At 43.0% G+C, this 57,045-nt stretch overlaps 2 protein-coding genes across 2 annotated transcripts; both read left to right on the forward strand.

Moving 5' to 3' along the window:
- Nucleotides 1-113: 113 nt before the first annotated feature.
- LOC139398363 (uncharacterized) lies at nucleotides 114-20,435 on the forward strand (the record flags this gene model as incomplete). The annotated part of the gene is made up of 2 exons (XM_071144410.1): nucleotides 114-1,748; nucleotides 20,350-20,435. Coding segments are annotated over 2 exons (1,721 nt in total), but the record flags the coding sequence as incomplete, so codon positions are not given.
- On the forward strand, nucleotides 16,179-21,894 carry LOC139398364 (voltage-dependent L-type calcium channel subunit alpha-1D-like; the record flags this gene model as incomplete). Its single annotated transcript, XM_071144411.1, has 3 exons — nucleotides 16,179-16,318; nucleotides 20,350-20,773; nucleotides 21,789-21,894. Coding segments are annotated over exons 2-3 (381 nt in total), but the record flags the coding sequence as incomplete, so codon positions are not given.
- Nucleotides 21,895-57,045: the final 35,151 nt, after the last annotated feature.

Consider the following 57,045-nt stretch of genomic DNA (forward strand, 5'->3'; position numbering starts at 1 on the left):
CACCACCCTCACTGCTGCAGCCCCCACCACTCACCACCCTCACTGCTGCAGCCTCCACCAATCACCACCATCACTGCTGCAGCCCTCACCACTCTCCCCCCTCACTGCTGCAGCCCCCACCACTCTCTCCCCTCACTGCTTCAGCCCCCACCACTCACCACCCTCACTGCTGCAGCCCCCACCACTCACCACCCTCACTGCCTCAGCCCCCACCACTCACCACCCTCACTGCCTCAGCCCCCACCACTCTCCCCCCTCACTGCTTCAGCCCCCACCACTCTCCCCCCTCACTGCTTCAGCCCCCACCACTCTCCCCCCTCACTGCTTCAGCCCCCACCACTCTCCCCCCTCACTGCTTCAGCCCCCACCACTCTCCCCCCTCACTGCTTCAGCCCCCACCACTCTCCCCCATCACTGCTGCAGCCCTCACCACTCTCCCCCCTCACTGCTTCAGCCTCCACCAATCACCATCATCACTGCTGCAGCCCTCACCACTCACCACCATCACTGCTGCAGCCCTCACCACTCACCACCCTCACTGCTGCAGCCCCCACCAATCACCACCATCACTGCTGCAGCCCCCACCAATCACCACCATCACTGCTGCAGCCCTCACCACTCTTCCCCCTCACTGCTGCAGCCCCCACCAATCACCACCATCACTGCTGCAGCCCCCACCAATCACCACTCTCACTGCTGCAACCCCCACCACCCTCACTGCTGCAGCCCCCACCACTCACTACCCTCACTGCTGCAGCCCCCACCACTCACCACCCTCACTGCTGCAGCCCCCACTACCCTCACTGCTGCAGCCCCCACCACTCACTGCTGCAGCCCCCACCACTCACTGCTGCAGCCCCCACCACTCACCACCCTCACTGCTGCAGCCCCCACCACTCACCACCCTCACTGCTGCAGCCCCCACTCACCACCCTCACTGTGGCAGCCCCCACAAATCACCACCCTCACTGCTGCAGCCCCCACCACCCTCACTGCTGTAGGCCCCACCACTCACCACCCTCACTGCTGCAGCCCCCACCACCCTCACTGCTGCAGTCCCCACCACTCACCCCCCTCACTGCTGCAGCACCCACCACTCACCCCCCTCACTGCTGCAGCACCCACCACTCACCCCCCTCACTGCTGCAGCACCCACCACTCTCCCCCCTCACTGCTTCAGCCCCCACCACTCACCACCCTCACTGCTTCAGCCCACACCACTCTCCCCCCTCACTGCTTCAGCCCTCACCACTCTCCCCCTCACTGTTTCAGCCCTCACCACCCTCACTGCTTCAGCCCTCACCACCCTCCACCCTCACTGCTTCAACCCCCACCACTCACCACCCTCACTGCTTCAGCCCTCACCACTCTCCCCCCTCACTGCTTCAGCCCTCACCACTCTCCCCCCTCACTGCTTCAGCCCTCACCACCCTCCACCCTCACTGCTTCAGCCCTCACCATCCTCACTGCTTTAGCCCCCACCACTCTCCACCCTCACAGCTTCAGCCCGCCAATCTCCAACCCCCCACCAACACCACCCCCACCGTGCTCCAGCCTCCCACCCACCAACACTGTCCTTCTTTCCCACTTCCACAACAACTCCTCTGGGCTCCTGAGTCCCGTCAGAAAGGCTTTCCTTCAAAGAGACCCACAGGTGCCAACCAATGGGAGCCTGAGAACGGGGGCGCCACATGACAAAAGGGCAGCCAATCCAATAACCCCACAGATGTGCACTTCCTGGAGGGAAAGTACATTGAGAGAGCATGAAAGTTTCTATTTTTACTCACTCTGGCAGAAAAAGAGAAGCTGGAGAACCACTTTTAAAACAATGCCTTAATATAACACAGAGAAAAACAACTAGGCCCTGGAATAGCACCTAACAAGTGTACTGCTGGGCTCTTCTGATTAATGGGTTCTGGATCAGAACAAAAGAAGTAAGAATACACACACACACACACACACATACATACATACATACATTAATGAACCTATGAATATTATTTTATTCATGCAGTGTCTTCAGAAAGTATTCATACTCCTTGACTTATTCCACATTTTGTTGTGTTACAGTCTGAACTCAAAATTGATTTTTTATAATAATCTCACCCATCTACACACAATACCTCATAATGACAAAGTGAAAATATGTTTTTAGACGTGTTTCAGAAATATCTAATTTACAGCAAGTACCAGTTAAAAGTTTGGGCACACCTACTTATTCAAGAGTTTTTCTTTATTCTTACTATTTTCTACATTGTAGAATAATAGTGAAGACATCAAAACTATGAAATAACACATATGGAATCATGGAGCAACCAAACAAGATTCCTCAAAGTAGCCACCCTTTGCCTTGATGACAGCTTTGAACACTCTTGGCATTCTCTCAACCAGCTTCACCTGGAATGCTTTTCCAACAGTCTTGAATGAGTTCCCACATATGCTGAGCACTTGTTGACTGCTTTTCCTTCACTCTGCGGTCCAACTCATCCCAAATAATCTCAATTGGGTTGAGGTTGAGTGATTGTGGAGGCCAGGTCATCTAATGCAGAACTCCTTCACTCTCCTTCTTGGTCAAATAGCCCTTACACAGCCTGGTGTGCTGGGTCATTGTCCTGTTGAAAAATAAATGATAGTCCCACTAAGCCCAAACCAGATGGGATGGAATATCACTGCAGAATGCTGTGATAGCAATGCTGGTTCAGTCTGCCTTGTATTCTAAATAAATCACAGACAGTGTCACCAGCAAAACACCCCTACACCATCACACCTCTTTCTCCATGCTTCACAGTGGGAACCGCACCTGCGGAGATCATCCAAGATCACTGATTCTGCGTCTCACAAAGACACGGCGGTTGGAACCAAAAATCTCATCAGACCAAAGGACAAATTCTCACTGGTCTAATATCCATTGCTCGTGGTTCTTGGCCCAAGCAAGTCTCTTCTTATTATTGGTGTCCTTTGCAGCAATTCGACCATGATTCCTGATTCACCCAGTCTCATCTGAAAAGTTGATGTTGAGATGTGTCTGTTACTTAAACTCTGTGAAGCATTTATTTGGGCTGCAATTTCTGAGGCTGGTAACTCTAATGAATTATCCTCTGCAGCAGAGGTATCTCCAGGTCTTCCTTTCCTGTGGCGGTCCTCATGAGAGCCAGTTTCATCATAGAGCTTGATGGTTTTTGCGACAGCACTTGAAGAAACTATCAAAGTTCTTGAAATTGTTCTGTTCTTGCCATAATATGGACTTGGTATTTTACCAAATAGGGCTATCTTCTGTATACCACTCCTACATTGTCACAACACAACTGATTGGCTCAAATGCATTAAGAAGTAAGAAATTCCACAAATTAACTTTTAACAAGGCACATGTGTTAATTGAAATTCATTCCATGTGACTACCTCATGAAGCTGGTTGAGAGAATGCCAAGAGTGTGCAAAGCTGTCATCAAGGCAAAGGGTGGCTACTTTGAAGAATCTCAAATATAAAATATATTTGGATTTGTTTAACACTTTTTAGGTTACTATATGATCCCATATGTGTTATTTCATAGTTTTGATATCTTCCCTATTATTCTACAATGTAGAAAATAGTAAAAACAAAGAAAAAACCCTGGAATGAGTAGGTGTGTCCAAACGTTTGACTGGTACTGTAAATATTCACAGCCCTTTGCTATGGCACTTTATATTGAGCTCAGGTGCATCCAACGTCCTTTTGTTATCCTTGAGATGTTACTACAACCTGATTGGAGTCCACCTGTGCCAAATGAAATTGTTTACACATGGTTTAAGGTCCCACTGTTGGCAGTGCATGGCAGAGCAGAAACCATATCATGAAGTCCACAGATCTGTCCGTAGATCTCTGAGATAAAATTGTGATGAGGCATATTTCTGGATAAGGGTATGAAACAATTTCTAGAGTGTTGAAAGTTTCCAAGAGCACAGTGGTCTCCATCATTGGGAAATGGAAGAAATATAGAACTACCCAGACTCTGCCTAGAGCTGGCCATCTGACTAAACTGAACAACCAGGGCGAGAAGGACCTTGGTCAGGGAGGTGACCAAGAACCCAATGACCACTCTGACAGAATTACAAAGTTCCTTGGCTGAGATGGGAGAACCTGCCAGAAGGACAAAGGTCTCTACATCACTTCACTAATCAGGGCTTTATGGGAGAGTGGCCATACAGAGGCCACTCCTAAGAAAAAAGCACATGATAGCATGCCTGGAGTTTGCAAAAAGGCATGCAAATGACTCTGAGAGCATAAAGCAATATATTATGTGGTCTGATGAGACAAAAATGTAACTATTTTGCCTGAATGCATGCACTACTGTATGTATGGCGAAAACCAGGCACAGCTCATCAACTGTCTGGTCCCATCCCTACTGCGAAGCATAGTGGTGGCAGCATCATGCTATGGGGATGCTTTTCAGCGGCATGGACTGGAGACTGGTATGGATAGAGGGAACAATGAATGGAGCCAAATACAGGCAAATCCTTGATGAAAACCTGCTTAAGAGAGCAAACGACCTTAGGCTGGGGCAAAGATTTACATTCCAACAGGACAATGACCCAAAGCATACAGCCAAAGCAACGCAGTGGTTTAATGCCAGCTCCTCCTCCAGGCCTAAGCCTCTTCCACTCTGCTCTTATCACTCCATTTCCCTAAATCGTTGGGCAGTCACCACAGCGACACATTGCTTACACTCCTCTCTGACGGCTGTCCGTCACTCATTGGCCCCGCCCCCTAACATGACAAGAGCAGAGGACTTGATTGAGTAATCAACAGAGCAGTCACTCAGTCAGGCCGACAGGCAGTCACTCACTCGTTCACTCACAGGGCTCACAACTCTATTAACTAGTCATCACTAAGGGGGTGGTGGATGGAGAGAGAATGGGGGGGTAGTTAATTGGCGAGAAGGAAAAAGACAGGACTGGAGAGTCAGAGAAAAGAGGAGAAAATAGCTAATATAAAGATTAAGAAAGAAAATAAAGAAAATGAAATTCAACAAGAAAGAGGCATGTGAAGGGAAGGATTAATTATACCGGAGAAGAGAAACAGGGGGACTATTCCAAAACGACTTTGTAGATGGAGGAAAAGATAGACCCGTATAAATCTGGATTTAGCTAAATAAGGTGATATATTCATTGGAGGAGAGGCAGAGCAAAGAGGAGCACAAGTGAGATAACAATGAAGAGAGCGAGAGAGAGAGAGAGAGAGAGAGAGAGAGAGAGAGAGAGAGAGAGAGAGAGAGAGAGAGAGAGAGAGAGAGATGCATGGCGAGCGTGAGATAAGAGGAGAGTGGGGGTTAGGGCTGGCAGAGCAGAGTGTTGTAGGCTCAGTGGTGAAGTTGACGATGCATTGGGAGAACAGCTGCGCTGCAGGGCTTTCAGGCTCCATCACTACTGCTCTCCTTCAAGCAGCTCCCTTCCTCTGCTTACACAAACACGCACACACAAACACACATAAAACGTAGACGCACACCCACACACGTGCACATAAATACACACACACGCATGGACTAACAAACTGATTATTACATCAGTGCACATAGATATAATAACAAGTAGTAGAGAAACTGGGCTGTAGTATTAATGTACCAGACTGTGAAACAAACACCTCATATATGAATACATCAAATCACTCTATACTAATTGCATTCACACAGTCTATTACCATGGTGTAATACACACACAAACAAGCATAGGAAGGTATACAGTGTAATCTACAGTATAAACTATAGCTGTATGTTCACACATGAACCAGTGTACAGTACAATTAGACATGCACAAGAGCACAAGCAACATATACACACCCACGGAGGCTACTAAGTGGAGGACGACTCATAATATTGTCTGGAACGGAGTAAATGGAATGGCATCAAACACATTGAAACCATGTGTTTGATGTATTTAATACCATTCCACTAATTCCGCTTTAGTCATTACCATGAGCCCGTCCTCTCCAATTAAGGTGCCACCAGCCTCCTGTGATACACACACACACACATACATATACATACATATATATATATATATATATATATATATATATATATATATTAAACACAGACACTGCACACTTCCAGCTGCACAAACACACACTTCTGAATGGGATTAAATGAAAACACGATACCAAAGAAAGAGTAGTTTAGTGAGCGCTGCTTTAATACGTTAGCAAGAGATTACTGCAGTTAGATGAACAAAAAAGATTTAATGCAAGAAAGAAGGAGAGAGAGAGCGATAGAGAAAGAGAGAGGGAGAGAGATAGAGGGAGGGAGACAGAGTGTTTGGCGAGAGAGAGGTTATCACAGAAGAGCAAAGTGCACTGGCAGAGAGCCAGCAAAAATTAACAGCTGTTTACTGTGGATCACTTATGTAAATAAAATAAACACAGATTCTTTGTGCTGTTTTTGCTGCTACAGTAATACAACCGCCACAGGCTCAGTATGATCCCATTAGAGGTTGGCCAAACGTAACCTTGTCATGGGATCTATGGGAGCTGAAGACCTAAATTAGAACCATAGAAATATAATACATTGGCCTGAATGGGGAGGCTATTCTATGGATTCTATTTCTATGGTGAGGAGGACTCTCCTCCTGTCTGTCCGGCTGTCTGGTGCCGAGTTGCCTTCTTTCAGTCTTTCTGCATGTCCTTGTGACTGGGTTATATATTTTATATAATTGTCCAGTTCTTCTTTAGTTCACTTGTCCTGGTACACACCTAGGGCCTGTGAAGAGTCTCGCTGAACCAATCCTAAAGTGTGTAAAATTGATTGTGTAGCTGATTGAAGTTACTTTAAGATGATATGGACAGAAAATGCAAAAAAATGCTAATATAGGGGATATTGACTTGCATTGGATTTGTTCCATAAATGCTAAAAAGTTAGCATTTAGAGACAAGGACATGGTAAACAAAACCAAAGCATTGATTGATGTCTTACCTTGTCCATAGAATGCTTACAGGGAAGTAAACCAATATGTCAGTTTGTAATTTGGTTGAACTATCCCTTTAAGTCTAAATCAAAACTTAAACCCTGGGGTGTATTAACTAGGAACCAAGCAGAACCAAATGGAAGCAAACGGAAGCAAACGAAATGAAACGGGCAGGGACCTACCTGAATTTGTCCAATAGAAACTCTCGCAACTGTTTAGACTACTGTTTAGACTGTTTAGACAACCTTTATGGCCACAACAGGAATGACAGAGATTACACAAGGCCTCTACTTTGCACTTATCAAATATCAATGGCTGAAAATAAATGAATGTACTCAGACAGGCCATCTGTGATACAAGTCAGTATTCGATGTTTGAGGACGTCAGGAGATGATGTGGAAACCGGACACTAGGGACAGCAGTGAGTGCTGTTACCTTCAAGTAGGCTTTGGCTTTGCTAGGACATTGTGGATGGGGATGGCAGATGAGTTTAAGCGTCTGGCTCAGAAGGTTGCATGTTTGAATCCAGCAATAGTTGTTATAGATATTTTTGTTTTATCCCAAACCTTAACCCTTACCTTAACCAGTTGGAGTTAATGCCTAAACTTAACCTGAAACGCCATAAAATTTGAAGTTTGGAACAACTTCGAAATTTGAAGTTTGAAAAACATGGCTGAACCTCTAATTCTGACTTGAGACTGTGAGAGCTTGTTGCAGTACTAGCCTACACATAAACACATTAAGGTAACACAGCCAATTACCATAAAAACGCACTCCAATAATAGTTTTAAGTACTACTTAAGTCATTTTTTGGGGTATCTGTACTTTACTTAACTATTTATCATTTTGACTTTGACTTTTACTTCACTACATTCCTAAATAATATAATGTACTTTCTACTCCATACACTTTCCCTGACACCCAAATGTACTCTTTACATTTTGAATTATCCAATTCACACACTAATCAAGAGAACGTCGCTGGTCAACCCTATTCTCTCTGATCTGGCAGACTCATAGCACACATGCTTTGTTTGTTAATTATGTCTGAGTGTTGGAGTGTGCCCCTGGCTATCCATAAATTTAAAAAACAAGAAAATGGTGCTGTCTGGTTTGCTTAATATAAGGAATTTTAAATTATGTATACTTTTACTTTTGATATTTAAGTATATTTAAAATCAAATACTTTTAGACTTTTACTCAAGTAGAATTTTACTGGGTGACTTTAAACTTTTACTGGAGTCATTTTCTGTTATGGTATCTTTACTTTTACTCAAGTATGACGATTTGGTACTTTTTCCACCGCTGTAAACAGGGGTACACATCAGGCCTACTCACCCGCTTGCGATTTAGCAGCATTGTGTTGAGTCTGTTCCTCTGCTCAGAGGTCATAGCTAGAAGGCATCCAGCTTTTGTCAAATTAACATCAAAAGTTAAATTTGTTTAGCATTTTAGCTAACCCTAACCCTTTTCCTAACCTTAACCTAATTCCCTTAACCTGCTACGTTAATTCTCATCACCTGCTGCGTAAATTCTCCTAAGCTGCTAAGAAAAGTCAAATCTGACCTTAATTTCACAAAAGCTAGATCCCTTCTAGCCATGGCCCTGTTCAACGCCTGGATAGGTATTTCACATATCAGCTAACCACATAATATGGTATAGCAATCTGGTGTCCGACTGCACAGTCGATGATGCAGTACGCCACCATTGGTTGATGCATGCAACGTCTGAGCACCGGTAGAAGTAGCAATCATTTCACCTTTTCAATTAGCCTACGAGGAATGAATGCCAAGAGTAAGTTCTAACCATTACTTAAAATAGAAAGAGTGATTTGACTATCAACACGTGTACTTTGTAGCAGAAGTTGGAACCAAAATGATTTTCCAGAACCATTATTCTTTTCATTCAGTTCCACTGTTCAGACCAGCAAAATAAAGTTCTGAACTGGTTCGAACCCGAAAGAAAATGTAAATATAGCTTGACATTAAACTACTTCACCAATAAGGGCAGATAGAGCAGCTTGCTATGGAGTGGGCAAGCTATCTTTGTTTACATGCATTGGACAGACGAGTGTAGGGCATGTGATGCGAGTGAAGTTTTGGGGTAGGGAGAGAGCCAGAGAGGGTGGAGGAGGAGGTTTGGCTTGAAATGCTGGGTATCTCATTATGACATGCATTATCTGAACTAGGCCCATAGAATTATACCTACGGAGGAGCGGCTTCTATGAAGGAACTTTGAATGTCTTTGAACTTCTGCGAGTTGGCTTAACGTTGGACAAGAGCTAGCTAACTAGCTAACAAGCTTGTGTGTAATGAGCAGCACCAGAATTAAAATAAAACACTTCTTGCCTTTTTGTAGTTGATAGATTCAAAGTAAAACGTGATAACTATAGTATCCTTAACTAGCATGGAAAAAGTGAATCCATTCTTCTGTAATTAAAAATCTCTCTCCCTAATTTCTGAATCACGCTTGTAACGTCCATAGGCTACAGTAACCTATGCTTAGGAGGGGCAGGTGCAGGTAGCCTACACATGCATACACACCGGCAAAGATTTTCAGCTTGCAGGCAGACACTGGAATATGTTTCTGAGTGACAGAGTGAGGGCTTTGTTGATTTTTTTGTGAGATTGGAAAAAAATTCCCGGAACGTAAAAGAACGTTATTAACCTGTTCCCATGCTTTTAAAATAACGGTTATGTTCTGGAAAACAATATAGATCACTTTCGTTCCCGGTTCTGATTCTGTTCCTATTTTCCTGTTTTCGGTTCTGTTCCTTGAACCAGTTCCAAGCCCTGCTTTGTAGTGGTAACATTAATATATGAAACACATGATTAATAGAGTGAAACTAGCGAAGCAACAAACAGATGTTTGGTGTCAAAACCAACTGAGCTACATTTTAGTAATTCAATGACTGCATCCGACTGCAAACATGTACTAATCAAAGCAATGTTTTGGGTGTGGATCAAAACTAAACTTAATTTGAATTAGAATTAGCTAATTCTCTTTGGGAATTTGATTTCAATCTATCCCAGAGGCCCAGTTGCAGTACTTGTGATTGAATAGTGAGGTATCCATCAGTTTGAAGAGAGGAGAGTGGGCATTTGAGGAGGTAGAGGAGGGGAGGGAGCGAGGGTGATGGTCGAGATGCACCCAGCCCCAGCCAAACGGCAGCCCTAACCCCTGGGGCTCAGCTGCACCCTCTGTCTGTGTGTTTACTTCAATTCCTGGAGTAAACAAACTGCACCCATCTCATGGGGATTGGAGGAGAGAGTTTGGGTGTTGGGAGCAGGGCATTGTAGATAGTGTCTAGGTATTTCGCACACGCACATGCATACACACACAATCACACACACCAGGGAGTTCTAGTCATTTCAGGTTGAGGAACAAACTAAAGTACAACTGCCATTTCCACGATCCACTCTTCCTTAGAGTGATCTCTCCAGGAAACATCATGTTGGCAGGTAAAGAGAGAAAGCAGGTCACCAACTAGAGGAGGTGAGGGGAGAGAAGAAAAAATAGAGAGAGGGAGCGGTGGAAAGTAAAGAGAGGGAGCGTGGAAAGATTTCAGGGGCTTACAGATGGCCCAATGCTCCTGTGTATCAAATCATTGCTGTGTGTATCGTATATTTGTGGTGTAGCATTGAGAACCCAGGATTCACTCATGCTCCTACCAGCACTCTGCAATCTAAAGCCAGCCAAACATATTACTAGACCACAACGATAACTTATTTCCAGAGCATCAGTCCCAGTTAAGCTTCAGGTCTCAGGATTGGTGATGTTACCAGATATGCTAGTATTTTTCAACTAAAATATCTGTATCACATAAGATCATATTGCATATGTAGGCCTACACCATATCAGATAATACAAGACCTGAGCAGGACAAATTCAAGGCTTCAACTTGGACCCACAGATTTTCTTGGTTAGGTCACATGGTCAGGAACAACTCTCTGCCATGATGTTTTCTTTCTTGCTCTCTCTCACTGCTTGTGGTTTTGGGGTTAATCCAGTGTTTCCCAAACTCATTCCTTGGGACTCCAGTGGGGTGCACGTTTTAGTTTTTGCCCTACCACTACACAGCCAAATCAAATAATCAACGGATCATCAAGCTTTATTATTTTAATGAGCTGTGTAGTGCTAGGGTGTAACGGTTCTCTTGTGGTGAAGGAGAGTCGGACCAAAATGCAGCGTGTAGATTGCGATCCATGTTTGATGAACGAACGTAAAACCACGAATCAATAACAAACACTACAAAACAAAGAACTTAACGAAAACCGAAACAGCCTATACTTGTGTAAACTAACACAGAGACAGGAACAACGACACATAGGACAATCACCCACAAAACACCCAAAGAATATGGCTGCCTAAATATGGTTCCCAATCAGAGACAACGATAAACACCTGCCTCTGATTGAGAACCACTTCAGACAGCCATAGACTTCACTAGAACACCCCACTAAGCTACAATCCCAACACACCACATACAAAAACCCATGCCACACCCTGGCCTGACCAAATAAATGAAAATAAACACAAAATACTTCGACCAGGGCGTGACATAGGGCAAAAAAACAAAACGTGCACCTCATTGGGGTCCCGAGGAATGAGTTTGGGAAACACTAGCCTTTCCTTTCTCTTTCCATAGTCACATCAACCTCTGTCATCAAGGAACACTTACTCAGCTAAGAGGTAATGATTGACTGACACAATTGCTTGATGGACAGGCAGTGTACCCCTCCCTCCCTCTCCCCAGATGAATAATTCAGGTCCATTCTGGGAGAAACCATTATCCTGAACTGAAAAGGGTAAGGTGATAGGGGTAGTAAACCTATTCCCTTCCCCTGTGGCCTGTCATTCTCCCTCTGCCATTACTACCAGGAACCTTACCGGGAGCCTGGATAGTACCTCTCATCTCGGTGCACTCACCCACCCCTACCACTCGCCGCCAGGAGGAAGAGTAAGAGGAGAGGCTCCATTGTCTTCCTCACTCCCCTCTAACCTACAGGTAAAGCTGAAGCTTTTCTTCTGTATTGAATTGTTAACAGTTAGACAAGGTTTCTAATAGCTATCTAGCTCCAATAGACTGTTATATGTTGATAGTGTATGGACCTGACTGACCACAGTTCTAGTAAGGACAAATTAATTGGTTACATCTGTTTAGATTATAGATTAAACCAAAGAGGTCATTGGATTCTACTTTAATATATTGTGTTAATATACACTGTATTGTGTACAACTGTTGTTAAAAGACACATTGTGGTATTTCTTTTGTTTTGGTGTTTTGTTTCCAGGAAAATTGGTGCTTGTTGAGTGTCTTTTTCATTGTAATATAATTACAGATGTTAAAGGGGTCAATAGAGCAACATTATTCCCTCAGATTTCCATAACATGCGTAATGCTACTCTCTGTTTATTATCCAAGTATAGTCACTTTACCTGTATATATTACCTCTACCTACATGTACATATTACTTCAACTAACCGGTGCCCTCGCACATTGACTCTGTACCGGTACCCCCCTGTATATAGCTTCGCTATTGTTATTTTATTGTTGCTCCTTAATTATTAGTTATTTTTCTTATTTTTTAAAAACTTTCTAAAAAATGTATTATTTTTTTACTTCAGTTTATTTGAGTAAATACTTTCTTAACACTTTTATTCTTAAAAGTGCATTGTTGAACCTGTTGTGTTTGGCGCATGTGAAAAATACAATTTGATTTGATTTGAACTTACAGCTTTCTTACATTTGGTTCCTAGTGAATACGTCTCTGATGTCAGAAAGGCTCAAACCGTTTTGGACCATATCCTTCCCAACACATATTAGAGCGCTTGAGTCTTTGTCAGACGAGTCTGTCTCGTCTGACAAAGAGAGAACATAATTTTTATATAAATTCCAGAACAGGGTGGTGTAGGGGTCTCTTATGGGTCACCTGTATCATGTCCTCATTACTATTTCATAAAAGTGGGCTTTGTGTGTTTGTGACAGGCAGGTGCACTGGAGTTTTGAGGCTTGACATAAATAGGTCTAAATGACAACCTGCTGTTTGGAGAAACTCCTGGGCCCGTTCAGGTGGATATTACAGATTGTTCCGATAGAAATGTATTGTGTAGAACAGATATGATGGTTTTCCAGATAGAATAGGGAATTGTGTCAGCCTTATTCATTATATTTCTATCTGCAATGCTCAGAACGTTTCACATCACTGAATACACCACCTGTGTAACGGGCATGGAGTGGTTTGGTCCTGCCTGAGGTGTATGTGCATCACTCAGCAAGTGTTTAACCCAAGTGAAAGATCTGCTGACATCTACACAGATGATGTGTTAGTTTACACAGTGGAATTGTTACACTGAATTACAGTACTGTTCAAATCCATCAAGACATAGACTTATTTCTGCATCCTGGTGTGTGTGTGTGTGTGTTTGTGTGTGTGTTTGTGTGTGTGTGTGTGTGTGTGTGTGTGTGTGTGTGTGTGTGTGTGTGTGTGTGTGTGTGTGTGTGTGTGTGTGTGTGTGTGTGTGTGCATGTATGTGTGCCTGTTCTTCTTAGTTAGACTCATTAGCATGTTCACAATTAGAATTATACTGCCTGAGAGTAAGACACTCCCCTTTTTAAGCATGTCACCTGCTCATTGGGCTTAAGCAGATGGCACAGCTGGCAATTCTGCCTCTTATTGGAATACCACTGTATGGGGAAATGTGTGAAATTGTGAACATCACTGGTAATTATGGGGGTGTTTCAAGAATTCCCTAATCAATAGTGTGGTGCATAGATTAGGGTAGAGTATATTGTTTATTATTGTGTATTATGAAGGAATACTCTGCACTTCAGAGAAATGTTACAGCTATACTGCCCTACACTATACTGTCCTACACTGTTTCAGAATATTCCAGAAACAGTTCAATAGTTGGAACATCCTACAGTAGCATTGGCAGTATAGCTGTATTCTATAGCCAATGTCAATTCTGACCAACAAGGGCATATTCTAGAAACTGCATTAAGTGGAAAGAGGCCAGTGCTACAGAGGAATATTCCAGAACTGAAGGTGGCTGATCCTGATAGGACTAGAACAGAACAGCTGTAATGGGAGAGAAGCCATGAGTGTGAAAGCAGATCAAGCAGGACGGTATTGCCTTACTGCCTCGTCACGATATTATACACAAGCTGTGGGAGTAGGAATATGTTCATGTAGGCTACAGTGCAACGCTATGCAATTAACCATAGAGGGGATTTGGACCATGGCCTAATTTGGAAGGGGATGTGAAAACGATGGTTGGAGAGAGTTGTTACAGTGTGTAAATCATGATTATTTAGTAAATAAATAGAGCTGAGTTTTACCTGACCACGTGACTAGGGAACACTCCTGACCCTACTAGCTAGGGAAATGATAAATAACATGCTCCTCCATAAACTTAGATTGGGTGCTGTATCCTTGTATATAATGCAAAGAACAGAAATAGGACAGGACTCCTGTGAATAAACTTAAATTAGGATATTTTATTGCTGCACAAACTTTTCGGGTGTGAGCCCTTCTTCAGGGGGCATAGGAGGCAATGGCAATCAATGTTAAGATAACACCTTGCTAGTTAGGGACCATTTGTCATAGTCATTACAGCATGATTATCTGATTTGCTTGTAATCAGCTATTGAATTTGATGCTTGTGTAACACTGTAACACTTATAGTATTCATAAAGGTGTTATAAGCCTTATACTGTAAAGGCGTGAAACAACACTGATATCATGTAGGCAGCAGGCTATGCTATAGGCATAGCACTAAAGTAAACTCTTACAGTAATGCCTTACAAGCTACCAATAAACTCCATTTAGTGTGTATGGAAAGATAAACTACTTTATCACCTCAACAGTCATGCTGATGTAGGGCAGGCATAGAGATAGCTGGCCAATTAGTCCTTTTTATATGCATGGAGAGAAAGCAGGTCTGTTTCCTTGATGTTTACATGTACAATGTGGCATAATAGATTTATATCTGAATACAGGCTAGGCTACTGCTGCTTGACCCTGTGTTACAAGATAAGGGCGGCAGGGTAGCCTAGTGGTTAGAGCGTTGGACTAGTATCCCTGAGCTGACAAGGTAAACATCTGTTATTTGTTCATTTGTTCTTAACTGACTTGCCTAGTTAAATAAAGGTAATACAAAATTAGGAGCCTTGTGTTGCATAGAATCGATGCTCACTGGAGCTGTTATTACCACACACAACCATTCTGGCCTGCCTGTGGGCATTCATTCAAATTCTTGTGGAAGTGATTTACATTTTGGTGGCTGTAAATGTCTTTAGTGTCACATGTATCGCCTCCCTAGTAAATAAGATGAGTTGTAGAATAGGCTTCCGTTCCAACAGCTCAATTGTTCTGTCTACTGTGTCTGACAATAGGCATTTCCCAACATTTCCAAGGAGAGTTGAGTGAATTCCAAGTCCAAACCAAAAAGGGGTTATGGCATGGGTTGCTACGCCACTGCTGTGTGCGTCCCCATTGAGTCCACTTTTACTTCCAACACTTGTCAACTTCACTTTCTCTACTGGCTGCTGAGACAGTTTTAGTTGGAATAACATACACTAAAGGTCACTTAAATTCTAGGCTATCCGTCTAGGCGAATAGGGGATAATATTTGCGGGCCATGCACAGTATGGCTGGACTATGCTGCTTGAGCCTCTCTCCAATATGTCATGCCACTTGGACCATGTCAACTGGAATTTATAATTTTTCATTCATAAAATGAATTTGAGGGGTTTGACTGATAATACAAAGATTGATCAACATGGACCTTCAGTTTAAGGTAATCAAGGAAATGAAATCAGAGGACTCCTAGTGTCACTGTGCCAGTGGTTTGGCAATATTTGGGTGTCTTAATATTTGCCTCCCAAATTGAGATGATTGATTATAGTTTTGGTTCTAAAGGTGCTAAATGAAAATATATTAAAAGTATGCTAGACTAGACATAATTAGACCTAGGCTATATAATCATGATATCTCTTTTGATGATGACTTTTTCCGTGGCATGTAAATGAAGAGAAGCTTGTGCACGAACAGGAGGGACACAGAGCCAGAAGGAAGAGTGCTCTGATTCTGATGTGCTCATTTCACTGTTCACTGACGCTGTGACGATAAACTGGCAGGCAGCGCTGCGCAGCGGACTAGGATGCTCTGTTCTCTCGCGCGCACACTCTCCTGTCTCCTGCTTTCCACAGTCAACATGGAAGGGCTTAATTAATGCATGTGTCCCTCCTGCCCTGAAGCTAATGAATTTTAATTCGCCGTTTGAGACTGGACTTGCGTTTTTTCGGCCGCAAAAGCACTGGAATTTCCTTGTACAGAGTGGATAACACGGAGGTATCTGCCGAATAATACGTCTTCAGAAAAGGTACGTTTTTTTGTTGTGGCATGGAATAGGGTCTGAAATTAGCATGTTAGCTTAGCTACACCGGGTTTTAAAGGGTTTTTGTAATGTCGTTTGTTTTCATTATTTCTATACCAGAACAATATAACTAATTGACAGTGTCCATTTTATTTTTTTAAAACCGTATTGCCAAGTTTTCCCTTCATATTTCCTGCTATTTTGTTGAGCATATCTCAGAATAGCTTTGCGTAGACTATTTCACATTTATCATGACAATATCAATAACCTACTGAACAAGATACATGCTTGTCGTTTGGACCGAAGTTCGGTGACTACGTTAGTATCCTTTCACAGAATTCTTTGCGCGGAATCAAACGCCGGGCAAAATACCCCAGACCGTGTCCCTAGACCGGAGCGATCGTTAGTGAGCTTTTTAACCCATTGTAACTTAGCAATAACGCCAGCTGTTTCTTCTGAGCATCGCGAGGACTATCTGACGGCCATGCATTGCTCCATTTCTACACTGAGCGCCTAGAGCCGGGCTGTCATTTTACACCGTTTTATTTAGGGATTTTACGAAATAGGCCTACGCCTACCTCAGTGTGTTCAAGGAGAAATACGGACACGTTTGGTGAAGGGTATTGTTCAAGTGTCACGAATCGATTTATATCAATGTTACTTGGACATTTATCAAAATAATATTGATGAAGCCTATTCTTCTGCATAGGATACAGTTCCATATGGATAGCAAATGAAAACAGTAAGGATGAATGACAACACTACACTCTTAAATTTTTTTTTGCTATTTAGAACCAAAAAGGGTTAATCAGCTGTCCCCAGAGGAGAAACCTTTGCATAACCCCTTTTGGTTTCAGGTAGAACCCTTTTGGGTTCTATGTAGAACCATTTCCACAGAGGGTTCTACATGGAACCCAAAAGAGTTCTACCTGGAACCAAAAAGGGTTATCCTATGGGGATAGCTGCAGAACCCCTGTGGAACCCTTTTTTCTAATCGTGTAATCTAACGTTTGGTGCTTTCTGCATTAATGTGTTTATTTTCAATGACAAAGATGATTGTAACGCTCTATCTTTATTATCCACGGAATTTAAGAGATTTTATAAGCTCTTGGGAATATTCAGGCAATATGACCTTTTTCAGCTTCTTCTTGTTTTCTCTGCGGGGCCTAGCACTCGCAGTTCAAGGACTTACACAACTGATTTGACCAAGTGATGCATTAGAGTGACAGCTTTGAATTCACGCAGCTTATCCCTGTGTTTTTGGCTCGGGCAGCATGTCATCTGTGGTGATATTTTAATATGTATGGCCGCATTTTTCAGTTAAAAATAATTTTGGGTTGTTTACAAATATGGCTGTGTCCCCTCTTTGTTGTGATGACATGGTCCAGTCCATCATCCAGACACATATCCTAGTCTTGTGCCTTGCTTACATTCTTTGATTAGACTGCTTTAACTTTGTATCCTCATAATGCAACATTGTGTCAATTTTTATAGATGCATTATAGTTGTATTAGCTTTGCCTGTGCGTTTTGGTTTTAAACCACTCTTTTTCACTCAACTCTTTATTGTCCAAAAATCTAATTGATGCACTTTACCTATTTTGAGAGGGAGATGGTTCTCTTCTTATTTTCCAATCATGAGACTCAACAGATATCCAGCATTAGCTATGCCCTGTAATTTTGCTGACACTGTGAATTGAATGATTAACAACTCTTACCATGTGTAATAAGATTATTAAAGGGTAGGTAGAATAAACGTAGCCACATGTAACATATGGATTTGCATTAGTATACACATCGAAAGTCCCAATGCAAAGTTACACCACGCTTTTTCTATTTTTCGAGTTATTACATAAAACGCTGAAGTCATGTCGGAAAATGTTTTAACGGGGTGTGACGTAATATGGAGGACCCGGCAAGCCAGCCTATTCCCTATAATGTAATTTCCAACAGAAATAACTTCAAATGTATAACTTCAAATTCAACCAAATCGTTTGCACTCATAACTACTGGTTTCAGTTACATTTTCAGCCAATTTACAAGCAAATACTTTGTGAATGTATTGTTACAAATGAACTTGCAAGGTTTCTTGCCAACTAGCCTGCTAACGTTATCCCTACCAGCCTGCTAATGTTATGTTAGCATGGCATGAGTCAGCCAGTTGCTATCAACGCCAAATAACGTCAACCATCTATTAAATAATGTTTTAAAGAATGTTAGCCATATGCCGTTATCTTAGTCAGCAAGCTAGCCAGCCAGCCAGCCAGCTAATGTTAGCTGTTTAGCCAACTAAGCCTAGTCATCCTAACCCAACCGCCACGGTTATGGTCGGCAAGCCAGAGCCCAACAACTGGAGACCAGCTAGAACACAACTAACACAACACAACTAAAATATAACCGCAGATCAAAAGCAGTGAGAGCAGACACTTACAGATTGATGGCTGGGGCCCAGCCGATGGTAAAACTTTGAAAAAGGTGCAGGCTGAGTTAGCTACCAAAGGGAAGGGGATGCAGTGAGGGAAATCCAATATAGCGATAAAAATCCAAAATAGATAGATTCCAGATGTCAGTCAGCTAGTGCGCTAGCATTAAACCAAGGTGGCAAAAGTTGCAAAACTCCTGTAGCCTACTTCATAGAGAACATAATAAAAAAAAATTGCAAAACAAAAAGAAGAACAGACGAGGTACTACACAATTAGAGAAAGCAGGTATGATTTTCTCTTTAGTTTTAATTCCACATCAAGAAGGCACCAACCAGTGCCTGCCGTGCTAACGGGTTCCAACTGGATAACACAGCCACAAAGTCCGTGACGAGCATGAGGATGCTAACGTTAGCCAGCTCGAACTAGCTAACGAGCTAGCATATGAACTTGGTAGCACAGAGTATATTTTCCATATTACATGGAGAAATAGTGCATTGTGGGTAGTTTAGAAGATATCCAGAAATTTGTTCATAAATATGTAATAATTGTTTGTAGTTATAGGTAACCAGATCGTGACTACAACTAAGTTACTAAGTCTTTGACCACTCTGTGTTGTTACGTTGGTGAGTAAAAACTACTCATGCTTGCTACCCTTTAATAAGGTAGATTTGATTATTGGTCTTGTCAGACATAATTATTTAGTCATTACTGTGTTATTACAGTGTTAATAATACTATTAATGTATTTTTACAGTGTTATTACACTCACAACCTCTTAAGATAGCTCTGTGCGACTGTGTAGCTGGGCTGAAGGAGTGAGCTCATCTCATTACCCCCTGCATGGTGGTGAAGGTGACAACATTTCATAACTGACATTGACACATGCATGTCCTCCAACAGAGGACACCGACTAAAGCTGCCAAACGATTGGATGAAGATAAATTATATGAGGAAGACTTACAAAATCCTACGGCTATGTAATACATCATTAGTGCCTAACCTATTTCGCATCTAACACAGTAGCAATAATTTCAATAAGAGTTAGGTTTTGAGTTTGTCAATGGCTACCCTGAGATCAGTGGCATGAGGCTTGTTGGTTGTTATGAAGGAGTGGTTCTGGATGGGGTAGCTGTTGAATGGCAAGGGATCACTGGAGAAGGCTATTTTCATCTTTTGACAATTTATGACCTATTATTAACAATAGTGAAGTTAAACGTTTGAAATCAATTATGGCTGAAACAGTCTATCAATCATCATAGTTTACTATTCATGCTCCTTGTTGGGTAGACTGATTCCTGTGGAGGCCTTCCTGTAGCCTTTTTATCTTCAAGTGATTCTCCCAGTGGTCATCAACATTGCTGCAGCTTCAACTGAGATGGCTGCTGTCCACTGTCTTGTGGTACCGAATGTCAGATTGTGAGGATTCAATCGTTTCTGTCTGTGATGCTGAATCAGAAACTCCACTGTTAGTGCATGTTGTTTACCTTTTAACATTATTCACAAAGTCACCACAGTAACCGGCTACTAATGGTGTTAGCTAGTGATGATCATGATCATCAATTTTATGTAAAAGTATGGATTGGTAACCACTCTTTGTCCCTTTCTATCTTTCTCAGAGGCAAATTATGCCAGCAGCACCAGAGTCCCTCCCCCTGGTGACTTGCCAGCCCATTGGTCAGACAGCTCTGTGCACCACATCTAGCCCTGCCCAATCCCCTGGCAGATCCATGCTGCTGGACACGCCCCACAGAGCCACGCCCACACTATGAGCGCCAACGGGCCCGCACCTGTGGCCCTGGCTACAGCCCCGGCTACAACCCCAGTCGCCCCACCGGTCGCAGCTCCGGTAGCTGCCCCCACGGCTGCCCCGGTCCCGGTGCCGACCGTCCCGGTGGGCGCGTTGGCACAAAAGAAGCGGGCGCAGTACGCCAAAAGCAAGAAACAGGGCAGCAACGCCAACACCAGGCCTGCCAGGGCCCTGTTCTGCCTCAAACTTAACAACCCCATACGAAGAGCCTGCATCAGCCTGGTGGAGTGGAAGTATCCTTTACAACAGACCACAGTGTGTGTGTGTGTGTGTTTGTGTGTGTGTGTGTGTGTGGGGGGGGGGGGGGGGTGTGTATGTCTGGATGTCAGTAATCTAGGCCGTGTTCTTTAGAGTGTGTTGCGTTGTGTGTGATGTGTATGTGAGTACATGAGAAGAATCGTCATGAGCTCAGTTAGGGTCGATTCAGGGCCGTCACGAGAACTTCCACCCATGCACCAATTCCTGATTTACTTCTGAACAGTACAGTTGGCTAACTCTGAGTTGCACCTAGCCCATGCCTAACTGTAGCTGCCTAGCTTTAACTTAGCCATGTGGAGAGACTGTATCCCGTCTCCATTACCTCTCAGACTCCAGTACAACTAGACGAGAGACACTGCTTCACGTTAATCTCACTGCAGCCTGTGACTCACTACCCAACACAGAATATGAAAGTGAAACAGCAAGTCAACGTTTACTTTGAATCAGTTTGTTCGAGCGTAGGTAGCATACTGCAGCAGGGAATGCAAAAACACATTATTTGACTGCTATAGCCACTGAGGTGTGAATCATTCTACACTTTGTGTTTTTTCAGCGGTTCATGCTAGAGAATAGTCAACTGGAGGTGATTTTTTTTTTTAAACAGTCATTTTTTGCTGCCTCCCAAGGCACAGTGAAAGTCACCACGTCCTAAATCCGAAAATACTGGTGGGGCTTGTAATAACAGAGGGTGACTCAGTGACAAGACACAGCTGTGTGTGTGTCAGCCTCTGCTGGGACTCTGCTGCTCCAGAAGACACAGTCATCAGAACACTGTGATAACAAGGCACATTATCTCATGTTATTTAGTGCTGAATTGCAAAGTTGCATTTTGAATGTTGTTCTGACTTTTTTTACTCCTGTAATTTCCATATCTTTGACTAGAACTATCTGTGTTTGTTGACTATAATTTGAACTAGTCACATGTTGGCACTGTGAATATATTTATGTGATCCACTGCTTTGATGTTTTTCCCTTAACCTTCTCTTCCAGGCCATTTGATATCTTTATATTAATTGCTATATTTGCCAACTGTATGGCCTTAGCTGTGTATATCCCCTTCCCTCAGGATGACTCCAACTCCACCAACCATGACCTGGTGAGTACATTCATATGTCAACATTACTCCTGACTCCCCTAATTAACCCCATGACCTTCGAATCCCATTGCAATACCTTTAACTTCTATTGTGCTCTATAGGGGGAAGTTGCCCCTAGATGCTGACCACTAATGGTTAAGGTTAGGATTGGGGGAGGGGAAGCTGATCCTAGATCTGTTCCTAGGGGACACTTCACCCCAGAGCCTAGAGAATTCTGTGCTTTGCTGTTTTCAGCTGCTACTGTGAATCACTGCTTGGGTTGCTGCTGTGTACTCTGACAGTAACATCATTCATGGTGCAGATGACTTATGGTGTCATTGAAGTCTCTATGGAGGTTCTGTAGGATATAAGATACCCTCAGTTTGTTTTCAGGTTGTTATGCTGTACCCTGCTCAGATGTAATGGCTATGTCTGGTTGTAGGACTAGCGGTTGTCAGGACATGTTTAAAAGGAATATATGGGCGTTTTTTTGCTGGTCAATGGTCATACGTTATTTATGTATAATACATGTAATATCTTGCTTTGGATGTGTCAATGTGTGTGTATATCCTCTTTGAAGATTGTTATTGTGTAACCACAGAGACTATGAGTCCAAGCTTTGGCTACAGAGAGAATCATCTCCATGCTCTTTTCATTCGTACTTTGTCATGTCACATTGTTCTTGCAGTGTACTGGAATTTCATTCAGCTTTTTATTTTTAGAAATCCCCATCTCTGCACCACCGCTCTCTATGCTCCCTGTGCATGTTAGTCTGACAGTGTGTCTGTGTAGGCTGATGAATTATGGGTGATGTAGTGTTCAAAGCAGTGCTTCTACAGCTGAGAGAGAGTATGAGAGTGTGTGCAAAGTCCACTGGCGAAACAACAGACATTTGGATTTGTACATGAGCAGAATTTAGCTGGAGTGTTTAATGATTCATGAAGAGATCGTATGTCTGACTGCAGAGAGAGCGGACTGCTGGATGTTCACGTAATGTTATGTCTGAGAGAGAGAGAGGGGGAGAGAGAGAAACAGACAGACAGAGAGACAGAGAGACAGACAGACAGACAGACAGGCAGGCAGGCAGGCAGGCAGGCAGGCAGGCAGGCAGGCAGGCAGACAGACAGACAGGCAGGCAGGCAGGCAGGCAGACAGACAGACAGACAGACAGACAGACAGGCAGGCAGGCAGGCAGGCAGGCAGACAGACAGGCAGGCAGGCAGGCAGGCAGGCAGGCAGGCAGACAGACAGACAGACAGACAGACAGACAGACAGACAGACAGACAAAAAGAGAGAGAAAGTAGGATGGTGTGAGAGTGATAGAAGGCTAGTTGAAGCTGTCCAGTTTTGTAAAACTCAACACAACTACTGCTTTAAAAGATGTGTGTGGTTTATACTGCAGTTATGCGACGACGTTATACTGTAAGATACCAAGATGTACTACTTGAGAAGAGAAGTGTGGTGTAATGCTTGCCAATGTGACCTCCAGGAGGGTGACCCCAGGGTATTTGTTTGCACAGTGGTGCATAGGCGGAGGAAAGTAGGTCATCAGGGACAATACAGTCTGTGCTACACTATTGTGTAATCTTGGTTGGTGTTAAACTACATGTTGTTAGGAGGACGAAAGTGCATCTTCTTAGTGAGGGGATTGCGATGCTCATATCAGTATGAGTATAAGGCAAAAATGTTGTCTTGTATGTCTCAGTTGGTAAAGCATGGCGCTTGCAACGCCGGGGTTGTTAGTTAATTTCCCGCTTGGGGCCACCCATACAAAAATGAATTAAAAGACAGATGAAATGTAACAGGGGATCTGATCTGATAGTTCTGGGGAGTAAACCAGGGCCATATATAAAGTATGTATGGCCCTGGAGTTAACTATGGTTCAAGTTGACTCTATGGAATGTATTTAGCATATACACTGTGTGTACAATACATTAGGAACACTGCTATTCCCATGAAGATTCCAGGTGAAAGCTATGATCCCTTATTGATGTCACCTGTTAAATTGACTTTAATCAGTGTAAATGAAGGGGAAGAGACAGGTTAAAGAAGGATTTTTAAGCCTTGAGACAATTGAGACATGGATTGTGTATGTGTGACAGTCAGAGGGTGAATGGGCAAGACAAAAGATCATAGTACCTTTGAATGGGGTATGGTAGTAGGTGCCAGGTACACCGGTTTGTGTCAACTGCAACTAAATATTAGGAAGGTGTTCTTAATGTTTTGTACACTCGGTGTAGGTATGTAGGCTACATTACACCTTATCTTATGTTCATATGGTAGAATGATGATTAAATCAAATCAAATGTCACATGTGCCAAATACAACAGGTGAAATGCTTACTTATGAACCCCTAACCAACAATGCAGTATAAAAAGAATATGAGTAAGAGTAAGAAATACAAGTAACAAGTAATTAAAGAGCAGCAGTAAAATAACAATAGCAAGACTATATACAGGGGGGTACCGGTACAGAGTCAATGTGCGGGGGCACCGGTTAGTTGAAGTAATATGTACATGTAGGTAGAGTTATTAAAGTGACTATGCATAGATGATAACAAAAGAGAGTAACAGTGGTGTAAGGGGGGGGGGGGGGGGCAATGCAAATAGTCTGGGTAGCCATTTGATCAGATGTTCAGGAGTCTTATGGCTTGGAGGTAGAAGCTGTTTAGAAGCCTCTTGGACCTAGACTTGGCGCTCCAGTACCGCTTGCAATGACTAGGGTGGCTGGAGTCATTGACCATTTTTAGCGCCTTCCTCTGGTGTAGAGGTCCTGGATGGCAGGAAGCTTGGCCCCAGTGAGGTACTGGGCCATACGCACTACCCTCTGTAGTGCCTTGCGGTCGGAGACCGAGAAGTTTCCATACCAGGCAGTGATGCAACCACTGCCGATGGTGCAGCTGTAGAACCTTTTGAGGATCTGAGGACCCATGCCAAATCTTTTCAGTCTCCTGAGGGGGAATTAGGTTTTGTCGTGCCCTCTTCACGACTGTCTTGGTGTGCTTGGACCATGTTAGTTTGTTGGTGATGTGGACAACAAGGAACTTGAAGCTCTCAACCTGCCCCACTGCAGCCCCGTCGATGAGAATGGGGGCGTGCTCGGTCCTCTTTTTCCTGTAGTCCACAATCATCTCCTTTGTCTTGATCGCCTTGAGGGAGAGGTTGTTGTTCTGGCACCACACGGCCAGGTCTCTGACCTCCTCCCTATAGGCTGTCTCGTCGTTGTCAGTGATCAGGCTGTTGTACAACACTGTTGTATCATCGGCAAACTTAATGATGGTGTTGGAGTTGTGCCTGGCCGTGAAGTCATGAGTGAACAGGGAGTACAGGAGAGGACTGAGCACGCACCCCTGAGGGGCCCCTGTGTTCAGGATGTGTTGTTACCTACCCTTACCACCTGGTGGCAGGCCGTCAGGAAGTCAAGGATCCAGTTGTAGAGGGAGGTGTTTAGTCCCAGGGTCCTTAGCTTATTGATTTGCTTTGAGGGCACTATGGTGTTGAACGCTGAGCTGTAGTCAATGAATAGCATTCTCACATAGGGGTTCCTTTTGTCCAGGTGGGAAAGGGCAGTGTGGAGTGCAATAGAGATTGCGTCATCTGTGGATCTGTTAGGGTAGTATGCAAACTGGATTGTGTCTAGGGTTTCTGGGATAATGGTGTTGATGTGAGCCATGACCATCCTTTCAAAACATTTAATTGCTACAGGCGTGAGTGCTACGGGTCAGTAGTCATTTAGGTAGGTTACCGTAGTGTTCTTGGGCACAGGGACTATGGTGGTCTGCTTCTAACATATTGGTATTACAGAATCAGACAGGGAGAGGTTGAAAATGTCAGTGTAGACACTTGCCAGTTGATCAGCGCATGCTTGCGGTACACGTCCTGGTAATCCATCTGGCCCTGCGGCCTTGTGAATGTTGACCTGTTTAAAGGTCTTACTCACATCGGCTGTGGAGAGCGTGATCACATAGTCTTCCGGAACAGATGGTGCTCTCATGCATGTTTCAGTGTTATTTTCCTCGAAGCGAGCATGGAAGTAGTTTAGCTCATCTGGTTGGCTCGTGTCACTGGGCAGCTCTCGGCTGTGCCTCTAATCCATGGCTTTTGGTTGGGGTGTGTAGGTACGGTCACTGTGGGGACGCCAGTGACTGATGTGGTGTACTCCTCAAAACCATCAGAGGAATACCAGAACATACAGTATTCCCGTCTGTGCCAGCAAAACAGTCCTGTAGCTTGGCATCTGCTTCATCTGACCACTTTCTTATTGACCGAGTCACTGGTGCTTCCTGCTTTAGTTTTTGCTTGTAAGCAGTAATCACGGGGATAGAATTATGGTCAGATTTGCCATATGGAGGGCAAGGGAGAGCTTTGTATGCGTCCCCAACTACTTGGAGCGCCGCATCTGCGTGAGTGTTTTCCTGTTTGCTCATGGCAGAATACAGCTCATTCATTGTGGCCTTAGTGCCAGCATCAGTCTGTGGTGGTATTTAGACAGCTACAAAAAATACAGATGAAAGCTCTTTATGTAGATAGTGTGGTCTTCAGTTTATCATGTGTTGTCTACAGCATATCATGAAATACTCAAGCAAAATCTCGAGACTTCCTTAGATATCGTGCACCAGCTGTTATTTACAAAAATACATAGTCCACTGCCCCTTGTCTTACCAGACGCCGCTGTTCTATCCTGCCAATACAGAGTCTATCCAGCCAGCTGTATGTTGATAATGTTGTCATTCAGCCACGACTCCGTGAAGCATAAGATATTACAGTTTTGAATTTTTCGTTGGTAGTTTAATCTTCCACGTAGGTCATCGATTTTATTTTCTCAAGATTGCACGCTTGCTAGCAGAATGGAAGGAAGTGGGGGTTTGTTCGATCACCTACAAATTCTCAGAAGACAGCCCACCCTCTGACCCCATTTTCTCCACCTTCTCTCCACGCAAATCACGGGTATCTTGGCCTGTTCCCGAGAAAGCAGTATATTTTCCGCATTGGGCTCGTCACTCGTTAAAAGAAAAAAGGATTCTGCCAGTCCATGGTGAGTAATCTCAGTCCTGATGTCTAGAAGTTAGTTTCGGTCATAAGAGACGGTCGTAGCAACATTGTGTACCAAATAAGTAAAAAAATAAGTTACAAACAACAAAAAAACACAATTGGTTAGGAATATGTAAAACGTCAGCCTTCTTGATTCAACCTCATAGGGGAACAAACTATAGTGTCATACTAAAAGTCGACTCTATGTAATATAAATGTAGGCTTCAGTACACCTTATGTTATGTCTATATTCTGTAGAGTGGCTATGAAGTCACTCTACAGACGTATAGATTTCACTGTGCCCAGCAACTGTGGGATGGTCGTATTGTTATGTGAGGGAAGGATTGGGTGGGTGGGGATGTATCTAAATGGCAGCTAATGAGCAATTGCTGTGCTGACTGAAAGATCCACACGCACGCACACATATACGGAAACACACACACCCTCCACTACATCCTCATGCTTTCCCGCCCGCCTGGCCTCTGACTGCTACTTAGCCACGCATGACAGGCCATGCTGAGGATTAGACATGTCATTATATATATCACATATTGGACTCAAGAGTACCAGGGAATCTCCCACCACCGCCTCAGTTCGGCCGCTACCAGAAACTCCAGACTGTCTGCATCTTAAAAAGCACCCAGTTCCCTGCATATGCACTACTTTTTACCAGAGCTCTAGTTAAAATTGTCCAGAGCCCACGGTATTGTCTTTATCCATCTACTGCACTGGCCTTTTTTACATGAATTCTCCCGTTTTTTGTTTGTTGATATTTGTCACGGATGTGTACTTTGGGTAGTGAATAATAGGGTTGGGCTATATTACGATAGCGTTGTCTGTCTACGATGATTGACAGCCAAATGAATTTCCCCCTTCTGGGAAAATAAAGTTGATCTGAATCTGAGCCATCGTCGATGGTGACCATATCGGGATGTGACAGACGATGGTTTAGTCTATTTGAATTTGACTTGCGGCTCACAGTAAATAACGAGTCTCACAGCATACAGCAGGGCAGCAAACAATTGACCTTCCAAGTAATTTGCCTATTCCTATTTGCTAAATTCTATTTGAATAAATATCTCATATACAGAACGCAATAGAGAAATGTAGGCCAGACAGAGTGGAGAATTCTACCAAAGCAGTGCTTTTTTAAGTGGAAATGACAAACTTTAGAAGCCTTTTTAAACCTTTAATACACTACAAGTTTGAAATATTCTGCATTACAGGAAAATTCTTATCAAAAGAGTGATCAAAGCCTAAAAACTTAAGGTAGGTAGCAGGGGACTAATAATGAGAGAGAACCAACAATATCAAAATCTAATGACAAGTTTAAGCTTATTAAGAACGAAATGATCCATGCGGGCTGGGAAAATCCCTCCATGCGAGGTTGTAAACCAAATGGCCAATATCCTATCCTCCTACGTGTAACCTTTATTTAACTAGGCAAGTCAGTTAAGAACAAATTCTTATTTACAATGACTGCCTACACCGGCCAAACCTGGACGACTCTGAGCCAATTGTGTGCCGCCCTATGGGACTCCCAATCACGGCCGGTTGTGATACAACCTGGATTCAAACCAGGGTATCTGAGTGATGCCTCTAGCACTGAGATGTAGTGTCTTAGACCGCTGCGCCACTCAGGAGCCCCTATTAACTCTTCTATTCCATTTTTACACTGACTCTATGCACACTCACACGACTCTACACACTCACTCACACACACACACACACTCACACTCACACGTATTTTTCTCACACACACTTAACACACCCACATTCATACTGACTCTACACACACACACACACACACACACACACACACACACACACACACACACACACACACACACACACACACACACACACACACACACACACACACACACACACACACACACACACACACACTGCAGCTCCCAATGCAGGCCCATATGTGGGCTGGCCTGCTGATGTTGGGAGTGCCATGATGGCAAGGGGATGGCACAGGGTCAGGGTGGATGGCCTAGCTGTCAGAGAGGGCCAACCAGGCGAGTCCTCTGGATCCTATCTTCCTATCACGAGACTCTAATGCCATGCAGATTAGATTCAGAGACAGACTCAGTGTAACTGGGTTACAGCTCCAGTCGCAACATATACAGTAGCACAGAGAGACAGACAGACAGAGAGACAAGCTGCAAATAGCATCAAAGCAGACAAACTGTGAGGTGAGTTCTACGGATGTCTCCCTAACACAGGGAGAGGGGTTGGGGGAGAGGTCTCACTGTACCGTTAAACTCAGTAGCTTACTTTGAGCTCAGCGAGCTGACATCTTTTAAAGAGAGGAGAGAGGAGGAACATAGACTAAAGCTCTGTGGGAGAAACCAACAGTGAGCTCCTTATTGATATGTTTTGAAACAACTACTCAGAGAGGTGCAGCTATGAGGAAAAGCGTTCTGCCCGAAACTATCACTATCTAATCACACATAAATGGCATACTATTCCCTATATAGTGCACTACTTTTGGGCAGGGCCCTATGGCCACTGTGGCGCTGGCTGAAATTAGTGCACTGCTATACAGGGAATAGGGTGCCATTTCAGACTCGGCCATAGACTAGCTTCTGTGGATGGATGAGATGTGTGTTTAGAACAGAGTCATATTCACTAGGAACCAAATGGAAGGAAATGTGGAGGGACCTACCTTAATTTGCCCAATAAGAAACACTTGTTTTCACTTTCCGTTGCAAAATGTTTTGTGTGTAGTAATGAACACGACCCAGTAATGAACACAACCCATTGCAGTGTGCTGCAGAATCATGTTGCCCTGGTTTGGAGAGTGGGCCTTACAGCTTGCCAGCATCGTTAGTAAAGCTTGGTTTACTGCAGCAGCAAGCAGCTCATTATAAATAGAAATCAATTTCCTCCTCAGGCAGTAAGACAAGGCTGGAGGACTGGAGTTCCACAACCACCAGGAGGCAGAAGGGAGTCCATAATAATAGGGCTAAATGTACACACACACACACACACACACACACACACACACACACACACACACACACACACACACACACACACACACACACACACACACACACACACACACACACACACACACACACATACAGCGCATTTCCAAAAGCATGATTCGCCATGGTCCGCCATGGTTGACCAACTTGACTTCCTGCTCTAATACACTGTAAAAAATGTTTTTATTTTTTTGCTGTGCTGACTGAAAGATCCACACGCACGCACACATATACGGAAACACACACACCCTCCACTACATCCTCATGCTTTCCCGCCCGCCTGGCCTCTGACTGCTACTTATTATTAAGTAACTGGTTCTACAGCCTTTTAAAAAAAATTACTCGGTCAGTGTTACCTGAACTTGCCCTTTTTAGTTATCTCCAACATGAGAAAACATAAGCAAACATTCTTAAACTTTACAGTTTTTAACAATCACTTTGGCACTAATTTCAGAAACTTGTGGTCATTTTTCAAAACTCTAGACACAAAACTCAAAACGGTCATCATTTGTAACACAGGCTGCCCAATGTTCAAAACATTGCATTGTGCATTCATATCTTTAAAGAAACCTTGCACTTGCAGAATCATTGATTCAAGTAACTTATTTATCATGAAATACCATAAGAACATTAATTTAGATCACCCACACACAAGATACCGATAGTTTCGCTGTGTAGTTGTTCGTACAATCATTAAATATTGTAGTACAAAATATGTGATACATGTTTCGTTATACTACTACACGTAAATACATCACTGTAAAATAACAAGTAGAGAGAATACTACAGACACAGTGGAATCCTTGAACAAAATATGACATTTAATGATGAAATACAATAAAATCACAACATTGTTTTCTTTGAATCAACGCAAAAATAATTAGCAACAAAAAAAGAAAAAACAGTCAACTGCAGGTCAACTGCAGGTCAAAAGGTCAACTGCAGTGTTCCTCACCTGGCTTACTGTAAAAAGCAAAACAAAGGATTGATTACTGTACTTCTATATTTCCATCAACCCTGTCTTGTAGATTTGGCCACAGGTTCTCATCCATATCACAATGGATGTTTTTTTTAGCCAAACATCTTGGGAAGAATCTTCGGGCGAATCCAGGCCTGACACTGGTCTGCCGTGATGTCATTGCATGGTGAATCCAGGCCTGACACTGGTCTGCTGTGATGTCATTGCATGGTGAATCCAGGCCTGACACTGGTCTGCCGTGATGTCATTGCATGGTGAATCCAGGCCTGACACTGGTCTGCCGTGATGTCATTGCATGGTGAATCCAGGCCTGACACTGGCCTGCCGTGATGTCATTGCATGGTGAATCCAGGCCTGACACTGGTCTGCATTGATGTCATTGCATGGTGAATCCAGGCCTGACACTGGTCTGCTGTGATGTCATTGCATGCGTCATCCATGGCCTTGAGAAGGGTGGCTTGTTCGTGAGGGCACCTATCATATACTCTTCCACCTCCATGTGGAGAAAAATTCCTCAACCGGGTTAAGGAAAGGAGAGTATGGGGGTAAGTACAGGGTGGTAAATTGTGGATGGGCTTGAAACCATACTTGCACTATTTGAGCATGGTAGAACCTGACATTATCCCACACAATAACATAGGTCATGCCATCAGCTCTACAGACCTGATTTAGCTCATCAAGGAAGGTTACATTCGAACAGCGAATCATGTGGCTGCCTGCACCTCAATATATAGAGTATATAGAGTAGGGAGCTTTAGATGTTGTTTGACCAAACATTAGAACGGGCAAGAGGAGTAATCTAAGCAACTTTGACCGTGGTATGATTGTTGATGCCACACATGGTGATTCCAGAATCTCAGAAACAGCTGCCTTCCTGAGATTTTTACGCACTACAGTCTCTAGAGTTTACAGAGAATGGTGCGATAAACAAAACACATTCAGTGAGCGGCAGTTCTGCGGGCAAAAACACCTTGTTAATGAGAGAGGTCAGAGGAGAATGTCCAGACTCATTCAAGCTAACAGAAAGGCCACAAATGGTCAAATAACATCTGTTTAAAACAGTGGTGTGCAGAAGGGCATCTCTTAACGTGCAACACCGTGAATAATTCAGGCTGTTGTGGAGTTAAAAGGGGGCCCTACCCAGTACTAGATAGGTGTACCTAATAAAGTGGCCGGTGAGTGTACAGTAATGTCAAATCTGAAAACATGGTCTGGAAAAGTGGTACATGGAACCATAGAAACAGTGTCTGATAAAGAATGATGATGAAATATTACATCCATAGATAATGTAGTCCAATTGGTTCATGTTCCACGGTAATTGGTGTCAATGGATCTCGTTATCCTGAAACTTTCATGATCTAAACATGGAATATTGTTAGTCAGTTTCCGTAAAACTATGCATTAAGAGTAACGCAACAGTTACTTATCATTTTGAGCAGTTGTATCAATTGATAGTTAGATAATTATAATGAAATGAATAGACAGTCATTTCAGATGTAATGTGTGAATAGACAGTCATTTCAGATGTAATGTGTGAATAGACAGTCATTTCAGATGGAATGTGTGAATAGACAGTCATTTCAGATGGAATGTGTGAATAGACAGTCATCTCAGATGTAATGTGTGAATAGACAGTCATCTCAGATGTAATGTGTGAATAGACAGTCATTTCAGATGTAATGTGTGAATAGACAGTCATTTCAGATGGAATGTGTGAATAGACAGTCATCTCAGATGTAATGTGTGAATAGACAGTCATTTCAGATGGAATGTGTGAATAGACAGTCATTTCAGATGGAATGTGTTAATAGACAGTCATTTCAGATGGAATGTGTGAATAGACAGTCATTTCAGATGGAATGTGTGAATAGACAGTCATCTCAGATGTAATGTGTGAATAGACAGTCATTTCAGATGTAATGTGTGAATAGACAGTCATTTCAGATGGAATGTGTGAATAGACAGTCATTTCAGATGGAATGTGTGAATAGACAGTCATTTCAGATGGAATGTGTTAATAGACAGTCATTTCAGATGGAATGTGTGAATAGACAGTCATTTCAGATGGAATGTGTTAATAGACAGTCATTTCAGATGGAATGTGTGAATAGACAGTCATTTCAGATGGAATGTGTGAATAGACAGTCATTTCAGATGGAATGTGTGAATAGACAGTCATTTCAGATGGAATGTGTTAATAGACAGTCATTTCAGATGGAATGTGTGAATAGACAGTCATTTCAGATGGAATGTGTTAATAGACAGTCATTTCAGATGGAATGTGTGAATAGACAGTCATTTCAGATGTAATGTGTGAATAGACAGTCATCTCAGATGTAATGTGTGAATAGACAGTCATTTCAGATGGAATGTGTTAATAGACAGTCATTTCAGATGGAATGTGTTAATAGACAGTCATTTCAGATGGAATGTGTGAATAGACAGTCATTTCAGATGGAATGTGTGAATAGACAGTCATTTCAGATGGAATGTGTGAATTGCATTTTAAAATGGTAATACTTTGATGTTTTAAGATGTGTCATTTTGAACAGGTGATTGTAGTTCAATGAACAAATGATCTTAGCTTTATGTGTATTGTATCCAAGCAATTGGAAAAAGTGTTAAGAGTTTTGAGAAATTTGCATTTTGATCATTGGTTGTGAGTTTTGTGTCTAGAGTTTTGAAAAAGGACATCAAGGTTTCGAAATTAGTTCCAGAGTGATTGTAAAAAACTGTAACTTAAAGTGTTAACTTAATGTGTTTTCGCAAATTGTCTCATATGTTCGTTCAACTCTATATTTTGGGCATCTTACCTAAAAAATATATGTGGAATTAGTTACTTTTAACACAGAATGTTTTCAATGTACATGATGAATGTTCATTTATACAGCAGTTATTATTCAACATCTCCTCACTTGGGATTTGAACTCACAACCTCTTGGTAGAAAGCAGTCCAATTTTCCTGCTACGCCACCATGTGTGTCAACAACTGATTTCACCTATATTGCTACACTTTTCGCTTCAATGTAAATCTCAGCTCTGTTAAAATTACACTCAAGAAAAACTATTTTATTGATCATAGTGATTCAGGAGTACCATTAAAACAGAGTAATATGACCCACCAACATTAGACAACTATACAAAAAAAACTACAATTGCTTAAATAAGTAAATCAAATCAATGATGTGAGAATAGTCAGATGAACTGATAATTGACACAGACATGGTGGTGTAGCAGGAAGGTCAGAATGCCATGAACCAAGAGGTTGTGAGTTCAAGTCCCAGATTAGAAAATGTTTCAGTGATCATTACTGTATAAATGTACATGCAAAATGTGTATCAATTATATATGTTGAAAACATTGCTTGTTCCTGATAACTTCCTTGTCAAAAAGTTTGGAATGAGTGCTCTGAAATGATCACCCTGAAAGGCTCTAACAGACACCTTATTGAAGAACAGTCACACACTCACCTGTCTGAGAGAGTGTTGCCTTTTCTCTGCACACGCCTGTCTCCACCTGTCTGGGAAACAGCCAGGGAGACATGGGGCCTGTCTGCCCCATCCTTCCTTTTTTGAGGTCATTTGTGACTGCTCTCTGTAAGACTCAGAGCTCCCGGGAGGCAGCTCCTCCTGCTGAAGATAGCTGAGCAGAAAGCACCCTGGAACAATGACCTTTTCACTGTGTATATGATTCATACGTTTCAACCTTCATAGGGCAACATGCACATGGAGCATTCTGGCTGCTATCATGTTAGTGTGTGTGTCTGTATCACTGTTGTTGGACAATACTATTCACTTTAATTCACCTCACCCAATGGGGACAAAATGACACTGACTTGTGGAGACTAAATTGACCGCAGAGAAACTAGCCGAGAATGAACAAATATAGTCTCAAATGACTGCAAATATACCAATAGTCTGAAATGACCGCAGATATACCAATAGTCTGAAATGACCGCAGATATACCAATAGTCTGAAATGACCGCAGATATACCAATAGTCTGAAATGACCGCAGATATATCAATAGTCTGAAATGACCGCAGATATACCAATAGTCTGAAATTACCGCAGATATACCAATAGTCTGAAATGACCGCAGATATACCAATAGTCTGAAATGACCGCAGATAAACCAATAGTCTGAAATGACCGCAGATATATCAATAGTCTGAAATGACCGCAGATATACCAATAGTCTGAAATGACCGCAGATATACCAATAGTCTGAAATGACCGCAGATATACCAATAGTCTGAAATGACCGCAGATATATCAATAGTCTGAAATGACTGCAGATATACCAATAGTCTGAAATTACCGCAGATATACCAATAGTCTGAAATGACCGCAGATATACCAATAGTCTGAAATGACCGCAGATATACCAATAGTCTGAAATGACCGCAGATATACCAATAGTCTGAAATGACTGCAGATATACCAATAGTCTGAAATTACAGCAGATATACCAATAGTCTGAAATGACCGCAGATATACCAATAGTCTGAAATGACCGCAGATATACTAGATCAGGGCTGTTCAATGTCGGTCCTGGAGGGCCCAAACACTTCTGATTTCATCCTCTCCTTCTAATACGGGACTGATTCAGACCTGGGACACCAGGTGAGTGCAACAAACTACCAGGTAGAAACAAAAACCAGAAGTGTTTCAGCCTTTCAGGACCGGAATTGAACAGCCCGTACTAGATGATCCAATGGAGACTGAAATGACCATGGGTGAAGTACAGATTAGGGGACCACAGCACAGATGGTCCAGTACAGTAACATCGATCAGGCAGACTGCTAGAACAGAAACACATCCTGTGATCCCACAGCTTTGCCTTGTTGTTTATATGGGCATTATGTTGGTTACATGTACTGTTTACTGTCTGTTAGCCTCTTGTGGTATTTTGGTTTTCACATGGCGTGTGTCGTGTCAGAGGAGTATGTGACCGAGGTTGTGTGTGTATGTGTGTGTGTGTGTTTGTCCATGTGTCTGTGACAGTGGAGGTTGGCTGTGGCTGTAACTGTAGCTGGCGTGGCAGCAGTGTCTCTGGACTCCAGTGGAGATGATGGCAGAAGTGTGTGTTTAGTCACTTAACTAACTGCTCATTTGTGGCTCACGCTACGACACCCCCTCCTCGTTATCCCTAATGTGCGTGCACATGCGTGTGTGTGTTTATGTGTGGGTGGTAAAGCAGGGCATTGATAGACAATGCATGCCCGTCCAGCCTGTCTTGTCTAGAAGGAAACACTGGGCCTATTTATCCCTATAGAATGTTAATGGGAATTAATGTACAGTGGGGCAAAAAAGTATTTAGTCAGCCACCAATTGTGCAAGTTCTCCCACTTAAAAAGATGAGAGAGGCCTGTAATTTTCATCATAGGTACACTAAAACTATGACAGACAAAATGAGGAAAAAAAATCCAGAAAATCACATTGTAGGATTTTTAATGAATTTATTTGCAAATGATGGTGGAAAATAAGTATTTGGTGAATAACAAAAGTTGATATCAATACTTTGTTATATTCCCTTTGTTGGCAATGACAGAGGTCAAACGTTTTCTGTAAGTCTTCACAAGGTTTTCACACACTGTTGCTGGTATTTTGGCCCATTCCTCCATGCAGATCTCCTCTATAGAGCAGTGATGTTTTGGGGCTGTTGCTGGGCACACCGACTTTCAACTCCCTCCAAAGATTTTCTATGGGGTTGAGATCTGGAGACTGCCTAGGCCACTCCAGGACCTTGAAATGCTTCTTACGAAGCCACTCCTTCGTTGCCCGGGCGGTGTGTTTGGGATCATTGTCATGCTGAAAGACCCAGCCAGGTTTCATCTTCAATGCCCTTGCTGATGGAAGGAGGTTTTCACTCAAAATCTCACGATACATGGCCCCATTCAATGTTTCCTTTACACGGATCAGTCGTCCTGGTCCCTTTGCAGAAAAACAGCCCCAAAGCATGATGTTTCCACCCCCATGCTTCACAGTAGGTATGGTGTTCTTTGGATGCAACTCAGCATTCTTTGTCCTCCAAACACGACGAGTTGAGTTTTCACCAAAAAGTTATATTTTGGTTTCATCTGACCATATGACATTCTCCCAATCTTCTTCTGGATCATCCAAATGCTCTCTAGCAAACTTCAGATGGGCCTGGACATGTACTGGCTTAAGCAGGGGGACACGTCTGGCACTGCAGGATTTGAGTCCCTGGCGGCGTAGTGTGTTACTGATGGTAGGCTTTGTTACTTTGGTCCCAGCTCTCTGCAGGTCATTCATTAGGTCCCCCATGTGGTTCTGGGATTTTTGCTCACCGTTCTTGTGATCATTTTGACCCCACGGGGTGAGATCTTGCGTGGAGCCCCAGATCGAGGGAGATTATCAGTGGTCTTGTATCAAATCAAAATCAAATCAAATTTATTTATATAGCCCTTCGTACATCAGCTGATATCTCAAAGTGCTGTAGAGAAACCCAGCCTAAAACCCCAAACAGCAAGCAATGCAGGTGTAGAAGCACGTATGTCTTGTATGTCTTCCATTTCTTAATAATTGCTCCCACAGTTGATTTCTTCAAACCAAGCTGCTTACCTATTGCAGATTCAGTCTTCCCAGCCTGGTGAAGGTCTACAATTTTGTTTCTGGTGTCCTTTGACAGCTCTTTGGTCTTGGCCATAGTGGAGTTTGGAGTGTGACTGTTTGAGGTTGTGGACAGGTGTCTTTTATACTGATAACAAGTTCAAACAGATGCCATTAATACAGGTATCAAGTGGAGGACAGAGGAGCAGGAGAAGTTACAGGTCTGTGAGAGCCAGAAATCTTGCTTGTTTGTAGGTGACCAAATACTTATTTTCCACCATAATTTGCAAATAAATTCATTCAAAATCCTACAGTGTGATTTTCTGGAGAAAAAAAATCTAAATTTCTCTGTCATAGTTGAAGTGTACCTATGATGAAAATTACAGGCCTCTCTCATCTTTTTAAGTGGGAGAACTTGCTCAATTGGTAGCTGACTAAATACATTTTTGCCCCACTGTATCTATATCATATATCATGTAAGTTAGGCTCCTGCAATGATTAGTTGAAGGAGTCAAATTATGAATTACTGAACATATGAATGAATGAATCAGGAAATCTAACTAGTATGCCTAATCATGTTTTCTAGTTATGGTTAAAACCACTAACATCTAGGTCTCATTGAAATACCATCAACATGCTCAGGGACCCAGATATATCAAGCATCTCAGAGTAAGTGTGCTAATTTATGATCAGATTTGCCTTTTAAGATCACAGTGAAAAAGGTTACACGGGCAGGGAAGACCTGCCCCACGATCAGCACTCAATTTCTGAGACATTTGATACATACGGCCCCAGATCTCTAGACGAGTATAAGACTGAGAGTGAGAATATGCTGAACGTGTTAGCAGCTGCTATCTGATCTATGTCCTTATCAAAGACAGCATGTCAAAGTGCACCAGGCCATGGGAGCAGGAGGAGGTTTCTGCCGTCGTCACACTGTCTTGACTTTTCCACAGGTGATCTGGTGCTCATGCAATAATATGCTATGCAGCTCTGAGGCAGAAAGTTAACCTGTACTTATGCACACAGGACGCACACGTGCACACGCACACACACACACACATCCATGCACATCCCTTGTTCGAAACATCCCATTTCCATTTGAGAGCAGTGTGTCCAGCCCATCCTCCATTTCTCTGTCCTTCAACCAGTAGGCCTCTCCACAGATGACTCACTGTATGTGCCAACGTGTATGTGTCAGTTATATGCTTAACTACATCTGTGTGCGAGTGCAAATGTGTTTTAGTGGTGTGTGTGTGTATGTGCGCGCGCGCGTGTGTGTGTGCGTACACGTGCGCGTGCATTTGCGTGTGTGTGCGTGCGTGCGTGGATGCGTGTGTGTGTGCGTGCGTGTGTGTGTGTGTGAGAAAGAGAGAGAAATAATGTCAGCACAATATACTGCACAGTATGTCTACATGATACTGTGTGTCCTTGAATCATGTGAGCAGCATGTTTGCCTAGTATCTATTTGCGCACTGCAGTATTTGGCGTTGTTAATTTTGCCAGCTATTTTAGATTTAGATTGTCTTAAAATACCTTTTAGTCTTAGTCACTTTTTAGGCATTTCATTCTTTGTTAGTTTTTTTCCCATCAGAAAAAAGTAACCTGTGGTGCGAGAGCGGCAACACAGATTACCAAATAACAGCACACACAGGAAAACAGAGGTTCTGATGTGATCAAAGCCAAAAAAAGATTACATGAAAGGAAGAGAGAGTAAACATTATTGTTTCTAGTTTAGGTTAGTTATTTGTGATGCGTACTGGCTTCGCATCAGTTAAAAAAATTGACAAGTTTTTTATTTTTTATTTTTTTATGTCACCTTTATTTAACCAGGTAAGCTAGTTGAGAACAACTTCTCATTTACAACTGTGACCTGGCCAAGATAAAGCAAAGCAGTGTGACACAAACAACAACACAGAGTTACACATGGAATAAACAAACGTACAGTCAATAACACAATAGAAAAAGTCTATATACTGTTTGTGCAAATGGCATAAGGAGGTAAGGCAATAAATAGGTCATAGTAGCGAAGTAATTACAATTTGGCAAATTAACACTGGAGTGATTTATGTGCAGATGATGATGTGCAAGTAGAAATACTGGTGTGCAAAAGAGCAGAAAAGTAAATAAAAACATATGGGGATGAGGCCTCCTTTCGGAAAAGCTGACCGCGACTCCATTTTGTTGCTACCAGCCTATAGACAGAGACTAAAACAGGAAGCTCCCACGCTCAGGTCTGTTCAACGCTGGTCCGACCAATCTGATTCCACGCTTTAGGACTGCTTAGATCACGTGGATTGGGATATGTTCCGCATTGCGTCCAATAACAACATTGACGAATACGCTGTTTCGGTGAGCAAGTTTATTAGAAAGTGCATCGGCGATGTCGTACCCACAGCGTCTATTAAAACATTTCGAAACCAGAAACCGTGGATTGATGGCAGCATTCGTGCGAAACTGAAAGAGCGAACCACTGCTTTTAACCATTGCAAGGTGACCGAATACAAACAGTGTAGCTATTCCCTCCGCAAGGCAATCAAACAAGCTAAGCGTTAGTATAGAGACAAAGTAGAGTTGCAATTCAACGGCTCAGACACAAGAAGTATGTGGCAGGGTCTACAGTCAATCACGGATTACAAAAAGAAAACCGGCCCCGTCACGGTCCAGGATGTCTTGCTCCCAGACAGACTAAATAACTTCTTTGCTCGCTTTGAGGACAATACAGTGCCACTGACAGGGCCCGCAACCAAAACCTGCGGACACCCCTTCACTGCAGCCGACGTAAGTAAAACATTTAAACATGTTAACTCTCGCAGGGCTGCAGGCCCAGGCGGCATCCCCAGCAGCGTCCTCAGAGCATGCGCAGACCAGCTGGCTGGTGTGTTTACGTACATATTCAATCAATCCTTATCCCAGTCTGCTGTTCCCACATGCTTCAAGAGGGCCACCATTGTTCCTGTTCCATAGAAAGCTAAGGGAACTGAGCTAAACGACTACCGCCCCGTAGCACTCACTTCCATCATCATGAAGTGCTTTGAAAGACTAGTCAAGGACATATCACCTCCACCCTACCTGACACCCTAGACCCACTCCAATTTGCTTACCGCTCCAATAAGTCCACAGACGACGCAATCGCAATCACACTGCACACTGCCCTAACCCATCTGGACAAGAGGAATACCTATGTGAGAATGCTGTTCATCGACTACAGCTCAGCACCATAGTACCCTCCAAAATCGTCATCAAGCTCGAGACCCTGGGTCTCGACCCCGCCCTGTGCAACTGGGTACTGGACTTCCTGACAGGCCGCCCCCAGGTGGTGAGGGTAGGTAACAACATTTCCACCCCGCTGATCCTCAACACTGTGGCCCCACAAGGGTGCGTTCTGAGTCCTCTCCTGTACTCCCTGTTCACCTACGACTGCGTGGCCATGCACGTCTCCAACTCAATCATCAAGTTGCGGACGGCACTACAGTGGTAGGCTTGATTACCAACAACGACGAGACAGCCTATAGGGAGGAGGTGAGGGCCCTCGGAGTGTGGTGTCAGGAAAATAACCTCACACTCAACGTCAACAAAACAAAGGTTGATGATCGTGGACTTCAGGAAACAGCAGAAGGAGCACCCCCCTATCCACATCGACGGGACAGTAGTGGAGAGGGTAGTACGTTTTAAATTCCTCAGCATACACATCACAGACAAACTGAATTGGTCCACCCACACAGACAGCATTGTGAAGAAGGCGCAGCAGCGCCTCTTCAACCTCAGGGGGCTGAAGAATTTTGGCTTGTCACCAAAAGCACTCACAAACTTCTACAGATGCACAATTGAGAGCATCCTGTCGGGCTGTATCACCGCCTGGTACGGCAACTGCTCCGCTCACAACCGTAAGGCTCTCCAGAAGGTAGTGAGGTCTGCACAACGCATCACCGGGGGCAAACTACCTGTCCTCCAGGACACCTACCCGATGTCACAGGATGGGCATGAAAATCATCAAGGACAACAACCACCCGAGCCACTGCCTGTTCACCCCGCTATCATCCAGAAGGCGAGGTCAGTACAGGTGCATCAAAGCAGGGACCGAGAGACTGAAAATAGCTTCTATCTCAAGGCCATCAGACTGTTAAACAGCCACCACTAACATTGAGTGGCTGCTGCCAACATACTGACTAATAATGGAAATTGATGGAAATTGATATGAAAAATGTATTACTAGCCACTTTAAACAATGCCACTTAATATAATGTTTACATACCCTACATTACTCATCTCATCTCATATGTACAGTATATGTATATACTGTACTCGATACCTTCTACTGCATCTTGCCTATGCCGTTCTGTACCATCACTCATTCATATATCTTTATGTACATATTCTTTATCCCTTTACACTTGTGTGTTTTAGGTAGTAGTTGTGGAATTGTTAGGTTAGATTACTCGTTGGTTATTACTGCATTGTCGGAACTAGAAGCACAAGCATTTCGCTACACTCGCATTAACATCTGCTAACCATTTGTATGTGACAAATAAAATTTGATTTGATTGAGGTAGGTAGGTAGATTGGATGGGCTATTTACAGATGGGCTGTTGTCACACCCTGACCATAGTTTACTTTGTATGTTTCTATGTTTTGGTTGGTCAGGGTGTGATCTGAGTGGGCATTCTATGTTACATGTCTAGTTTGTCCAGTTCTATGTTCGGCCTGATATGGTTCTCAATCAGAGGCAGGTGTTCGTCATTGTCTCTGATTGGGAACCATATTTAGGTAGCCTGGGTTTCACTGTGTGTTTGTGGGTGATTGTTCCTGTCTATGTGTTTTCACCAGATAGGCTGTTTAGGTTTTCGTTACGTTCATTACGTTCTTTATTTTGGAGTGTTTGTATTGATTCGTGTTTTACGTTTGTTTATTAAAACATGGATCGCAATCGACACGCTGCATTTTGGTCCGACTCTCCTTCTCATCAAGAAGACCGTTACAGAATCACCCACCACCAACGGACCAAGCAGCGTGTCAACAGGCAGCAACAGCAGCGTAAAGAGGAATGGACATAGGAGGACGTTTTGGATGGCAAGGGCTGTTACACTTGGGAGGAGATACTAGCTGGAAGAGATCGCCTCCCATGGGAACAGGTGGAGGCACTTAGGAGAGCAGAGGCAGCCGGAGAAAGGAGCCGGCGATATGAGGGAACAAGGCTGGCAAGGAAGCCCGAGAGGCAGCCCCAAAAATTTATTGGGGGGGGGCTAACAGGGAGTATGGCTACGCCAGGTAGGAGACCTGGGCAAACTCCCTGTGCTTACCGGGGGGCTAGAGAGACCGGACAGGCACCGTGTTATGCAGTGGTGCGCACGGTGTCTCCAGTGCGGGTGCATAGCCCGGTGCGGTATATTCCAGCTCCGCGTGTCGGCCGGGCTAGATTGAGCGTCGAGCCTAATGCCATGAAGCCGGCTCTACGCAGCTGGTCCCCAGTGCGTCTCCTTGGGCCGGCTTACATGGCACCAGCCTTGCGCTCGGTGTCTCCGGTTCGCCTGCATAGCCCAGTGCGGGCTATTCCACCTCGCCGCACTGGCAGGGCGACCGTGAGCATTCAACCAGGTAAGGTTGGGCAGGCTCGGTGCTCAAGAGCTCCAGTGCGCCTGCACGGTCCGGTCTTTCCAGTACCACCTCCACACCCCAGCCCTCCGGTAGCAGCTCCCCGCACCAGGCTTCCTGTGCGTGTCCTCGGCCCAGTACCACCAGTGCCAGCACCACGCATCAGGCCTACAGTGCGCCTCGCCTGTCCAGCGCTGCCAGAGCCTTCCTCCTCTTCAGCGCTGTCGGAGTCTCCCGCCTGTTTAGCGCTGTCAGAGCTTTCCGCCTCTACAGCGCTGCCGGAGTCTCCCGCCTGTTCGGAACTGCCAGTCTGCAAGGAGCTGCCAGTCTGCAAGGAGCTGCCAGTCTGCAAGGAGCTGCCAGTCTGCAAAGAGCTGCCAGTCTGCATAGAGCTGCCAGTCTGCATAGAGCTGCCAGTCTGCAAGGAGCTGCCAGTCTGCAAGGAGCCGCCAGAGCTGCCAGTCAGCAGGATGCCGCCAAAGCTGCCAGTTTGCAAGGAGCCGCCAGAGCTGCCAGTCTGCAAGGAGCCGCCAGAGCTGCCAGTCTGCAAGGAGCCGCCAGAGCTGCCAGTCTGCAAGGAGCCGCCAGAGCTGCCAGTCTGCATGGAGCAGCCAGAGCCGCCAGTCAGCATGGAGCAGCCAGGGCCGCCAGTCAGCATGGAGCAGCCAGGGCCGCCAGTCAGCATGGAGCAGCCAGGGCCGCCAGTCAGCATGGAGCAGCCAGGCAGCATGGAGCAGCCAGAGCAGCCAGTCAGCATGGAGCAGCCAGTCAGCATGGAGCAGCCAGGGCCGCCAGTCAGCATGGAGCAGCCAGGGCCGCCAGTCAGCATGGAGCAGCCAGGGCCGCCAGTCAGCATGGAGCAGCCAGAGCAGCCAGTCAGCATAGAGCAGCCAGTCAGCATGGAGCAGCCAGAGCTGCCAGTCAGCATGGAGCAGCCAGAGCTGCCAGTCAGCATGGAGCAGCCAGAGCTGTTAGTCAGCATGGGGCAGCCAGTCAGCATGGAGCAGCCAGAGCTGCCAGTCAACCAGACTCTTCCAGATCTGCCAGTCGACCAGACTCTTCCAGATCTGCCAGTCGACCAGACTCTTCCAGATCTGCCAGTCGACCAGACTCTTCCAGATCTGCCAGTCGACCAGACTCTTCCAGATCTGCCAGTCGACCAGACTCTTCCAGATCTGCCAGTCGACCAGACTCTTCCAGATTCGCCAGTCGACCAGACTCTTCCAGATTCTCCAGTCAGCCAGGATCTGCTAGATCCAACTACCTGCCTGGGCTTCCTCTCAGTGCTGAGCTTCCTCTCAGTGCTGAGCTTCCTCTCAGTGCTGAGCTACCCATCAGTCCCGAGCTACCTCTGTCCCGAGCTGCCCCTCTGTCCCGAGCGGTCATTAAGGAGGGTAACCTATCTAGGGACGCTAAGGAGGTGGACTAAAACTATTATGGAGTGGGGTCCACGTCCAGCGCCAGAGCCGCCACCGCGGACAGATGCCCACCCAGACCCTCCCCTATAGGTTCAGGTTTTGCGGCCGGAGTCCGCACCTTGGGGGGGGGGGTACTGTCACACCCTGACCATAGTTTACTTTGTATGTTTCTATGTTTTGGTTGGTCAGGGTGTGATCTGAGTGGGCATTCTATGTTACATGTCTAGTTTGTCCAGTTCTATGTTCGGCCTGATATGGTTCTCAATCAGAGGCAGGTGTTCGTCATTGTCTCTGATTGGGAACCATATTTAGGTAGCCTGGGTTTCACTGTGTGTTTGTGGGTGATTGTTCCTGTCTATGTGTTTTCACCAGATAGGCTGTTTAGGTTTTCGTTACGTTCATTACGTTCTTTATTTTGGAGTGTTTGTATTGATTCGTGTTTTACGTTTGTTTATTAAAACATGGATCGCAATCGACACGCTGCATTTTGGTCCGACTCTCCTTCTCATCAAGAAGACCGTTACAGCTGTGTACAGCTGCAGCGATCGGTTAGCTGCTCAGATAGCTGATGCTTAAAGTTAGTGAGGGAGATATGTCTCTAACTTCAGCGATTTTTGCAATTCGTTTCAGTCATTGGCAGCAGAGAACTGGAAGGAAAGGTGGCCATTGAGGTGTTGGCTTTGGGGATGACCAGTGAGATATACCTGCTTGAGCGCTTGCTACGGGTGGGTGTTGTTATGGTGACCAGTGAGCTGAGATAAGGTGGCGCTTTACCTAGCAAAGACTTACAGATGACCTGGAGCCAGTGGGTCTGGCAACGAATATGTAGTGAGGTCCAGCCAACGAGAGCATACAGGTCGCAGTGGTGGGTGGTATATGGGGCTTTGGTGACAAAAGGGATGGGACTGTGATAGACTGCATCCAGTTTGTTGAGTAGAGTGTTGGAGGCTATTTTGTAAATGACATCGCCGAAGTTGAGGATTGGTAGGCTAGTCAGTTTTACGAGGGTATGTTTGGTAGTGCAAGTGAAGGAGGCTTTGTTGCGAAATAGGAAGCCGATTCTACATTTAATTTTGGATTGGAGATGTTTAATATGAGTCTGGAAGGAGAGTTTACAGTCTAGCCAAACACCTAGGTATTTATAGTTGTCCACATATTCTTAGTCAGAACCGTCCAGAGTAGTGATGCTAGTCGGGCGGGCGGGTGTGGGCAGCGATCGGTTGAAAAGCATGCATTTAGTTTTACTAGCGTTTAAGAGCAATTGGAGGCCACGGAAGGAGTGTTGTATGGCATTCAAGCTCATTTGGAGGTTTGTTAACACAGTGTCCAGAGAAGTGCCAGATGTATACAGAATGGTGTCGTCTGTGTAGAGGTGGATCAGGGAATCACCCTCAGCAAGAGTGACATTGTTGATACCTGTATATACAGAGAGAAGAGTTGGCCCGAGAATTGAACGCTGTGGTACCCCATAGAGACTGCCAGAGGTCCGGACAACAGGCCCTTTGATTTGACACACTGAACTCTATCTGAGAAGTAGTTGGTGAACCAGGCGAGGCAGTCATTTGAGAAACCAAGGCTGTTGAGTCTGCGGATAAGAATACGGTGATTGACAGAGGAGAAAGCCATGGCCAGGTCGATGAAGACGGCTGCACAGTACTGACCTTTATTGATGGCGGTTATGATATCGTTTAGTACCTTGAGCGTGGCTGAGGTGCACCCGTGACCAGCTCGGAAACTGGATTGCACAACGGAGAAGGTACGGTGGGATTCAAAATGGTCAGTGATCTGTTTGTTAACTTGGCTTTCGAAGACTTTAGAAAGGTAGGGCAGGATGGATATAGGTCTGTAACAGTTTGGGTCTAGAGTGTCACCCCCTTTGAAGAGGGGTATGACCGTGGCATCTTTCCAATATTTTGGGATCTCGGACGAAACGAAAGAGAGGTTGAACAGACTGGGAATAGGGGTTGCAACAATGGTGGTGGTGACAGTGTTTCCTAACCTCAGTGCAGTGGGCAGCTGGGAGGAGGTGCTCTTATTCTCCATGGACTTTACAGTGTCCCAAAACGTTTTGGAGTTAGAGCTACAGGATTCACATTTCTGTTTGAAAAAGCTAGCCTTTGCTTTCCTAACTGACTGCCTGTATTGGTTCCTAATTTCCATGAAGTTGCATATCGCGGGGACTATTCGATGCTAGTGCAGTCCGCCACAGAATGTTTTTGTGCTAAACCAAGGGCTATATCTGTTCTTAGTTCTAAATTTTTTGAAAGAGGCATGCTTATTTAAGATGGTGAGGAAATTCATTGCTAAAACCACAAAGGATCGCTTTAACTTGTCCAGTGATTTTTTGTCGAAATTTGGCAATTGCCTGCTACAGTGGGTTTCCATTGAATTATCTTGTGTAGATAAAAACAGTTGAACGTAATGAAAACGTAAGAAAAAATGAAGTGATTGAAGTGTTTCCATTACCCATTTAGGAAAATTGTGCGTTAATATTTTGGCGACAGCCTGTGTGACCTCCAACCTATCTGTTTCATGTCTCATGTCTAGCCCGTGAAAGCCAGCATGGATAGAATGCAATAATTAACTAATATTTGCCATATTCCAAATGTTTTCATGCGCCCAAAAAGTTTCACTCCTGTAGATCTGATATAATTGGATGGTGAAACTTGCATCCAGCCAACCAGAAGAGCAAGGTGAAGCAATTCAGGCATTCTTGAAAGTCAGGACAATTCTGGACAATATAAAAAAAATAGTTTAAAAGGGTACTTTGGTAAGCAGTAGGCATTTATAAATACTTGTGGATTTGAGCTTTATAGTTACGTGATGACATCACATGCCCCAAGTACTTTCAAAATTATTCGGCAATCATCATTTATTTTAAAAACACAATTTCCATCATGTCGCAATAAAGTTTGGCAAAAGAAGAATCCACCCCTGTACAATGGATGAAAATGTTTTACATTTTTAGAACATTTATCCTATATCTCCTGTTTCCATTACAAATGTCGCAATGATTTTTTTTGCGACATTGCTAGTGTCGAATAAATCTGGGACAATGGAAACATGCCTATTGTATGCGTCCCAAATGGTACCCTTTTCCCTATATCTCTGTGACCAGGGCACAAAGGGAATAGGGTGCCATTTAGGACGCAGACAATCATTCGTTCAGTAATGCATGGGCCCATTCATCGTTAGGGGGGCTGCACGTCACAACTACACAATTAAACAGGTCATTCATGTGCCTTGATGATCATTCCAGCAGTGTTTCCCAAACTCGGTCTTGGGGACCCCAAAGGGTGCACATTTTGTTTTTTGCCCTAGTACAACACAGCTGATTCAAATAATCAACTCATCATTAAGCTTTTATCATTTGAATCATCTGTGTAGTACTGGCGGCAAAAACCAAAACTTGCACGCCTTGGGATTCCCAGGACTGAGTTTGGGAAACACTGTGCTAATGAAATCTGGAACTCATCAAAATCACCTCAGCTACTCTGGCCTGAATCTCCTCAGCAATCTACTAATAGTAAAACCTCAATATACCCTCAATTCATTCAATCATTGCATAGACCTCAATATACTCTTGGTTATTTCTATTGTTGTATGAACCTAGTAACTAACAATGTTTCTAATGTGGCTTACAGGTGTCAATTGTGGCTAATAATTAACAATGTGGCTAATAGCTAACATGTGGCTAATGTGGCTAATAACCAACAATGTGATTAATGTTGCTAATAATATCTAACAATGTGGTTAATAACTAACAGTGTGGCTAATAACTAACATGTGGCTAATAACTAACAATGTGGCTAATAGCTAACATGAGATTAATGTGACTAATAATTAACAATATGGCTATTGGCTAACATTATTTCACATATAAAAGGGGAAGCTTTGATTATACATGATATAACTAATGGTAGCTACATTCTCAGTGTAATGCTTCTGCTGGTTGAAGATAGACTTTATGGCAATGCTAAAGATGACCTCTGCTTGTTATAGCGTTAATGTTTCCCTTCGGAGAATGACACCCACAGCCTCTCCATAACTTTGCCTGCCCCCTCACTGCTGCACACACACACACACACACACACACACACACACACACACACACACACACACACACACACACACACACACACACACACACACACACACACATGTATGCAGCCATGCGCACACACACTCAATGCATGCATGCACCAATGTCTGCACACACACACACTGCCCTCTGTTAGGGGTGGTACTGCGCACTGAGCTGCCACGTACAGTATATAGAACTGCTTGTGTGTGTAGAAAAGGATATGATACAGTAGCTGGGTAACAGTGCATTAATAAACATTGCTTTCAGAAGAAGTATAGAAACACCTCTTTCTGAGAGGGGGAGGGGGAAGATGGTCTATGGTTTGATCAGAGATCGAAGGACATATTCACACAAATAATCTACAAACATGCACGCACACGAACGCACGCACGCACGTGCCCTAACCTTAACCTTAACCCCAAAACCTAACCTTAGCCCTGATTCCTATTCCCTAAACCTAACCTTTAACCCCTAACCCTAATTCTAGCCCTAAAACTAATTATAACCTTAACCCTAAACCCCCTAGAAATATAATTTTTCCTTGTGAGGATGAAGAAAATGTTCCCAGTTGGTCAAATATTTCTTAGTTTGCTATTTTTATGTGGACTTCTGGTCCCCATAAGCATATTTAAGCACACACACACACACACATACGCACACACACACACACACACACACACACACACACACACACACACGCGCACGCACACGCACACGCGCACTGAACTCACTCACACAAACATGTACATATACACTACACATATACACTTGTTCAAATGCAGTTGCTGTTTCTCCGGTGGAGGTTGATGTTAGAGCTCAAGCTGAGCATAAAATTACCCCACAATTAATCTTGGCCTAACTATTTTGTTAGCAAGAAAGTGTGTCAAATTTGTTGGTGTTGTATCCAAAATGGCACAATTATACATCACCCACATATAAACTGTTAGGGAAGATTCAGAATTTGTTGGTAACATATGTAAGATGTTTTATATTCATCAAATGTGTGTAAGTTAATTCTCATCAGAATGGTATTTTTGTGTTATTCTGTGGTGAGGGTTGCAGTATCTGTTCTATGTCAAGACTAAGTTGCATGGCCGCTGAGAGGGGAGAGGTCAAAGTGTCATCATGTGTAAACATATCTTTCACTCTCTACCTTTCCCATAGTGGGGAAAGGAAGGTTGCAGTGTCTGGAATCATTCTATGCTCCCTCTTATGTTGTTTCTATCTTAACCTATAGCCTCACTCTCCTCTCCGTGAGTTTGTCCAGGAGTTTGTATTTAGAGTGGGTTGTATCTAAATGACAATTTGATATATGCCTGTTGATTTGGAGGATTGGTTTATGGTTTGGGAAAGGAGACAAAGCTGAACGATGAGTTATGTCTATGCTGTCTGACTATGTGTGTCTTTGCTATTAAAGGAACTCAGTTGCATTGTAAGGGGGCTCTCAGAGGATTCACTGGGAGACACTGAATCAATCTGAGAGTCACAGGGTTGTGATAGAGCTCATATAATTAAAGATGGACTTTTATAACTAACTCTGACTTGTGTGTGTGGTTTGCTCCCATGATTTGGTAAATAGAGGAAATTTCCACGACATTTGGCGACGAGGAGGGGATGTGAATCTTCACTCGGTGACCGTTCCTACGATCTAGGTAAATAAATCGTGCACGAGGGATCCCCTAAACTTGGGATCTCAGGGAGAACCACACTTCGGGAAACGGAGCAGATGGACCAACCTTTGATCTAAGAGGAAGCGAGCCGAGTGGATACCACATCTCGAACTGAGTTTTTTTTAAGAAAAAGGTGAGCGAACCACACACAGATTTGAAGTTGAGTTTTTTTTATTATGCCTGTTACGTATACTCTGAGCGTGAATTCCTTTGTAAGGAAGGCACCTTGGCGGCGTAAGCAGGGCCGAGTCAGAGGAGAGTAATCTGGGGGTTTTGTGGACTCAAAAGATACTCTGCGCTGTCCGGTTGCCAGTGACCAAGAGCCCTCCTGACACTGAATTGATCACAGTGGGGATTTGGTGAGGTCTGTCGGGGTGAGGGGCCAGGGGGTCTGTGTGTTCTAGGTGAAACACAGCACTTGGTGAAGCCCTATTGGAAGAAGGACCTCATTCTGTGCGTCTGTGTGATTTGTCTAAGTGACCCTCAGATGTGGTGAATTCCAATTATTTGAAATGTGCTAGCCAGGTATGCCCTAGGTTTACTCTGTGTGAGTCGGACCGTTCTGTGTGAGCGGGGCAGGTTTACTCTGTGTGAGTTGGACCGTTCTGTGTGAGCGGGGTAGGGTTACTCTGTGTGAGTCGGACCGTTCTGTGTGAGCGGGGTAGGGTTTACTCTGTGTGGGCAAACCTTTTGATGTTCTGTGTGGACGTCAGGAAAGTTCTATGTGAAAAATCTGACCAATCCTGTGTGGATGATCCTGAAAGTTCTGTGTGAGTAACTAAGATTTCTTAAATTTTATATGGATTCTGTGAATTATTTGAAATTATGATAAATGGTATGTGTGTATAAAGTAATGCTGAAAATGATTAGATACAAGTTTAAACCACCCATTCGTAGACGTACGTAGGTTTTGAGTTGATATCTTAAATGGATAATTTGATAAAGATTAAGTTTTTAAGCAATATTACAATAATCTACAAAATCTGGGAAATTGAGCTCTAGAAACTGATTAGAGTGTGTCCACTTTTGGTTATCTTACCCTACGATGTAACTATAGAACGCATATTGGATTATCTCCGTCTGGGCGAAACATTTCAAATTAAACTGCCCTTAAGGTCTGAACATGTTATACTTTTTCTTCCCAGTATGAGAGAAGTTGCGGGATTTATTGAATAAACTGTTTTCCATAAAGTTAAAGAGAATTCGAGGGATGCTCGATGTAATTTATAATGTTGTACAAAGCCTAAGGTTTTCCATCAAGCTAATTATCATTGCGTGATTAAAGTGATGTAGTAAAGTAATTGAAATACGTTGCATAAGTAAACATAATCTACTTTTACTGTTTCCTAGTCATTAGTGTCGATTTTATTCTTTGATTGCTAATATATTCATTTGGAATTTGAGAATCATAGCTGGAATTTCAGAATCATAGCTGGAGTAACGTTTGTACTATTAAAATTGGGCTATTATTCTTCTGGGAATTACCGATAGTGACGTGTTTTGATTTTACTTTGTAGATGGGGTTTATATCCGGAGAGTTGTGATTATTGGGAATACCATTAGTGGTTCAGTGGTAGAATTCTCGCCTGCAACGCGGGATGCCCGAGTTCCATTCCCAGTCACGGCGATGGCTGAATTCAGAGTTTTTGATTAGTAAATAATCTATTTGTATGTTTTGCCTGGAAAGTTATGGTCGCTAGTGTTTGTATAAGAGATAAATTGAACGTTCTCAATAGATTGTTTAGGTTAAATAGATAGGCTAATTCAATTTAAAATAATAACGAAGCGAATTCTGATGCAAGACGATGTCTGTTCACTAAATTATCTGCTGGAATAATGTATTGAGAATTGGGTCGTATTTAAATTACTGTATCAATAGAGAAGACAGTTACCTAAGTTAAAGACACTCTGAATGATAGCGGGGAGAGAATGGCGATAGGAAAGTGGTTACGGAAATGTTTTTCATTCTTATAGATTGACTGACGCATGTTATAATTTTTGCGCTGTGTGTGTTATTTTTAAAGAAATAGGATACATTTCATAAGTGTGGAGAGTAAAGAGAAGAGTTATGAAGTTGGGGTTTTAATCTTACGATAGAGGTAAGGAAAAACGTTGAAATGAGAGGGGTTATATTTTTGCCCAACTGGGGGAAAAAGAAATAGGAAAGTTGAGTTGAAAGTATGTAAGAGAGTGGGTTGTTATGTTGGCTGCTCATTGTCAGGGAAAGTTGCTGGAGGCAGGTAGATTGTTGTAGAATAACGTACATTTGCGTTATTAGTTTGAATATACAATAACCTTACTCTAATTGTTTTAACCGTTGTTCAGGTACATTTTTGTCTGTATTTCTAGCAGCTGATTCGCTAGGTGGGCATCATAGATTTGTGGCGTTTATATTTACTGTATTAGGCTATGAGAATTGGGAGACTGGATGTCTGAATCATAAAACATCGTAAGGATAGCTTCTGATTGTTATTGATTCTTGGTTTGATTGTTTAAGTAACACCAGTTAATTTGAGCAGGAAAGTTCATGTACTCTAAGGTTATGGTATGTTTCCATTATGTGGAACAATGTAAGGTCATTAAAGGTGATTGCTGGATTGAATAGTACGCCAACCTGTTGACAGAAGACTGAATGGGTATGAATGTTGAAAAGCAAGATTGGGCCAAAAACTAGTAAACTAGTATGTTAAGTGGGGGAGTATCATAGATTTTAATTATAGTGTTGTTATAGTAGTTATATAGTGTAGTCAAAACAATTTCATATGTTTTGGTAAATTAGCTAGGTTGAATTTGGTATTTGAGTTCCTTTATTATTTGCTGTTTAAAAGAAAGGTTGGAATCAAGTATGATGCCTTGGCACTTAAAATCAGATACCACCAGGAGCTTTTTACATCAGTACTTGTTTTTTGAGGAACATGCAGACTGTGTTTTATTTTATTGAGATGTAAACATGAGTCTCTGAGCAATTTTGTCATCTGAATCATTATAGTAGTGAGTTCTTGTGTAGTTTGTTATTTGCATGAATTTATCATTGTATCATCTGCATACATTGGAAACTTCAGACCCTGTACAGACTAAAGGAAGATCATTAATGGATGTGCTGAACAGTATTGACCTTTGTGGATATCAGTGGGGGAAAAAATTAAGTTTATTTTTATTTTTAGATGAGACAGCACCGACTTTTGAAGGATTTTAGATTTGTTTTAAAAAATCAGGATTGGTTTTTACTAAATTTATATCAACAGATTGAAATTATTAAGGTTGCTGATTAAAAGTTTTTTTTTAGGAGTTGATTTAACATGCATCATGCATATACATTGATTTGATTAAAACTTATGATTAATGATTTGAGGTACAGTGGAATTATCATTAGGTTTGGTTTATAGTTCACGTTTGAGTTTCTGAATCAATGTAGTGTAAATGAATACTAAGTGTTTTTGTGTTTTCTTCGGGAAAATTGATATTTCACTGTCTCTCTCTGGAATGTGTCCAGGGAATATACTCTTGGGGAGAGTGAGTGAAATTGGGGCACTCACCACATTGGGATTGTAATGAGTTTTTATTTTCTGACTTTTCATTACACACGCAAATTCTTTTGATAAAGGAATGTTCTGGGAACATGGAATTACGAAAATGTTTGGAACTAGTTGATTATTGTTTGCAAATTGTTTTATATAGTGCAAAACACTGCTTTGGAGGGTTTTGTATGACCTATGACCTTCTGATGACTTTCCGTTGTGGCTTGATCACCCGCATTGGAAAGCCATTTGGATAATGAAATTATGGTCATTTGTAATACTGCTTTCAAAATAATTTGTGTAATTGGTAAATATGTTTCTTAATCCATATTTGTAATTTGGACCAGTGTGAAGAGGGCATTGCTTTTAACTAAGGGTATGCTGCTTTAAGTCTATTTTCCTATGACCATAGGGGTTAAATAATTTTTCTTTGTGGAGTGTTTTTATTTTTATTTTTTCTTCAGTTTAGTGATTTTAATTTGATTAGGTTAGCTGACATTTTGTTTTACATTACTCTCATATGGAGAGATGTGTGTAAAACATGGGGGAGGATTCAGTTTTTTGAGGGTTTGAATTGAAGTTATGCAACTTAAGTGATATGTGAATGAGTGTATTGTATTGTTGAGTGTATTGTATTTGTTGTGTTTGTTTTGTTCTATTCCCGAGGGGTATAGGTCTAATTTCTTGATCCTGGGCTCTACGATGGAGTTGACAGTGAGATGGGGAGTATAAACCAATTTGAAAGAATAGTTTCAATAGAATGTTTTGATATTCTCTGTGAAATATGTTTAGATATGAATATTAAGAATAATTGGTAAAAGTAATCATTTATCATGTAGTTAATGAACTGAACTAAACTGTTGTTCTGATCTGTTCTTTCGAGGTGATCATGAAGGGTGACATCAGACGGTATCTTAATGCATGGAAGAGATAATTTGGACCGAATGGTGTGTGTACCTCAAAACCCCCTCTAACTGGCTGAAGAAGAGAGACAAAGGCATTGAAGGAGGCTTTCCTAACCACTTCTACCGAGAGAAAAGAACCAAGCCAGAAATTGGTGTACAGTATCAGATCTAAGCTATCAACTGCTTTTCTTTCATGGTTCTCTCATACTGTGAGAATCCACTTGGAGTGATCATGGAGAAAGATCTGTTCTAACATTTTCTTATGATGCTGGTATGTTGGTTGACGAATGGACAAGACATGAGTGGTAAAGATGAGACATTGAAATTGGGACATTATCAAGGGCCGTCCACTTTGAACTGTAAAGCTATTTGAAGAAAAACGAAGATGCCAGAAGATGCCGTGCCTGAGAGGGGGGGGGTTTAATCTAACTGTGCCATTAAAATTGTTTATACTTTTGTGGTATCAGATTGATTGAAGAGGTCTACACCATGTAAATTGTAGTAATTTAGATTAAGAATGCATTGAGATACTGATCTGTATTAAAATCATGATTAAAAAAGTTAATAGTAGAATTATGGGATAATTATACTGTATGTAAATCTGCTAATATTGATGTGTGTTAAATTGAGGTTTTTACTTTGAGTGATAAGACAAATTTGAATCACTGAGGAGTGCTATTCTAAATATTGGTTTGCTAAATAGTTGGGTTGTTACTTATGATTTGTAATATGAATGATTTCAATGACCTATTCTCTATTCCTGAGTATATTTCTGAGCATGAGTACTTAGAGGGATGTCTGTCCTATATGTTGTGAGGAGGCCTGTGTTTAGACACTGGTTCTCATGTAATTTACAGAGCATAAATATGTTTTTATTTTCCTCAAATGGATTATTCTGTGTTATTAAACATGTGTAATTTTGTCTTGTAGAATAAAGGTTGTAATCTTAGTTTCAGAAGGGAGAAAGCTTACATATAAGCTAAGGTATTTGACATTGAGGGGATTTGAATTTTAAAATATTGAGTATGTTACTATTCTGATTCTTCAAAAGGGACTGAGTCCCTTGAGAGGGGAATGTTAGGGAAGATTCAGAATTTGTTGGTAACATATGTAAGATGTTTTATATTCATCAAATGTGTGTAAGTTAATTCTCATCAGAATGGTATTTTTGTGTTATTCTGTGGTGAGGGTTGCAGTATCTGTTCTATGTCAAGACTAAGTTGCATGGCCGCTGAGAGGGGAGAGGTCAAAGTGTCATCATGTGTAAACATATCTTTCACTCTCTACCTTTCCCATAGTGGGGAAAGGAAGGTTGCAGTGTCTGGAATCATTCTATGCTCCCTCTTATGTTGTTTCTATCTTAACCTATAGCCTCACTCTCCTCTCCGTGAGTTTGTCCAGGAGTTTGTATTTAGAGTGGGTTGTATCTAAATGACAATTTGATATATGCCTGTTGATTTGGAGGATTGGTTTATGGTTTGGGAAAGGAGACAAAGCTGAACGATGAGTTATGTCTATGCTGTCTGACTATGTGTGTCTTTGCTATTAAAGGAACTCAGTTGCATTGTAAGGGGGCTCTCAGAGGATTCACTGGGAGACACTGAATCAATCTGAGAGTCACAGGGTTGTGATAGAGCTCATATAATTAAAGATGGACTTTTATAACTAACTCTGACTTGTGTGTGTGGTTTGCTCCCATGATTTGGTAAATAGAGGAAATTTCCACGACAAAACACACAGAGAATTATGCTGTGAGGAAGCACTGTGTGTGCGCTGGCTTCCTTTAAACCCCTAGCTGGCCTAGACTCCTATGACTGAGCCATACAGACAGTAGGAGAGGGGGGGGGGACAGGGGAGGGGGAGAGAGTCATGATGATGGCATTGTTACAAAACCAGAACAGCTATACATCTTGTAGACCTGTGAAATCACATTCATTGGTTACAATGTCGACACAATGTAGATGAGGTAGGAGGTTTGTTATTTTGTGCTATTTGTTTACCGTAAATATGTTGACTGATATCAAGCACCTCCACAAATCCAATGGATATGTATATTCGATTTTATCTGTGGTCCAGGGTGTTACGTGCAGCTTGCTGATGCTGAGACTTCCTACAGTGTCAGTAAGCCACACGTAAAGCCCTGGACCAGAGCTAGTCCTAAACCTTCTCTACTATACACTTGACATGCATCTTTAAGGTTTCTGTGTATTTTGAATGCAGTAGTAGTGTACATGTACGGGATAGTTGGTTGTTTGTGTTTTTGTTATCTGCAGAGATAATCGTCCTGGTCATACAGTGATATTAAACACACACGATGTCACCGTGTGTGACTCATCATGTGACTCTGGCCCTCCGCCACAACACAGATGTGATGTTCCATGCACGCTCCTTGTGTACTTA

This window comes from Oncorhynchus clarkii, unplaced genomic scaffold (genome assembly GCF_045791955.1).
Source record: "Oncorhynchus clarkii lewisi isolate Uvic-CL-2024 unplaced genomic scaffold, UVic_Ocla_1.0 unplaced_contig_9694_pilon_pilon, whole genome shotgun sequence".
Taxonomy (NCBI): Eukaryota; Metazoa; Chordata; class Actinopteri; order Salmoniformes; family Salmonidae; genus Oncorhynchus; species Oncorhynchus clarkii.